The sequence below is a fragment of the Pinus tabuliformis genome, chromosome J (genome assembly GCF_031772625.1).
Source record: "Pinus tabuliformis cultivar Carrire ecotype Pingquan chromosome J, CPIR1, whole genome shotgun sequence".
NCBI lineage: Eukaryota > Viridiplantae > Streptophyta > Pinopsida > Pinales > Pinaceae > Pinus > Pinus tabuliformis.
The window spans coordinates 1549514493-1549586581 of record NC_142295.1 but is presented as its reverse complement, the minus strand read 5'-3'; positions in this window follow the sequence as shown (position 1 = coordinate 1549586581).

Below are 72089 nucleotides of genomic sequence, written 5' to 3'. Positions count from 1 at the left end.
CGTCCACAAGAATTGTTGCTTATAATAATAATTCTTGTGCAATAAACAGTCCTTTGCCTGTGTACCCAATTGTAGGCTATCTATGCACTCAGCTGTAGACTTAGGCCTCTGTGCACTCAACTGCAGATCCTTGCCTCCTTTTCCAAACCACATATCACAAGAATACAAGCATTCAATTCAAGATGTGATGTCTCTTTTCTTTATTATTGATCCATATATATACTATTACATCAAGGGATACATCATCAAAATACCATGGTCCATATACCATGGAATCCCTAAAGCAATCTACGATGATCCGAAAACCATTCATCTTTTACAACATTACATGCTTTTTACAAAAAGGAGGGGATTTGACCCACCCCAACACCCTTATATCGTGCGGTATATTCTAATTGCTTCGCTGCGTGGTACACTTTGCACTCCACTGCATTCTCCACTACACACTCTGCTCCATAAAACACAGAGTTTTTTTCCAAAAACTAGGCCAAGTTGGGCTGCGCCCAACAACACATGCAAAGGGTATCTAGTAAAAATCCTCAAATGGTTGTTACAATGATTTAACTTGTGACCTCAGGCTCATAAAGGTGGTGAAAAATGCTGCAAAATTTTCTATGTACCCCTATTTCCATGTGGGGTAATAGGATCCATGTTGTTCTTTGGTTAATAAATAATCCTGAATTAGTTTATTTTAACTTAGGTTCTCAAAATCTTTATCAATATCTTACTTATACTCTTCTATATTTTCCTCAGGATCTCACTCACATTCCTCTCAAGCACTTGTTTTCCATATAAATTTTCTACCCACCAAATCCCTCATAACATTGGCTTACCCTCATTGGTTTCTTTTCTTTCTCGGCTTAGTTTTATCCTTTTGTTAACTTTGTCAATTTGGATTTATGTTTTCCCCTTAACATTTTTTTTTTTGGATATTTTTATCCATTGTAAAGGAGGATTACAAATGCTTTTATTGTAGAGAGAGCACCTTACAACTAATGGACAATTTGATATATCTTTGGTAATTTTGTTTGATTATTTTTAATAGATCAAATTCCTACATTAAAGGCTATATTCAGGATTTGTGCATTATTTCACTAGAAACCCTACTTCTTTCTACCGATCCATGAAATTCCTACATAAACTATAATATTGAGAATTTGAGAATTCTATGATAACTCTACAAAAGTTAAAAAGGTAACTTATCTCAAAAAAATCCAAATAACACCCTTATTTAGGAATTATTTTAATAGAATCCAGGTGTTACCTTGATCATCATGGTACCACTCTTAATAAGACTTTTTGGTGGATATATTTTCCCCACTACCAAGAAACTATCTCAATAGATCCAAAACATAGTGCTGATCAACTTGGTGCCACTCTCCATTAAACTTTTTCTTGTGTACCCCCATCTCTATGGATACTAGATAAATCAAGTAAGCCAGATGAGTCTCATCCTTGGAAACTTAGTGCTGTTAGAGTAGGTTAATTTGTTAGTCGAAGGTATTTGGGAATAATTTTTTGTTGTCTTAAAAGAGGTCAAATTCATAACATTTTCATTGTCATAATTTGACCTGTCATTGCCTAAAGAGTCATCATGAGTTGGGTCATTACTTTGGTCATTAAATTCAGTCATGGGAAGGGGTGTTTGTGTATGGAAATCTATTGTAATAAATTATTGGGATTGGGTATTAGGTATTGATAGGATGGTTACATGGTCAAGGTGTCTACAGTTGAAGGAAAGATCTCAAAAAATCATAGTCATAAATGTTCCAATCTATTCCCTTGTTAGACATCATATTTTCTCCTTTGCCTATCCCCTTATTTCCCTCATTACATTAATTTTCCCCTATTCCCAAACATTTGCACTATCCCTATTCCCTATTTCAAGCCTAGACCCTCACCCCCATTTTATCCTAACTACAAGTCCCTAGGCCTAAATACTCCTTGCCTAAGCACCATCACATATCATGATTGACTTATGTCCATTTCCACTTCATACAAACTTTGATCATAATCCCATCATTTCCAAAGTTTTCACCATCATCCCAAACTCAAATCAATGATCGCATTCCATGTGATTTTCAAGTGCAACGTGGGTTAAATGTCAAATTCGATTACATTAGCAAATTATTTTGAATCATTGCAGAAAGCCACCAATTTTCTTCATGACTGATCGCAGATGAATGGGCTTATTCTTCATGCAAGGAATGGGTAAACTGGTTGTATTTTGAAGCTGAGGTCACAGAGGAATTCACACAGGGTGCTTATTTTTTCTACACAGAGAGGTTCAAGGCATTAAATTATTTCACAGGCCAGTTATCAATGCACAGTTTCCCCTTCAAGGATTGGAGAGGTAGGAAGTTGATGACCTATCCTAAGTTCTTACTGTTTCATATCCTGATTAGTGCTATCAAACCTTGAGTTTTTCCTGCTAAGAAATATGCTGTGCACACTCTATTTTGCCCAACAATATGCATTCACTTCTAGATTTGCTGTCGCATACTGTATATTTTGAAATTGTGTCGATAGTTGATTGCTGAAGGGTCTAAGTTAGTTGTTTTATGATTATGAAATTTTCCTGCTTGCATTCAACCCCAAAAACTTCTCTGTCACCATCTCATTGTCACATTTGTTGAACCAGAATTGTGTTGTCACCCTTTGACACATTTGTTTCATTAAGTCTGTACACGTAGCCCTTTTTGAAAGTAAAATTTAATTTTCCAAGTATTAAAATAAGATGGTCCCTGTTACCAGTAAAAAGGGTGGAGACATTGTGCGTAATGAACCTAGTACCTTAAGCTTTCTAAACTCATCACCTGACATTAGAATGGCCATTGAATGCATTCCTTTTTGTCAAAAAGTCCAGAAGATAGGTCACAACACAAGACTTGCCGATTTGTTTGCTCTCAATTTCCATGATGGGAGAGTAAAATTAGGGGACCTGGAGATTGTTATGACTGAGACATTTATTGCCAATGCAGCCAACCTCTCTACAACAGGGGAGAAGTGGTTTAAAGGGGATGAATTAGACATGTTAGCCTATAAACAATTTGTGAAGCAAGAGTTTCTGGACAAGTTTGCCTCTACCTTCCCCAATGTTTATCTCCAGGAACAATATGTTGACCTATTGAAAGTTATTCAAAGATACCTCACTCGTGAGGGTGGGTTTAGTAGGATATATCAATACCAAATGAGACTATTATGGCATTTCATAGAGAATAAGCCAATGAATCTTCCTTACTTTCTGCTCAAGAGTTTAGAGAGAATGGAAACTAAGGTGCAAATTCAAAAGGATAACCATGCTTCCAATATTTTTCGTTTTTCTTTAATCAAGATTTTAGTTATGCATTAGTTGAGAGGAAGAAAAAATATGGGTCTGATTTCCTTGCTAGTGTTGATGTGTTTCCACAAACTGGGTCTCCTTCAATGAAGATAGGTGAGGAAGAGCCTAAGCAGGAAATGCCAAAAAAGGAAAATATACACTCAGCTATGGATACGAAACCAGTAAATAAGGAAGATGAGAAACAAAACAAAGGGCTTATAAGAAGACTCAACAAGAAGGCTAAGGTGATAAGTATGAAGGATAAGAAATAAGTTGAAGAAAAAAAGGAGCAGGTGGCATTAGCTCAAATTGCCAGGATTAAAATCAAGATTGAAGACATAGTGCAAGATGAATTCAAGATGAGACCTAGGACAAAGTCTAGAGTCAAAAATACCTAAGAAGAGGGAGCCCCTCAAGTAGTAGTGGAAATTTATGAAACAAGTAGATAAGAAAGATCATGACATATTAGATGAAGTTAAGGGACCTGAAATAGTACATCCAAACCAAGAAGAGGACATAACACAACCTGAAATGGGTGTTGTGCATTATGAAGAAGAGGACCCTAAAATGACCAAGATAAAAGAAGAACTTTCTAAATATCAAATGAGAATAGCATTCTTGAAGGAAAAAATAGAGATTTGAAGGAAGCAGTCAAACTAGCAGAGGACAAGTCAAAGTCACCTACAACAACAATTGTTAAGGGAAAGGGGAAGCATGTTTCTTTTATAGAGTAGGCCAAGAATGTTACAGTAGAGCCTAGTGGGTCATTAGCTAGGGATTTCAAGTCTAAATTTAGATATGTGCAACAGATGAAGCAGATAGCTTAGGCTCCTGGAAAACTATACTTCAATCAGTGGAAATACTATGAAAGGTGTTTGGAGGAGTTGGAGGAAAGCAAGGATCAGGTGAACCAATTCAGACAACAAAATCTAGATTATAAAAATTCAATACAACATATTCTTTAGAACTGTGATTATGAACTTAGGGAAGCATCTAAAGCCCTCAATAGGAGAAAACACTTCGTCAAATGGTGCCGACCGGTAAGGAGGCAATGTCAAGGTTTATATGTTAGAAACTTGGTATTGAATGCCCAGTTGAGGAGCATGAGGCAAAGCTTGGATGAGGCACAAAGATTGATAAAGAAATATGCAGAAGAAGATGTGATACCTCCTCTTATAAGGGTGCCTAAATTGGATTCTAAGCTCATGACCAAAACCAAACCCACCATGTCATCAACTGTTGAACACGTCTTCACTCCTCAAACTTCCAGCACCAAGGTTTCCAACAACAAGATTCAGTCAAGAGAAAAAGGAGGTGATGAAGCCTCATTTTATGGTTCCAAGTTTTTTGTTAAGTTTTATGATGTTTTAATATTATGGATTTGATGTTTTGAGTGGCATATAGTAGCATGATGGCGTTTTAGGAGAAATGGAAGGCAATGAGTAGACAACTATAGAAATTTTGTTGCGCAGGCGTTACGCAACCGCTATGTAGGCCGTGCCCAAACCATCACACACATTCTAGAGGGAAGCCACCTGTCAAATTTTCAAGAGGCTGAAATATAGTATTTGTGACATCCATCTCATCTCCTTAGTAGCCCGCCACGTGCCATTTCCAATAACTCAAAGTTTTGAATGCTATGCAGCCTTTGTACACTAAAAAAAAGCTTTGGGGTTTTTGCTATTTTTATTCATGATATTATTCGAAGATATCTTGCTTTTGTATTTAGAAAAGGTTTGTTTTTAAGAGACAAAAACACTTTATTTTTTATGCTTTTGAGCAAAAGTACTTTGTAAACAACAATTTCCTCTTTTTTCAGTTTTGAGATTGATCCCCTAGTGGATCGAATATGCATTGAACTTAGACACAGTGATCTCCTATGTATGAATTATATATTTTGATTAATGAAGGCAAAACCGGTTGTTTATGGTTCAACGTTGTGTTGGTTTAAATTTTCTAAAATTTAGGTTATTGTGATCAATTCATGGTGCAGTGATTATGTATTGAGGGTTATTAATTACACTGTATGAGGATTCTTATGGTATGATATCTGGGATTATCTTTGTCTATTGCTCAGTTACTCTATTGTCTCTTTGTGATTTTTGAGTATTTGATCTCAATTGATTTAAATTCAGTTAAGCTGCTCCCTTTCAACTGTTTTCACGTTTCAGTTGCAAATGAAATGATATATACGCATGCATGTTATCTTTTCTGTCTAGCCTTTCTTTCTTCTATATAAATAACATTGTTTTATTGTAGAGGAAGAAATTGTTTTGTTTTAGTTTATCCCTTTTATACTACAACCTGTCATTGTATCCCAAGTCATGCTTAAAATACCTTGTAATATATGTCAGTTTACTTGCGCAAGTGAATGAATGAAAGGACAGATTGATCACGTGTTATTACCTAGTCGACCATTCATACTTCAACCAAAAATTTTCAGATTCCCTTTTAGATCTGGTCTCTGCTGAAATTTGTGCTTTAAAGTATTTATATTTTTTCAGTGAGGGAGCCCACTCTAGTTGAAGAAGAACAGTCTATCAACCAAAAGAGGTCATTGGTTACCTATAAGTTTCTCCTTTCAGCCTAGAGAAAAGTACGTAGTGATAACATATTGGCACTGTTTCCGGGGATTCGAAAGTCTAATTGTCTTGTGAAGTTCTGTGTTCAGAATTACATCATAGGCTGAAGTTTAAAAATTGTTTTGACTGTTAGATATTTTCACTGCATGTACATTTGTCTGAGAAGATCTGGCTTCTAGGAGGTTCACTAGGCAGAACCCTGACCCAAATCCCCCTATAGTTGTTTCTGATCTTGAAAAACTTCTTAGGAAGGAAAGAGTCATGGTGGAAAGTCAAGCTAGTTATTGTCCTCTTAAGAAATTTGTTTCCTTACTAGAAATTTCCTTTGAAATCCCATTGTTCAAAACGAGACCTTGCTGAAATATCTTTGAAAATCTAGTAGATCCAAAATATCATCCAACAGTTCAACAAACTCAAAGGCCTGGTTGACATAGTTTAGAAAGTTGCTGAAAACACAGTTTTATATGAGAAAACTATCTTTGTTCAACCTAGTTTGAATACTAGCTCTTTTGTGACCTCATGTCAAAATCCTTCGTCATCTATTTCAACTTTCATTCATCCAGTCTTTTCATCATCTATTGTCGCTGTTACACTGCTTGTTAGTCACCCAACTACTCAAGTAATAACTATGGCAACCAGATATGCTCCTTTGGTTTTGCCTGCTCAACTTCATGATTTACCTCTCAATTACGGGCAAAGGCTTCCACAATATGATGGCGCAGGAGAAATTACTGCCTAGCAGCATGTTGATAAGGTTAGTGATTTCGTAGATTTGGAGGAAGTAGACCATGATGATGTAAAAATTAGATTATTTGCTTAGAGTTTTTGCAGTGATGTTAAGAAATGGTTTAGGAGTGCTAGTCCTGGAGCATTTGCAAATTATCAAGAGTTAGAATATAAATTTCTTGAAAGGTGGGGTGAGAATAAGAACCCCTTGAAAATATTGGCTGAGTACAATAATCTGAAAAGATAGCCCGAAGAAACTGTTCAATATTTTTCTGTAAGGTTCAACAAACTGTACAATTCAATTCCTGCAGAGATCAATCCTCCTCCTGGGCTGTCTTTACTTCATTATCCTGATGCTTTTGACCCTGAAATGGCCTACCATCTCACGGAAAGAAATCTGGCAGCATTGGAGGACATGCAAAATAATGCGGTTAGTGTGGAGGCCAATTTATTAGCCAAGAAGTCTAAAATGAAATCTGAGAAAAGAGTTATCATAAAGGAGAATCCTGCCATTTTTGCTGATGTTAAAATTGAAACATTGGTAAAGACTATGGAAAAGATGATGGATAAAATCTCTCTGGATAATCGGACAATAGTTCGAGAGACCCAAATTGGTCCACAAATCAGAAATCCAAGTTTTCCAAGGCAATCACATTTGCCTAACAAACCTAGGGAATATAAGGGTCCGGAGCAGTCATAGCAACAAATAAGACGCCCTTTCAACGAAGTTTTTCTCAAGACCAAGATGAGGAGGATGAAAATTCTCCTGAAGATCAAATTTTATTTTTCGGTGATGGGAAACATGATGTTTATTTGACCAAGAAGATCAAGAACAAAAATAGTTTGAAAACTTTGAAGCAGAAGAGGAAGAGATTTTGTTATCTCAATCTCAAAATGATGCATTAATGATTGAATTGAAGGAATACAGATAGGGGTTTAAGAGTGCTATAATGCATGTGCAACGATAATATAACTTAAGGAATAGAATTGTGGGAGGGAATGCAGCAAAGAAAGATGCACCAATCAACATTGCAACAAGGAAATAAGTGTATGATAATGATGTGAAAAAGAACCTCCCCAGTACAAGTTCTCAGAAGAAAGATGTTCCTAGCACAAGTGACCAAATGAAGGAGCCGCATGTCACTATCTTGCAGTGAAAAGACAAGATACCCAAAGACAAAGAGGTTGGATAAAGAAAGGATGTTTCTCACAAGGAGACTAAAAATGTATCAAGTCTTTTTAATCTTGAAGCTGAAATTTCTAAGTTGAAGATTTATATTCCTCTTGGTGAATTAGTAAGGAATGACCAATATAGATCCCAGATCCTAAGAGAACTTAAAGTAGATAAAACCTCTGATACAGTTAATATAGCAGATGATCATCCAACTATCATCTTTGGGCAAAAAATTGAAGATAAAACATAAGATGGTGATGTTCCTCCCTTTTATGTCAGTTTAAATGTGCATGAACAAATCCTGCATAATGCTATGCCGAATTTTGGGGCATCACATAATTTAATGCCAATGGTTATTATCGAAAGGTTGGGTTTAGACATTACGAGACCATATAAGGACCTCTATTAGTTTCATTCCAACAAGGTGAAATGTCTGGGGTTAATAAAAGATTTAACAGTGTCCTTAACTCAAATCCCTTCAAAATGCATGGTGATGGATATCGTGGTGGAAGACATACCTCTCAGTTATGGTATGCTGTTGTCTAGATCTTGGATGGCAAAGTTGAATAGAGCATTACAAACAGGCATGTCCTATATCACAATTCCAGTTTTTGGAGGTCAATTTAGAAGGTTATACAAGGAACGTCTCATGCAGTACATGATCAACAGTAAGGAGAAGCTTGTGAATCATCCAGTTTATGCTGTTCACTCTGATGTAGATTCACTTGTTCTATTTAATTCAGGCTATCCATATGATGAAGGGACTATTTTAGATATACAAGAAGGAAGGGACAACAACTATGTCAACGAAAAATGGATTTGGATGTTTCAAGTGACGATCAAGAGACATCTACAAAACAAATTTATGAAACAGAAAACCATAAAATCGAAGGGCCAGACAACAAAGAAGATGGGAAACAAAACAACTACTCTGCTCTCAAAAAATCTGCAGATTTGAAATTCGAAAGGAATGGTAAAGGATGTAGAAAACATCAAGTTTGGACCATGCATTTTGATGGAGCAACAAGCAGAGAAGGAGCTGGAGTGGGAGTGTGGATTATCAGCCTAGAAGTTGGTAAGTCAAAGTTATGCTTATATAAACTGGTGTTTGACTGTACTAACAATGTGGCGGAATACGAAGCTCTGATTTTGGGCTTGAGAAATTTGAAAAAATCAGGAGCTAAAAGAATTGCCATTTTTGGTGATTCCAAGTGGGTGGTTAGGAAAATCAAAGGTGAATATCAGACTAAACATTCCCACATGCGAGCTTATCAGAATGTTGTACTTGATTATTTGCATAATTTTGTTGAATATAGTTTTTCAGTGGTTCTGAGGAAAGACAATGCTGTTGCAGATGCATTGGCTATTTCAGCCTCTGATTTTGACATGCCTAGTAATGTTAAAGGAAAATACAGGGTATAGGTGAGACATAGACCTGCTGTCCTAGATAATATCCGTCATTGGCAAGTTTTTGAAAGTGATAAGTAGGTGGAAAATTTATTGTTGATGAAAAAAGAGTTTTCCAGAATGAGATGGTAAAGGGATAGCAGATGGGAAGATGCAGATAAGGAGAGTTTCATAAATCAAATGAAGGAGGAACTAGATAAGCAAGGCTCTGAGTTGAAAATATTGCAGCTAAAGGACAATATCCTTCCAAGAGGATTGGTACCTTTGGAGGAATTATTTGACTAGAATGATGTGGCAAAAAGACCAAAATTGGCACTGGTTGGAGAAGGAATTTAAGAATGAAATATAGGTACAACAGAACACTCGAAGATGATAAAACTGTCCAAAACTTCGAGCCCTCACATGAAGAGAAAATATTTGGAATTGTTCACTGAATTTTCTGATGTTTTTGCTTAGGGGTATGAGGACTTAAAGGTGTATGACAAAGAGATTATTCAACACATAATACCAATAAAAAACGATCAAAATCCATTCAAGCGGAAGCTGTGAAGGACCAATATGGTGTTGCTACCTTTGATTAAGAAGGAGGTAAGGAAACTGTTTGATGTTGGTATAATAGTACCTCTTCGTTTTTCTAATTGGTTGTCTAATTTGGTGCCAGTAAGAAAGGAAACAGTTGAAATTAGATTGTGTGTAGATTTCAGGAACTTAAACAGGGTTTCCCTCAAGGATAACTATCCACTGCCAAAAATGGACTAGGTTCCGCAGAAAGTAGTTGATGCAAGAAGAATGTCATTACTGGATGGATTTTCCAGGTAAAACTAGATTTTGGTTCACTCGGAATACCAGGATAAGACCGCCTTCACCACACCTTGGGGTACTTTCAAGTATGCTAAGATGCCATTTGGTTTGATGAATGCATGGGAAACATTTCAGTGAGCTATGGACATAGCTTTTGCAAAGGAAAAAGATAAGTTTCTCGTCATTTACCTCGATGATATTATTGTTTACTCACAATCAGATGAAGAGCATTTGCAGCACCTAAGAGCGGTTTTGGAGAAGTGCATAAAAACATGGTATTTCATATTATTTCGAAGGATGGCATAAAAATAGAACCTAATAGAATTACAACAATTTAGAAAATGGATGTTCCTAGGAGTAAAATGGAAATTCAGTCCTTTTTGGGAAGAATTAATTTTTTGAGAAGGTTCATTCCTAATCTGGCTGATATTTCTAGAAAAATTATAGACATGCTGAGGGGAGAGATTGAGGTGAAATGGAGTGAAGACAGTAGGAAATATTTCAATGAAGTTAAAGTAGCCTTGTTCCGTGCTCCCACATTGGCCAGTCCAGATTATACACGTGAGTTTATAGTGTTTTCTTTTTCATCTGAGCACAATATTGTTGCTGCCATTTTGCGAAAAAATCCGCAAGGAGTCAAACAATCAATTGCATTTGTCAGCAGGGTGCTTCGAGATGCTGCACTCAAATATGACATAATGGAGAAACAATCATATGCTCTTGTTAAGGTCTTGAAGGATTTTTGGGTATACATCTTGCATTCTCGTGTTGTGGCGTTGTGCCTAGTGTTGCAGTAAAAAACATATTGACTCGAAGTGACCCAGATGGAAGGAGGGGTAAGTGGATCGCAACAATTCTTGAATATGACATATAAATAAAACCAAAAAAGTTGATTAAAGGTCAGGGTTTGGCTCAGATGATGGCTGAATCAAATTTTCAATCCCTTCAAATTAATTTCCTCGCTATTCTAATTGAAGAAGATCTCTCAAATGATGTTCAGCAAGTGCCAGATAAATTTGTTGCTTTACCGTGGTATGCGGTATTCTATATGTATTACAACATTTACAAGCACCTCCTGACTAGCCCAAAACCAAAGCACAGTTTCTAAAATTGAAGGTAGTAAAATTATACATTATCGATAAGTTTTTATATTCGAAGGATCCCGACGGGATGTTTCTTAATTTCTTACTGGAAGATGAGGCTCAAGCAACAATAGAAGAATTTCACAAGGGGGATTGCGGTGGTCATTTATATTGGAAAACTACAACGAACAAGATCTTAAGAGCTGGCCTTTACTGGCCTAGTTTATTTGCTAATGTGTATAAGAAGGTAGCCATCTATAAGGAATGTAAGATGTTTGAGGGTAGAAAGAAGTTGCTTCCCTTGCCTCTAAAGCTTATAGCATTTGAGTCACCATTTCAATAATGGGAACTTGATTTCATTGGAGAATATCATCTTTTTTTGCCTAGGGAACATAAATGGATTTTGACAGGAACAAATTATTTTACAAAGTGGATTTAAACAATTCCTTGTTGAAATTTGGTACCGGAGGACAGGTGGTTCCCTTAGGCTTTGATCTTTGGCCTAGGGAAAAGTGTCCAAAAGAATTTAATTTTTCTCCTAAAGTAATTTTATAATTTTTATAAAGTTAAATCTAATTTAAAAGTGACTTTAAGTGATAAAGTTACTAAGTCTAATTTTAAAGTGACTTTTATAAAGTCAATGAAAAATTAGAAAGGAAAAGTGACTTTGGAAATAAATGACTAAGTGGGTCTTTATTAAAGTGGGGTGAATTAAAAAATAAAAAGTGAGATTTAAATGAGCATTTAATCTCAGCCATTGATCTAAATCTATTTCAGCCATTGGATTTAGGGATCACCCAAAAGTCACTTAGGGTTGGGTTAAGGGAGGAAAAGGAGGAAAAGATCATTAATTCTTTCATGAGCAGATTGAGAGAAGGAGAGCAAGGGAGATTTCTGGACAGCTGAAAGCGGAGTTACAGCAAAGCGGAGTTTCAGCAGCTGAAATCGGAGTTTCAGCAGCTGAGAGCGGAGTGTCAGCAGCTGAGAGCGGAGTTTCAGCAGCTGAAAGCGGTGTAACAGCAACAGCAGCGGTGTAACAGCAACAGCCGCGGTGTAACAGCAACAGCCGCGGTGTAATAGCAACAGCCACGGTGTAACAGCAACAGCCGTGGTGTAACAACAACAACAACGGTGTAACAGCAACAGCCGTGGTGTAACAGCAACAACAGTGGTGTAACAGCAACAGCAGCGGTGTAACAACAACAGCCGCGGTGTAACAGCAACAGCTGCGGAGTATCAGCAGTGGTGTATCAGCAAGGCTGAGATAAGTTGTAAAAGTCTGTTTGCTGATTTTTTTTGTTTGCTGAACATTTCTCCTACTGTAAAAAGGCATTTTCCAGAAATAAAGAAGAGCTCTCAAACTGGTTTTCCCCAAGAGTTGTAGGGGGTTTTTCCAGGGTCAAGTTGACCAAAAATCTCAGTGTTTAAATGTGTTTTAATGGCTGTTTATTACTGCTGATTTTTGTTTTCTGCAATTTCCAGCATTCTGTAAAATTTCCAGAATTTGTGTTTTCAGCAAATTTATTTTTTCCAGCTTGTTAAATGTATGGTTATGGGAAAGGGCATTTAACTATATGGGAGAAATAAGGAGAAACTGAAAACTAGGGTGGGAAATGAGAAATTTCTACATGGTATCAGAGTTTGAGTGCTGAAGGGCAGTTTGGGACAACAAAAGAAAAAAAATTACAGTTGCTGATTTTTCACTCAGAAAATTCCAGCAAGCTGATTTTTTATAAACAACAGTTTTATCTATACCACAACAGGGCTATTTTTCAGTTTTAGGATAGCAAGATGTCATTGCGATTGAGGGTAGAGGATAGGCTGGATGGGCATATAAATTACAGCGTTTGGAAGGAGGGAATGCAGAGTATCTTTGAGGAGGCAGAAGTCTGGGATATCATGGTGCATACAACACAGAACCCTGTTGTTGTGCCTATTGATGCTACTCAGTTGGCTGCTTATAATAAAAAGAACAACAAGGGTAAGAGGCTGATTCTAGACGGAATCAAAGACCATTGCATTCCTCATGTGAGAGGAAAGAGCAATGCCCATGAGATGTGGACAGCATTGTCTAATCTCTACCAGAGTACCAATGAGAACCGGAAGATGGTTCTGAAGGAGAAGCTGAAGAACATTAAGATGGGTAATGATAGTGCAGATGGATATCTCACAAAGATTACCAATGTGAGAGATGAGTTGGCAGCTATTGGAGAGGCCATTCCACCCACTGAGTTGGTGCGGATTGCAGTGAATGGCCTCCCCCGTTCACGGTTGAACTTTGCTGATGGGGTTTGTGCACGTGAGACCCTTCCCACATGGGAGAGGTTTTGGGATGATTGCATTCAGACAGAGATCAAGAAAGGACAGCTTGGGGCAGCCAAGCCAGTTGAGCAGGATGAGGACGTAGCACTGGTGGCAGGAGGCAAGAAAGGCAAAGGGAAGAAGCAGGCTTCCACAAGCGGTGGTGGGGGCAAAGGCAAAGGTAAAGGTAAACAGGGGAACACACAGAAGGACTATTCCAAGGTGAAGTGTTGGAATTGTCAGAAGATGGGACACTATGCAGTTGTGTGTCCGAAGAAGAAGAAGAAGAAGGGGAAGAACCAGGACGTGGCAGCTTCAGCAGAGATTGAGGACTTTGCAGGTCATTTTGACTGGGAGTTTGCGTTCACTACATGTGAGTCCTCTAGTGCAGGATCACCTGCCACACAGGTTCAGAGGGAGCATGCTTTTCCCTCGATTAGCGGAGCATCTTCAGGTATCTGGTATGTGGACAGTGGGGCTTCACGTCATATGACAGGAGTCCGTGAGTACTTCTCAGAGCTTTCAGAGAGTGGCACTGATATTGAGGTAGTACTCAGTGATGACAGAGTTGTTAGAGCAGTCGGGGTGGGGACACTGACATTTCAGAGGGAGTCCAGACCTCCCTTGAAGGTGTCAGAGGTTCTTTATGTGCCAGGGATGAGGAAGAACCTCATATCTGTCTCAGCTTTGGAGGACAGAGGATATGAGGTACTGTTCAGGGGAGGACAGGTGTTGATGTATCCCAGGGGAACTCCAGCTGATTCAGCTAGAGTGATAGGTGTACGCCATGCAAAGGTGTACAAGTTTGCATTCCAACCCCTTTTGGCATTGAGCAGTAGTACCGACATCAGAGCTAGCAGTTCTGAGCTGTGTGAGATTTGGCACCGCAGGATGGGACATATGTATCATGGAGCCTTGAGGACATTGCGGGAGATCACTACAGGTGTGCCAGATTTCAGTACTGATCACTTTGATACTTGCAGAGGTTGTGCGATGGGCAAGTTTGCCAAATCCCCTTTTCCCAGCAGTGACAGCAGAGCGACTGGGATACTTGATTTGATTCATTCCGATGTGAGCGGTCGGATGTCTCATGTTTCCTTGAGTGGATATGAGTACTATGTTTTATTCATTGATGATCACTCCAGGAGGACCTGGATTTATTTTTTGAAGACCAAGAGTGAGGTCTTCAAGCGGTTTCAGGAGTTCAGAGCTCTTGTGGAGACACAGACAGGTCGAAAGATCAAGTCCCTGAGGTCGGACAATGGAGGAGAGTACAGCCTTGGAGAGTTTGTTGACTATTGTGCGGAGGCAGGCATTAGGAGGGAGTTCATTGTTCCTTACAACCCCCAGCAGAACGGGGTTGCGGAGAGGAAGAACAGATCCATCATAGGGGCTGCCAAAGCCATGTTACATGATCAGGGGTTGCCATTGTTCTTGTGGGCAGAGGCCTGCAACACAGCTGTTTACTTGCAGAACAGGAGTCCGCATCGTGCCTTGGGGCACATGACTCCGGAGGAGGATTTCTCTGGGAAGAACCCTGATCTTGGTCATCTTCATATCTTTGGATGCATTACATACTCCTATATACCCAAGGAGAAGAGAACCAAACTAGAGCCCACTGCAGAGAAGGGTATCTTTGTGGGCTACAGTGAGACCTCAAAGGCCTTTCGGATTTACATTCCTGCACAGAGGAGAGTTGTTGTTAGATGGGATGTGAAGTTCGAGGAGGACAGGGCCTTTAGGAGGTCACGGGAGTTAGAGTATCTGGATCAGCCAGACCCTCAACAGCAGTTGAGTCAGTCGCAGGGATCCAGTGGGCAGGGATCAGGAGGATCCGGAGGTACATCTATGAGGATGTCAGGTCCATCAGTGAGCAGTGGCTCGTCGAGCCAGAGGGGTGGTGCTCCGGGCAGCATGTAGAGCAGTTCACAGAGCAGTTCACTAGGGAGTCCACTGATGGACAGTTCACACGGTACCTCAGCTTCTACAGGTTCAGGTGCAGGCAGGAGGACAACAGACAAATAGTCAGGAGTTCAGGCTACTGATGGTGATGAGGAGGAGGAGTTTCATTCTCCTATGGGAGAAGCATGCTCAGGGAAGAGGAAGCCCAAGTGGATTCAGGACACCTTGAGAGATGCCACATCTGTTGCTGAGCCGAAGAGGCCGGTCAGAGAGAGTAGACCACCTGAGAGGTTTTGTAGTTATATGGCGATGGTTACCAGCATCCTTGACTCTGAGCCTTCTAGCTATGAGGAGGCAGCTAGCCAGCAGGTCTGGAGAGAGGCCATGCAGGAGGAGTATTCTTCTATTATGAAGAATGATGTTTGGGAGGTGGTGCCGAGGCCTGAGGGCAAATCCGTGGTTACTTCCAGATGGCTTTACAAGGTAAAGTATGTTGCAGATGGCAGCATTGAGAAATTCAAAGCAAGGTTTGTGGCTAGATGGTTCTCCCAGGTAGAGGGAGTTGATTATGAGGAGACCTTCGCTCCCGTGGCTCGATATACTTCTATACGCTCCATTATATCGATAGCAGCAGAGATGGGTTGGAAGATCCACTAGATGGATGTGAAGACCGCATTTCTCAATGGCTTCATACAGGAGGAGGTGTACATTGAGCAGCCACAGGGCTTTGAGGTGCATGGGAAGGAGTCCCATGTTTGCAGACTGAAGAAGGCCCTTTATGGCCTGAAGCAAGCTCCCAGAGCTTAGTACTCCAGGATAGATACATATTTGCAGGGGATGGGTTTCACAAAGAGTGAGGCAGATCCGAACCTTTACTTTATTGTGATTGGTGAGGAGCCTCTCATTCTGGTGCTGTATGTGGATGACTTGGTCATTACAGGTGCAGAGAGACTCATAGAGCACTGCAAGAGAGATCTTGCGGCGGAGTTTGAGATGAAGGACATCGGCTTGATGCATTACTTTTTGGGTTTGGAGGTGTGGCAGGAGGAGGGGCATTTCTTCCTGGGGTAGGGGAAGTATATTGTGGACATCCTTAGCAGATTCCACATGGAGGATTGTAGACCCATGTCGACACCGATGATCACCAACTGGAAGAAGCTTCATGCTTCGGATTCCGAGTTGGTGGATCCCACATTGTACAGGCAAATGATTGGTTCCTTGATGTATTTGGTCAACACTAGACCAGATATCTGTTTTGCAGTCAACACGATGAGTCAGTTTATGTGTGAACCTAGGAAGGTTCACTGGGTGGCTGCAAAACACATTCTGCAGTACTTGCAGGGGACAGTGGATTATGGTCTGGACTACAGGCAGGGAGATGGAGTGAGATTGGCAGGATACACTGATTCTGATTGGGCAGGTTGTGCTTCTGATAGGAAGAGCACTTCAGGGTGCTGTTTTGGGTTGGGTTCAGCAGTAGTGTCATGGTTCAGCCGGAAGCAGCAGTCAGTAGCACTGAGTTCAGCGGAAGCAGAGTATATGGCAGCCAGTCTAGCTAGTTGTGAGGCCATCTGGCTTCGTAAGATGTTGTTTGGCTTATTTGGTCAGTCGTTGAGACCTTCAGTGATTTACTGTGATAATCAGAGTTGCATTAAACTCACGGAGAATCTAGTATTTCATGACAGGTCAAAGCATATCGGGATCAGATATCATTTCATCAGAGACCATAGTTTTAAAAACCGGCCACAAAAACCGGTAACCGGTCTAACCGGCCGGTTGGAGGCCTGGCCGGTCCGAACCGGCCTAAAAAACCCGGTTTCATACCTCATGTGCCCAAAATCTGGCCCTAACCGGTCAAAACCGGCCGGTTTGTAGCAAACCGGCCGGTTCCGTCCTAAACCGGCCGGTTTATGGACAGCCCGCCGATTAATGAAAAAAGCGCAGCGGTTTTGTGGTTTAGGGGTGGTTTAGGGGTTTTGGGGGGGAGGGAAAGGTATTTTCCCTCCAAAAACACCCTCACACTTGCTATAAGAGACCCCTCTCACTCTCATTTGTCTCACACAACTGATTTGGAGTGTTTGTGAGTGTTTGTGAGTTTGTTTGTGAGCTTGGAGAGTGTGGAGTTTTTGCTGAAGTAGTCATCTTGGAGTTGGAGTTGGAGCTATTTTGGAGATAGTGTGTAGCTGTCAGTGGAGTTGCCATCTTCAAGAGGAGGCTAAGGGAGCTAGTTTGCATTTCCAGGTAAGGATTTGCACTTGATAATTCCTCATTTGAGTCTGCTGTCCATGATTTTTTTTTTAATGTGTTATACTTATAAACTTCTCACTTCTATGATCTATCATGTATGCTATAAACTCTATGCTATCAAATTTTGTAGCTTGAACCTTGCATGTGCATTTGTTTTTCTACATTTATCTTTGGTTTTCCATTTTGCTTAGCTGCAATTTTTTTTTAAATGGAAGATTTCTTTGCAAATTGTTATTATTTCAAGCAAACATGGCTCCAAAAGGAAAGGACAGTGCATGGGTTCATTGTGATGTAATTGATGGAAAAATGATATGCAAATTATGCCATAAATCTATTGGAGGTGGGGGTATTCTTAGGTTGAAACAACACTTGGCTGGGGTAAGAGGCCAAGTAAAGCCATGTGATGCACCAAAAGAACTATTAGGTCCTATTAGGGTAGAATACATTGCCAAGCTTGAAAAATTTTATGAGGATAAGGCTAGGGAGAAGGCCATCCAAGATGAAATTGCAAGGAAGAGGGAATTAATAGAAGCCATGAAAGAGAGTGGGTATGATGATTATGAGATTCAAGACTCCACTTCTATCCCTTCCACCAATGACCCCTTTCACTATGTTCATCCTTCTGTTGGAGTTGGCCAACCATCAAAAGGAACAAAGAGAGCAAACATCCAAAGTTATTTCTCATCTTCTGCCAACATTGCCTCTTCTAAATCTAATCCCACTTCCTCCCAGCCAAGTTCTCAACCCACTTTGGATCAACATTGGAAAAAACAATGCAAAGAAACTTCTCACCAATACATTGCTAGATGGTGGTATGATTCAGATATCCCATTTAATGCTGCTCGCTCACCTTATTACCAAGCTATGTGGGACTCTGTTATAGCTGGAGGAAAGGGCTTCAAAGGCCCTAGTATGCATGACTTGAGGGGAGCTCTTTTGCAAAAAGAGATATCTTCCATTGATGAGTATTTGGTTGAGTTTAAAGAGTCATGGCTCAAAACAGGTTGTTCCATTATGTCAGATGGATGGACCGATGGAAAGAACCGCACTATCATTAATTTCCTTGTTTCTTGCCCTCAAGGAACCATGTTTTTGAAATCATTTGATACATCTGATAGGGTAAAGGATGCAAGCCTTCTATTTGAGCTTTTGGATAACATTATTCAGGAAGTTGGGGAGCAGCATGTTGTGCAGGTCATCACTGATAATGCCTCAAACTATGTTCTTGCTGGAAAGATGCTTGAGGCCAAATATAAGACCATATTTTGGACTCCATGTGCTGCACATTGCATAGACCTCATGCTTGACGATATAGGCAAGGTGGAGTGGGTAAAAAACACTGTAGAGCATGCCAAGTGCATTACAAAATACATTTACAACCACTCATGGGTATTGAGCCTAATGAGGAAACACACTGGAGGCAAAGAGCTTGTTAGGCATGCAATTACGAGATTTGCAACTCACTTCCTCACGTTGCAATGTCTCAATGGTCAACATAAAAACTTGCAGAAAATGTTTTCCTCTGAAGAATGGTCTGAATCTCGGTGGGCTCGTAGACCAGATGGAAAAGACACCAAAAAGAAAGTGTTAGACACTTATTTTTGGAAAAGGTCTGTAGAGCTTGTGAAAATTACCGAGCCCCTTGTTAAGGTGCTAAGGTTGGTGGATGGGGAAAGATTGGCCATGGGCTACATTTATGAAGCTATGGATCAGGCAAAGGAGCAGATACGGGCAGCTTACAAGGACAGGTTAGCTAAATATGGCCGTATATGGGAGATCATTGATAACAGATGGAACAATCAACTCCATCGTCCTATACATGCAGCCGGGTATTTTTTGAACCCAAGGTATCACTATAAAAATCGGCTAGGAGATCAGCATGATGGGGAGGTCAGAGCTAGATTGATTGATTGCTTGGAGCGCATGGTCCCTAACCATGTAGACCAGTTGGAAATACATAGACAGCTTACTATTTTCAATATGGCAAGTGGTACTTTTGGCAAAAACTTGGCAAAGATGGCAAGAGATGTGGACCAACCAGGTAAGCAATTCCAATTTCCATTTTGTTTTTCATTTCAAGTTAAAATTGTTTACGTTCTTTACAATTCAAATTATAAACTAAGTTACTAATTATTGTCTTTTTCTTTGCAGCACATTGGTGGGAGTCATTTGGTGGCCAGTGTCCTCAATTGCAAAGGTTTGCAATTAGAGTCCTCAGTCAAACTTGCAGTGCTTCAGGTTGTGAGCGAAATTGGTCTATTTTTGAGCGCATACACACGAAGAAGAGAAACCGTTTGGAACAAAAACGGTTAAATGATCTTGTTTTTGTGCAATACAACCTTCGACTGAGGAGGAACCAAATGATGAGCAAATCACCTGATCTAGATCCCATTGTGTTGGACGATATTGATCCAACATCAGAATGGGTGGAGGAGACTGAAGATCCTGTGTTTGAGGCTGATTTTGATATCGACATGGCTTTAGTGGGGGATGAGACAGATTATGTGGCGGCATCACAACCAGGATCAGTAGCGGCATCAAGGAAAGGCAAGGAACCAATGGAAGGCACTAGTCGTGCAGGTCGACAAACTCGTGCTTCCATTAGGTCCACTTCTATTGTCATTGGTGGCATTGATACTGATGTTGCAGATCAGGCTGAGGCATCCTCAGACTCTGAACCAGATGATGTATATGTAGCTCCTGATGATGATCCTGTGTCTAGTAGTGGTGATGGACTTGATGATTGATCATGTGTACACTGTAGACTTGTAGTAGGCCAATGGCCTCATAGCTTGCAGCATTGTTTTTGGACTTTATAGGCCATTTAGAGCCTCATTTCTTATGTACTTTGCTATTTTGTCGATGATATGTATTGCACTCGGTGCCATTTTGATATATTCACCTTTGCATGGTATATAAATGAGCAAACTTTGCATATTTTGTCTCTATTGGCTTGGAATCATGGTTTTACATCTTAAAAATAGTTTTGTTTCATTAAAAATTAATTATTTAATGTATTTTTTAAAAACCGGTTCGTTTAGACCAAACCAGTCCCGGTTAGACTGGTTCCGGTCGGTAAACCGGTTCATTAGGTGGACCGGTCCGGTCACCGGTTCCGGTTTTAAAAACACTGTCAGAGACTATGTTCAGAAGGGAGCTGTGAAGCTTGAGTATATTTCCACTGATGAGCAGGTTGCAGATATTCTTACCAAAGCCTTACCACGGGGCAAGCATGTCTACTTCAGAGACACGATGGGTGTGGTGAGGAACACCTTCCTCGGTAAGAGGGAGTGTTGAAATTTGGTACCGGAGAACAGGTGGTTCCCTTAGGCTTTGATCTTTGGCCTAGGGAAAAGTGTCCAAAAGAATTTAATTTTTCTCCTAAAGTAACTTTATAATTTTTATAAAGTTAAATCTAATTTAAAAGTGACTTTAAGTGATAAAGTTACTAAGTCTAATTTTAAAGTGACTTTTATAAAGTCAATGAAAAATTAGAAAGGAAAAGTGACTTTGGAAACAAATGACTAAGTGGGTCTTTATTAAAGTGGGGTGAATTAAAAAATAGAAAGTGAAATTTAAATGAGCATTTAATCTCAGCCATTGATCTAAATCTATTTCAGCCATTGGATTTAGGATCACCCAAAAGTCACTTAGGGTTGGGTTAAGGGAGGAAAATGAGGAAAAGATCATTAATTCTTTCATGAGCAGATTGAGAGAAGGAGAGCAAGAGAGCAAGGGAGATTTCTGGACAGCTGAGAGCGGAGTTACAGCAAATCGGAGTTTCAGCAGCTGAAAGCGGAGTTTCAACAGCTGAAAGCGGAGTTTCAACAGCTGAAAGTGGAGTTTCAACAACTGAGAGCGGAGTTTCAGCAGCTGAAAGCGGTTTAATAGCAACAACCGCGGTGTAACAGCAACAGCAGCGGTGTAATAGCAACAGCCGCGGTGTAACAGCAACAGCCGCGGTGTAACAGCAACAACTGTGGTGTAACAACAACAGCAGCGGTGTAACAGCAATAGCCGTGGTGTAACAACAACAGCAGCGGTGTAACAGCAACAGCCGCAGTGTAACAGCAACAACAGCGGTGTAACAGCAACAACCGCGGTGTAACAGCAACAACTACGGAGTATCAGCAGTGGTGTATCACCAAGGCTGAGATAAGTTGTAAAAGTCTGTTTGCTGGCTTTTTTTGTTTGCTGAACATTTCTCCTACTGTAAAAAGGTATTTTCCAGAAATAAAGAAGAGCTTTCAAACTGGTTTTCCCCAAGAGTTGTAGGGGGTTTTTCCAGGGTCAAGTTGACCAAAAATCTTAGTGTTTAAATGTGTTTTTAATGGTTGTTTATTACTGCTGATTTTTGTTTTCTGCAATTTCCAGCATTCTGTAAAATTTCCAGAATTTGTGTTTTCAGCAAATTTATTTTTTCCAACTTGTTAAATGTATGGTTATGAGAAAGGGCATTTAACTATATGGGAGAAATAAGGAGAAACTGAAAACCGGGGTGGGAAATGAGAAATTTCTACATTCCTACTAGGCAAGCCACAAATGCAACCATCATTCAATTTCTCGAAAATAACATTATGTCTTGCTTTGGCTGTCCACAAAAAATTATCATAGGTAATGCTGCTACATTTAAGTCAAAGAAGATGATTGAATTCTGCTAGAAATATAACATCATTTTGGGTCATTCCACAACCTATTACCCTTGTGGAAATGGCATAGCTGAGTCATCCAACAAGAGTTTGGTAAACATTATTAAAAAGTTGCTATAGGAAAATAAAAGGAACTGGCACAAAAAGTTAATCCATGCATTATGGGCAGATTGTGTGAGTACTAAAAGATCCATAGGCATGTCTCCATTTGAGTTGGTTTATGGAATGGAGGCACTTTTTCCTTCATCTCTCAGAGTGCCAGTCATGAGATTGTTGCAAGAAGCAGAAGTCGAACCAAATGATATGCAACAAAGAATTCACCAAATGATTTAGCTCCAACAGTCAAGAGAAGTGGTGTTCAAGAACACACAACTGTTACAAGACCGGATAAATAAGATCTATGAAAAAGGAACAAAGGCAACAAATTTTCAGGTTGTAGATTTGGTGTTGAATTGGGATGCTTGGAATGAAGATAAGGGTAAGCATGGAAAGTTCAAGAAATTGTGGAAGGGGCCTTTCAAAGTTGCTGCATTCATGGGAAAAAATGCCTATTTACTTGAACATTTATCAAATGAACCAGTTGGAGTAGGGCCTGTGAATGGCAGGCTACTCAAATGTTTCCTCACTTATGTTGAAGGTTGAAGGATCATTTCATTGTGAATACCATTCTACTTTGGAATATTGCAAGTGTGGGTAGTCATAGTTAAGATTTAAAGCCTGAAGTGAAGGCCATAAGGTCTTAACTGGTTATTGCCATAAATAAATCAACTTGTTCAGTCAGAGTGAGTCAGTTAGTTGTTTTTATTATTTTCAGTCAGTCCAATCAGCAAATTTTTCTGATTCAGACTTTGTATATTAGTTTTTGTATATTATGATTGTATTTCCAAATGGGAAGGCATCTGATATACGATGTCATTCTTGGCACTTCACAGGGAGGCTTCCATCCCCAAAGGAGCCCATGTTGGAGTAGGTTAATTTTTTATTTGAAGGTATGCGGGAATAATTTTTTGTTGTCATAAAAGAGGAAAAATTCATAACGTTTTCATTGCCATAATTTGACCTATCACTGCTTGAAGATTCATCATGATTTGGGTCATTTCTCTTTTCATTAAAGTGAATCATGGGAAGGGGTATCTGTGTTGAAGAAAGTGTAACTAGGTTCAGTCTTCATAATGACATGATCTTTGTAAATAATGTAATAAAAGAGAATAAATTATTTTTGTATGCCTTGCTACATGGGTTTCATGAGCAAGAAGTGTCATAGGTCAAAAGACTTCTTCTTGATGTCTTTAGGATTTTATTATTATGTCAAAGAGTCAAGTCATGTATGAAGAAGCTCTTCATGAGCTTATGTAAAATGTATTCAAGCTAAAGCATCCCTCCAAGACCAAGAACAATCCTCCATTAGCAAGCTCAAGAAGTTTGCAAGCAAATCAATAAGGAATTCATCATGTTGGCTCCAAAAATGAATTAAATACATAATTAAATGTCATGTCGGCTTGGGAAATAGACATGTCAGTTCATGTATTCAAGTCGGCTCAATATAGGAGGCACAAACAACTATAAATACCCGTCTAGGGTATCCGCAAATGCCAAGGACAAAACTTGCATTTCTCTCTGAGATTTCGTATGTATAGAAGGAGCAGATCCACATTGCATTAGGGCAAGTGTTTAAGGGTCTGACTGCACCTCAGATGGGTATAAGGTGCAGGCAGACTAGGTCTCGGGTGGATAGAAGGAGCAGGAAGGAGACCTCGCATTACAGGAAGACAGTAGATCAGGACTACAGATGGAATGGTATCACTGTAATCTTCGCATGGGTAAACAGAGGTACAATCTTAGAATTACAGTGAAGAGAAATTCAGTCTCCTAGCAGCCTCAACATATATATATATATATATATATCTCTCTCTCTCTCTCTCTCTATATATATATATATATATCTCGATGTTCTCACAACAGTGCATTATCTAGGCACTTATTCCATATGCAGTCACAGTCTAGGCATCATTGTGAGGAGAAGGGTTACAATGATACAGTCTCAGCATCACTACAGTAGATCTCGGTGCAAGGAGATCTTAGCCTCGGTGAAAGTGCAGACACAGTCCTAGTCTCATGGTAGAAGAAGGATCTTAATGACTATCACTATCTCAGTGTAATGAGAAGGAGCAGGATCACAACCTCTGCATAATGAGAAGGAACTATACCATAGCCTCGACATAATGAAAAAGGAGCAGTGACAAGGATCATCTGTCTCAACATGATGATGATGGAAGGATCTTATCATGGCACACATTATCTCAATCTATATTAATGTACAATCATGATCCTATCTCAGTCATGATCTTGTTCTTGAAGATCATAATCTTGATGAAGGTTACAATAGTAATGAAGATCTTAATGGAGCAGTCATGATGCAACAGGGACCTAGCTGAAGGAGCAGTCCTAACATAGTTGTGATGATGATGATATCAACAGTGACAGAGAAAAGGATTAGTGTCTTGGTCTTGGAGTGGCATAGCAGGTCAAGGGTCCTGGTCTTGGTATTCGTCAATTGGAATCTCTATAAGAAGAATTTTTGTGCAGGTTTTCCTCTCCAAGAGGGAGAGGTTTTAGCCCTGGCAGAGAGCCAAATATCTTGTGTTCTTGTCTCTTTGTTTTGATAGCAGTTTGATGAAGTAATTACACACACTAATAATAATAAGAAGATCAAGCTAAGAAAATTGTAAAAGAACTTCACAAATTTGTTATCATGCTAAGAAGAATCACCTTAATTCTGAATGCCCTAGATTCTTCAACATGGTAAAAAAGGGATTGGGTTCAGAAGTCAAAGGAAGGGAAGAAAAGAGACATTCAAGGATCAAGTTTCTACAAGGCATCAAAGCAAACTGAAGGTTATCAAGACCTACATTGTAGAATCAAATCCTAATCGTGATCAAAACCTAGATCAAAAGATCAGTCTTCAACAACAATATTCAATAACGAGTGTTGATGTCTATGAAAAAAAGGAGACAATATTCAACAACAAGACCTTTTTAAGGCCTCCAAGACTCTCATCAAATGAATCTCAAAGGACCTCAATTCAAAGTCTACATCAACTGAAAGAAGGTCCTCGAAGCAGTGTTGATATGAACTACAATTGAAGGCAATAAAGCATGACCATTTTCAGAGGATCATTTCCTTACCCTAGAAGATAAAAAATCAAGAGAAGCATCAAAGTATTCAAGAAGAAACCCTCATACACCTTTTTCTATGAGCATCAAAGCAATCAAGTTGAAGATTTCATCTTCACAATCAATGAATGAATGAAAGGATATCTATAGATAGATAGGTTATCAAAGGTCCTTGCATAGAATAAGAAGGATTGATAGAATCCTTATGGAGAAAAGAATTTAGTAGATAGGTCTCCTTTGAATTCATCTCTATGTTGCAAAAAAGGAGACAAATAAGAAATATATAAAAGATATACTTTTTTGAAATGCAGTGAAGTAGGTCATATCACATAGATTGGATTGAAGGTATCAAAGAGTAAAGGAATATCTTCATGAGATTTCAATTATGAGATCTGGGAAAAATGATGAGAAAATAATCATCATTGATATTGATATTGATAAGAAAGGTAACAAATGTCCATGAACAAGAAGGTTACCTCAATAAACAATTTGTGATTATGCCAGATAGAAAAAAACAAGTTGCAAGGACTCAAATATGTGCAGAAAGGAAAGAGAACGCTCACAAGACAGAATAGTACTATGGAAAGATTATGGAGAGAAGCTCATATTGGCATAAGGTTGAAGGAAGTTGAAGAAAAGGGCCAAGGGAAGAGGGAGCAACATACCTCTACTATAAATGAGATGGTATCCATCTCAAAAGGATCCTATCAGAAGTCCTTGTAGATATGACCATGGTAAGAAGATGCATCATGGCATCATGGAAGAATTAGAAACAAGAACTCGTGATATCACCATAAGAAACATGAAGGACATAGCTCTTGGGAATCTCATTGGACATTAAAGGAAAGGAAGAAGTCATCTAGGTCAAAGGAAACATTTTCCAGATAGGGATATGCAAGATCCTGAAGATTCTTTGATAGAAACCTCAGCGGAGGATCCACTAATCTGGGAAGGTAGCAAGTGTTTCATTAGGAAATCCAACTTCTGGAAGTCATGAGATGATGGTCCATGACATGAGAAATGAAGCAGATCAAGCGATTGAAGATCTTTTCAATCAAGAAAGCTATTCGAAGAAGCCTGAAGGAAAAATGAGGTATGCATGCTTGTATTTGTATTTAATGTTGTAATGTTATGACATATGGTTGTAGGTAACATGGATCGAGCATGATTAAGAAGAAAAATATCTCCTCCTCTGAAAGGACACAGAAAGACATAAGTGTTAACAGGAAAAGTGTCTATTCAGAACAACCCTATCCCACTAAGGTGTGACAGTGACCTTAGAAACAAACAGAGAAAACTACTTTCGTATTCTTCTTTATGAACTATAAACGAAGAGGAATAGGATGAACCAACCTGTGTCTTGCGCTAGTCCTTTGATCCAATCTCTCTCCTCTTTGACAGCTTCCAGCTACTTGCTCCCTTACTTGCCCAGCTTCACCAAGTTCTTGTAAGATCACAGAAGAAGAAAACTACACAAAGACATGGATTTATATTCATAAATAGCTTAGGATCAGATTTAAGCAAAACATACAAATGTAACAAACATCAATGATACACAAGCATGTAGGAGAAACTCAAATAGTTTTATTGATATAACAAGAAGATCCAGGAGGAGTTACAACTGATGATACTTGATCCAGCATCAACTTCCCAGCAAAGAAGCCCCTCTTCACCTCCAACAAAGCATAAATCACCCAATACTCTGATATCTATCTCAAAACCAACATCAATTCTCTACAATGTATAAAATTCCAGCCCCCTGGATCTCTGGGATGAGGGATCCATATATAGATGTATGCAAGGAGGATGAGTCAGCTTATGATTTGACTAGTGTCTTCTCTCTGTCAGTTCTTGCTTCCACTTGGAGACTAAGAGCCTCTTACTCATCCTTGGTCGAACTCAGTGAGGCAAGTGTCATTGGGGAAGATTCTGGAAGCTTCCATTGTCTTTCCACCTCGCGGAATGACACTGCCATTTGTCATTTCCTACTCAACGCACCCTGGTAGTGCATTTAGGTGCGTTGCAACGCACCTAGCTAGTGTATTTGGGTGCTATGCAACGCAACTAGCCAGTGGAGCAGCTGAAATGATCCTGATTTGACTGATTCTGAGCAGTTTCTGGTGGAGAACTTCTGGGAGAAGCTGTAATTTGTCGACCTTGTTCCTTTAGGGGTCGGAACAACACTTTTAGGGACTTAGGATCCCTTGGTTTATGGACATTTCATGCTTAGAGCTATAAGGCACAAAAATGTCTATAACAGTTGCCCCCTAAAGTATGAGGCCGTTTATCGGGTGAAATGCTTTATTAGGAGGATCCAAAGTTCTTTCAATGCTGGGAGGAGACCTGTAATAAGATACAATACAATACATTATCTTCATACTGTTTTCATGATCTAGCTGAGGCGGGCATTCCCATGCTCAGCTTTATAAAATGTACATAGGACAGACAATCGTCTGATGGTAGACTGATGATTCTGATAGAGCCATCATCCTTTGGTAGGATGATTATCTGTGCTGCAATGCTGTACATTTCAATGTCTTTATTTTCCTGAATATATATCGCAGCCCAGATGGATGAAACTAGATCCGGGGTCTTCAATCTCGTCCGATCTTTACTCGAAGTACAAGTCGATCCATGTGAGAAATGTTTTGAAGTCGAACATGGAAAGACATCGCTTGATTATCAGTCAATTATGTAAACTGTTAACAAGTGCGAGAGGAATCACCGATAATGATGATGACCCTCAAGGTACTGCAGTACAATTCACGTGGTGTGAATAAATGACTTGGCGTCGAACACCACGCAAAATATTTCGGTCAAAGGTCATTGATGTATACCTGTCGCCGGAAGTGAGAAACTTGCCATTGAGGCATGCAAGCTTCAAAGTACTGAATGGGGTGTTCCTAGATCAACTTCTTGGATAATGAGCTGATGTCGACAAGAAGTGATCCGTCAAAGGAGGGCCTTAAGGAATCCCACATCAATGACACGGAACGGAACAAATGATTTTGATGGAGGTGAAAACAATCTGATGATATACAGTTCAGGATGGAGGTCATGAAAGAATGAAGTATAATGTATGGTAGTGGATGGGACACAGGTGACTTCTCTGGATGACTTCTTTTGAACATGTCGGCGACACTTATGTGATGGATTGGTAGCATTTACCCCAAATGTGGATGGTATGGCGTGACCATGGTGATGTGACCGGTGAATGAAACAACCCAACCCGACTTGGACACGGAGTGGAAGTGTCATGTTCAAGAGCGACTTGCTACCAATAAAGATTCTTTGAGTTTTCTTCCCAATTTTTCCCTAGTCATTGCTGACCAATACCTCTTTATTTTTATCAAGCTTGAGGAAGATAACATATGCTTGTTCTATAATTTTCCCTTCGGGAAAACCCATCGCTATGTTTTAACGAGCCTAGCGATAGTGAAAATCGTTCTCGTCTAAAGACAAGTTTGTCGCTATTAATCTTTTTAACGAGTTTAACGACAAAGATAACTCGATCCTTTTCATTTTTAGAGAGTCTGAAAAGGTACGTAAAGGTAACTCCAAAATTCCTTTTTCGTCATCTAATCCCTTAAGTCCGAAAAAGTATAAAACAATACAGAAGGGATGAATTTTTGATAGTTTTAACGAGCCGAACAAAACAAGCGCTCGATCTTTTTGTGCAATAATCCCTCAGGTCCAAAAAGATTAAAATCTAGAGGAGGGATAGCACTTCCGGTCGCTTTAACGAGTTGGAAGGCCAAAACTCGGCAATCTTTTCATATTTTACGAGTCAGTTGAAAAGAGCTTATAGAAGACTCGTCTTTTGAGGAACGAGTGATAAAATGGGTAGCAGCTGATTCCAGGTAAGGGTTGGAATTTTCCAATCACGGCAGTGTCACAAGGATGGCTAGTGAAATCACTCTTCGCAGCTGTTCCTCAAAATGGGTAAACAATCAAATGGAGGTGAATGATCGGCCAATGAAAAAGTGGAGGTGACGGTGCAAACACGACCAAGGCTTTAATGGCTGAAATGCTACATTCACGGTGGTTATTTACCGGGGAACAATTAATTTTTTAACGAGCTTAAACGCGGGTGGAAACATTTGCTCATGTCTTATGTTTATTTTTTAACGAGCTTGAACTATGTGCTAAAATTGCTCGATTAATCCAGTCATATGATAAGAATGTCTCATATAAAACGGCAACTTTTAGATTTTTGCCCCACATCCTTTCTTTATGCAAGTTAGGTGACGACTAATCCTACGAGTTTAAAGGGTTAGAGGTCCTAAAAATTTAAAAAATAAATAGTCGCCCCTTGCTTGCACTCCAAAAGGTTTGCATGCCCCCAGGTATAAAACAGAGTTTCGAGGTCTCCCTCTATTCGAGCTGACAAAACATTCGTTTAATCAGGAAGGGTCACCCTTTATTCGAGCTGACAAAACATTCGTTTTATCAGGAAGGGTACTACCTCTTACAGGTTACCCAAAGATTGTCTTATTTATGAAGTAAACAAAACACTTCTTCGGCGATGTCTATCGAGATAAATAAAGGTGAACAGATGATATAGTGAGACCATCCCTGACATAACTTTGACAATAGAATCTTGTACTAGAATAACCCCCTCTTCCACTCACGGACGGGGGTACAAACTAGGCATATTCTCCCACAGAAACCTACTCTATACCCGAAGTTTTCCTGCCGAAGCAGACCAAGATGCATGCCCCCTGGGTTTCAGTCATATCCCTCCGAATTACTCGCGCTCATCGGGAGGACGGACTGGAGATTGAGACATTTCTTGCGTGAAAAGACCACTTAGGGATGGTATATGACTATTTGCTATGCGTGATCCGGGAAATGAAAGCTGGTCCACGAGCTTGACCACTCTTCCTTCGTGCGGAAAACACATTACTCTAAAGAGTGAGGAGACGATGGCTCCCATGCAATAAATATAGTCTCGTCCAAGGAGTAGATTATAATCCAAGGGTCCTTGAACTACCATTACGTTCATGTGAACTGTCTTCCTTCTTAATGTTATGGGCACATCGGGAAGGATCCCTAAAGGTCGACTGGTTCCTTTATCAAAGCCTGTCAAATTTCTCATTTCAGGCAAAAGCGATGGCGAACCAAGCGCTTTCCACGCAGTAGAGGAAAGGATACTCACAGAAGCCCCTTCATCTATGATGGTACCAGCCATGATCATTCTATATATTTGAACAATAATTCGGAATGGTATGCTTGCTGGTAAACGGGGTCTGCGTAGTTGCTTCCAGTCGAAGGAGACAACTAGGTTGCTTGGAGGTGGGACCGAGTAGACGGCCGGGTATGGCTCTGACGAACTTCCTTCCTGCGGTAAAGGAATGGGTAGATTGCCCCCATGTTCGTCGGAGTCTGTGTTGATGAAGAGAATTTGGACGGTGTCATCCTTGTTCTCTTCAGTGATTGTATCATCCGAAGATAAAACCTCTGAAGGTAAGACCGGGTCAACTGCCGCCTCGACCTTTTGACTTTCGTCTGGTATGGATTCAGATGGTTAATCATCAATGATAGGCATTTCAAACGACCACTTGAGTGGGCCAGGTGGATTCTCAACTAGCGACGGACTCGGCAAGAGTTTTTTATATCCAGGAGGAAGTCGTAACGGTGAAACCGGACGATCATCCAAAACTCTTTTAGCTTCGTCTAAGAAGGGACAACGGTGGACGACATGATTGCCTTCGCACAGTTTACAAGGAAATCTAGCTTTCCCTTTTTGTCCTGGGGCTTCACTTTCGCTAGTTGACGGTGTGCTTTCAACATGATCATCAGAGGTTGATGACACCGGATTGTGCAAACGAGGAGACCAGTCCCTTAGTATCCGAGGGATGCAAGGACAATCTCTTTGAAAGTGGTCTCCTTTGCAAATGACACATGGTGATTTAGGCCTGGTCGGTGCAGTGTGTGGATTTTTGTTAGACGACACTCGTTTTCCCCCATTCGCCTTTGGCTCCTTCTTCTTCTTCTCTTTCTTCTTCTTTTCCTTCTTCTCCTTAGGAACTTGACTTTTGGCTTTGCCAACCCCATCAAGCGAAGAGGAAGGAGGAGAGGAAGAATCAGAGGAAGTAGAAGGTTGGTGGGAAACTCTAGACTCGTCTAATTGCTGATTCAATTTTTCAGCAATAGTGGTGTTCTGAATGACATTGGTTGAGAAGAGCCATACCGGCAAGCCAATTGTCAGTCCTGGAAGCGACAATGTGGCCATATGGGGTGCACCAACATCTCCCCAAGAGGAGAAGGGACTAGGATTTCCACCAAGGGGAATTCCTTGGTTGGTAGACTCTATTTTCTCAACCTAAGATCAACGTAGGAAAAGGGTAATGAATATTCCGTTTAAAATAAATTTTTAGACGCTTTGACACAACTTGTTTTTCAGTTTTTAAGAGTCGAGAAAACACAAAAGATGACTCTAGTCTCCTTCGATTTTTAATGAGCCTGAAGTGACAAGTGCTCAGATGGACCTTTTCCGTTAAGGAGTCTGAAAAGGAACGAAAGGGACTGCTTTGGAGATCTAGGTAGAGGGAGTACCAAACCAATCGCAAAACTGCAGAATACTTTTTACGGTATGGCAGTCAATCTTCTCGAATGCTGTGTTCGGTGCATTGCGATCAGTAGGGCGGCCGACACGGCTTCCTATGGATAAAAGGTTTTAAGCCTATAGGGGTCTCCCAATATATACTCGACGGTACGTGGGAGCACAAGTCCATACTGGCACTTATCGTCTCAAAGTGGAGGAATCACCCAACCATCAGTGAGGACAATAGTTACCAGGCTTTACGACGCCGGAATACGTCTCTAGCCTAGACCTCTAAATGTTGTGCGTTAAGTTCCAAGGCGTTGTTAGATTCATTGAATTTATTTTAAGTTGATCTTTCTTATGAAGTTTGCCTTTTGGGTTCACCACGAGATGTAGATGTAATTCCTAAAATGCAATCTAAAGATGATAAGCAAACTTTTATCTCTTTTTAGCAATGAAAATCCTAGCTACAAGGGGAAAAGAAAGACCCAATCTTTTCACAAAGAGCAAAGAGCACACTGTAAATGTACTTTCCTAAATCAAGCCAAACAAACTGTCAATATGCAAATGCACCTGTGCATGTATTTGTTTTTCACTTTCTTAATATTGATGCCTAAAAAGAAAGTTGATGTACAAATTTGAATTTGCTTTCAAGTGACAAACACAAACAAGCTTCTTTTCGAAATCAAAAGGTAGAGATGATTACGACACTTTATGATTTTGAAATAAATAATCGTTTCGACACTAGAAAGTCACAAATTCAAACCAAAGGCAAAAGTAAAAGCATAATCGACTGTCAACAACAAATAAACTTTCTCCTAAGATCAAAATCGACACTTGTGACAGATCTAAATCAAAGGACGACAGTATGACTATTCTACTTTTGCAATGGAAAACTGTAAATGACGCCACAAACACACAAAAACATCTACAGTCTTTTTGTACAAAGGAGGCAGAATTACGGCAAAGAAAAGGGGTTTTTAAACAGACACATACACTGATCACAGGCTGCAAAAATCAGAGACAAAACTGAAAAAATGAAGCAAAGAACCTCAGCTGCACAAGGCTAGGCTGATCAGCGCACCTGTTACACAGAGAAACTGCATTGTAGCGCAGGTAGCCCTCTCGGGAAGTGCGTTGAAATGCAGAACCTCTTCACAGAGCCTGCGTTGGGGCAGAAACGAGAATTCTATCCGGGTTCTGGGTCACGGTTTGCAGTTTAATCTATGGTTTTTGGCCAAGTAAAAGCAATCAGTAATGCACAATCAGAGGGTAGATTTAAAGGAGGTCTAAGAGCTATCAAAAAGGGCAATCAGATCATTTGTGAATCAGCTGTTCAAATCATAAACAGATCCAGTGAATGGATTGAAGTAGCAGATGTCTACTTTGCATTTGTTAATGGCAAATGCAGTTCGATTTGCTACTTCTAAGTTTATGAAACAAACAACAAGAGAAACACAAACAAACTAATTAGACAATCGTCCCCAGCGGAGTCGCCATTTTGTTAATGGGAAAAGTGTCTATTCAGAACGACCCTATCCCACTAAGGTGTGACAGTGACCTTAGAAACAAACAGAGAAAACTACTTTCGTATTCTTCTTTATGAACTATAAACGAAGAGGAATAGGATGAACCAACCTGTGTCTTGTGCTAGTCCTTTGATCCAATCTCTCTCCTCTTTGACAGCTTCCAGCTACCTGCTCCCTTACTTGCCTAGCTTCACCAAGTTCCTGTAAGATCACAAAAGAAGAAAACTACACAAAGACATGGATTTATATTCATAAATAGCTTAGGATCAGATTTAAGCTAAACATACAAATGTAACAAACATCAATGATACACAAGCATGTAGGAGAAACTCAAATAGTTTTATTGATATAACAAGAAGATCCAGGAGGAGTTACAACCAATGATTCCTAATCCAGCATCAACCTCCCAGCAAAGAAGCCCCTCTTCACCTCCAACAAAGCATAAATCACCCAATACTTTGATATCTATCTCAAAACCAACAACAATTCTCTGCAATGTATAAAATTCTAGCCCCCTGGATCTCTGGGATGAGGGATCCATATATAGATGTATGCAAGGAGGATGAGTCAACTTATGATTTGACTAGTGTCTTCTCTCTGTCAGTTCTTGCTTCCACTTGGAGACTGAGAGCCTCTTACTCATCCTTGGTCGAACTCAGTGAGGCAAGTGTCATTGGGGAAGATTCTGGAAGCTTCCATTGTCTTTCCACCTCGCGGAATAACACTGCCATTTGTCATTTACCGCTCAACGCACCCTGGTAGTGCATTTAGGTGCGTTGCAACGCACCTAGCTAGTGTATTTGGGTGCTATGCAACGCAACTAGCCAGTGGAGCAACTGAAATGATCCTGATTTGACTGATTCTGAGCAGTTTCTGGTGGAGAACTTCTGGGAGAAGCTGTAATTTGTTGACCTTGTTCCTTTAGGGGTCGGAACAACACTTTTAGGGAGTTATGATCCCTTGGTTTATGGACATTTCATGCTTAGAGCTGTAAGGCACAAAAATTTCTATAACAATAAGTCACATTAGATGAAATCAACATAATATGTCCTCATATGAAGTATGAGGTGGTTGACTACAATTGAAGAACTCAAACTGAAAACTCTTGGGAATGGAAGTTGTGAGGATGGAAGAGATCATGAAATATGAAACCATGATGAAGGCAATCAACATCTAAAGAATCAAGAAGATTTGACTAGAAAATCTCCTGGAGAGATGTGAAGACTTTGATGGAAATCTGAAAAGATGAAGACCCTTGAGAAGAAATATTGTGGGAGATGTGTCAACATGTATGCATGGTGTTGATACCTACAAGAAGATGTCACTGGAAAATGCCATCACCAAAAAGTAATATGTGATTTTTTTTTGGTGTCTGATCTCTTGGAGAAAGTTTGGGTATGCATACAGGGCCATGCTAAGAAGAGTTGTGAAGGATGTCACAACTATGTACCTCGTGATCTAGAGTAATCACTGATGAAGGAACGGTGAAGATAGATGGCCCTATGAAGGAAGCCCCAGATGTAAATCCAAGGAGGATACTTTTTGGGAAACAAGAAATGACATGATGGAGGAAAGTAATGGATGGATGAACCCTACATATGAAGAAATTGATGACATCGAAGTCTTGGATCATCAGTCAAATAGAAGATCCTGTAAAGTACTGATGATAAAGTCCCTAGGTAAGAGGGAGCTATGGGAGGTTCCTATTAGTAAAGGAACTCAAGCAAGTTTCTGAGTGAAGAGAAACTTGGAACTCATCCCTAGTTGAGAGGGAGAGTTAGACACGACATTCTTGTCTTCAGTTTGGAAGAAAGAATGGAGGATTGTGTAATCATCTGGAATCCGAAACTCTCTTAGGATGTGGTAGGGCATCCAAGAGAAGATTGGGCAAGAGGACCGATATTGTTGAGGGATGGGAACCCAAGATGAGAATAGTCCTAGTAGGGCATACTCAGAGAACACCTGGGTGGGTATGGCCCTAAGAGAGATAATGATGATGCATGTCTATTTGTCATTGGTCTCACCAACATTGTGTGCTATGATCTAAGTGAGATATAGAGTTGTTAGTCAAGGCATTTCTATATGAAACAATGTTGGTTGAAATGATGCTATAATAGATGAATTACAAATCTGATTCTTCTTATGAGAAATTCTTTAGATTGAGAATGACCAAGTACCATTATGAATGCATCCCTAGTTAAGAGGTAGTGTTGAAGAAAGTGTAACTAGGTTTGGTCTTCATAATGACATGATCTTTGTAAATAATGTAATAAAAGAGAATAAATTATTCTTGTATGCCTTGTTACATGGGTTTCATGAGCAAGAAGTGTCATAGCTCAAAAGAATTCTTCTTGATAGGATTTTATTATTATGTCAAAGAGTCAAGTCATGTATGAAGAAGCTCTTCATGAGCTTATGTAAAATGTATTCAAGCTAAAGAAACCCTCCAAGACCAAGAACAATCCTCCATTAGCAAGCTCAAGAAGTCTGCAAGAAAATCAATAAGGAATTCATCATGTCGGCTCCAAAAATGAATTAAATACATAATTAAATGTCATGTCATCTTGGGAAATAGACATGTCGGTTCATGTATTCAAGTCGGCTCAATATAGGAGGCACAAATGACTATAAATACCCGTCTCGGGTGGATAGAAGGAGCATGAAGGAGACCTCACATTACAGGAAGAAAATAGATCAGGACTATAGATGGAATGGTATCACTGTAATATTCGCATGGGTAAACAGAGGTACAGTCTCGACATTACAGTGAAGAGTATTCAGTCTCCTAGCAGCCTCAACATATATGTATATATACATGTATCTCGATGCTCTCACAACAATGCATTATCTAGGCACTTATTCCATACGCAGTCACAGTCTAGGCATCATTATGAGGAGAAGGGTTACAATGATAAAACCTTGACATCACTACAGTAGATCTCGGTGCAAGGAGATCTTAGCCTCAGTGAAAGTGCAGACACAATCCTAGTCTCATGGTAGAAGAAGGATTTGTTAAAATTGGCAACTAGGGCCAAACTCCATGTGGGTCATCTTATTTATGGCAGATAATATTTTTCTTGGATCCCTCTCATCGAGAGGTGTAGGATTGATCTAAAGATCATCCGATTCTAATAAGTATTCATGGAGTTATGAATTTATTTGCGTTATAAGACAATTCGTCAAGGTCGGCTAGCAACCAAATCAACCCCACATGTACTCAACGTTTTAGTATAAATAGAGGTGGCCTTCAAGTCATTTCAACACACTTCGGATCTCTTCCTCTCTCTACTTGTCTTTGGGTCTTAGTAGGAGGAGAGATCCTAAGGAATAACATTGCCTTGATCTAGAGGGCAGAAAGCCGGAACCGCTGGAAAAGCCAGAAAAGCTGGAAATGCTGGAACGGCCGGAAAAGCTGGAAAAGCCAGAAATGCCGAAACTAATGGAAAATCCGGAACTGCTGGAAAAGATGGAACTACCGAAAAAGCCAGAACTTCCATAAAATCCAGAAATGATAGAAAAGTCGGAAAAGCCAGAAAAGCCGAAAATTTCGGAACTGCTGGAATTGTCGGAAAAGCCAAAACTACTGGGACTGCCGGGAACAACTAGAACTACCAGAAAAGCCAGAACTACTAGAAAATATAGAATTGCCAGAAAAGTCGGAACTGCCGGGATTTCCAGAACTGCCGGGAACAACCAGAACTGTCGGGAACAACCAAAACTGCTGGGAACTGCCGGAACTGCCAGAACTGCTGGGAACTACTGAAACAGCTGGAGCATCTGTCTCCGAAGGATAGCAACATGCAAAGGAGCAACCAACTAACATTGGGACAATTGTGTGGTACTTAGCAGCAAATACACCAAGCATGCAATGTTACAACTATCATGCAAGAGACAACTAGCATGCAACAACAAGCATGCTAAGGACAACAAGCATGCTAGGGGCAACAAGTAAGCAAGGGACAACAAGCAAGCAAGGTGCAACCAACACATAGGTTAGGATGGCAACATGGTGCAACAATGGCACATAATGCAGTACAGTGATGGGTAGAGTCATGATTAATGAAGCGTGATGAGATGCAGCATAGTGATGATGGGTGCAGCATGGTGCAGCGTGGTGAGGTGCAACATGATGATGAAATGCATCACAACGATAGGTGAAGGAGTCACCTTGGAGAATTAGTTGAAGCAACATGTCTTCAACTGATCTCATGTATCATCTTCTTAGAGATGATCTATGCTCTTATCTAGATAAGTCAAAGTGTTGACTTCTGTTGTAAACGTACTATCTCTCTCTCTCTCTGTTGAGCTATTGAAGAACATATAAGAATAATTGATCAAGGGTTTCCCCACATTGGGGTTTTTACTTGGTTAGCGCCACATCTTGTGTCCTCTTGTCTTGGCTTGTCTTCTGCGATTTATGTTTATGTTCTATCTACAGTTTACTTTAATGCTGATGTGATTGCTAATCTGGAAAAGATATGGAGCTAACTATGAAAATTGAAATAAATTTCTCTAAGCATAGAAAATACCTAAAATTAACATGGTATCAGAGTTGAGGTGAAGGCAATGCCCAAGCAAGAGTGAAAGAGCAATCACCGAAGACAGTTGGGAAAAGAAAAGAAAAGAGGATCAATGGATTCCTCATCTCTCTTCAAATTCACCAAGGGTGAAGTCAAAGCAGAGAATATTATCAGAATGGCATAGCGGAATATGGCCTACCTAAAGATTACTTCATTGGAAGACCGTATCTCAGGGTGGAAGGAAATGCAGATAACTAGTTTGGCCATTATGCGAAGGAGTGTCCGAATTCCAGGGCCACATCACTTGATGATGATAACAATCATTCCACAGACATCTTTAATGATCAAAGGAATGACAGGTAATGTAGGTCATCAAGGAAATGGCCTAATCTTCAAAGAAAGTAAGAAATCCTAGGTATGAAGAATCAAATGTTGTTTCTGATAAGATAAAGAAGTGTTATCTTGTATTGGCCCTCTCCTTCAGATTCTTTGGGAATCTGGCTTATTGATTGTAGTGCTTCAAGGAACTTCATCAGATAGATGGGTGCACTCTCTAATTTGGTAGAGATGGAAACAATAGTGGGATTATACTTGGAGCTGATGCCACCTATCCCGGAAAGGGTGTAGGGAATGTTAACCTCAATTTAATGAGGGTATCTTGATTCATTTACAGAACCTCTTTTATGTACCTGATCACAAGAAGAACCTTGTGTCCATTCAGCAATGGAAGTCAAAGGTTATGAGGGTGGCATTAATTGATGGAAAGGTAAGTGTTAAAAAAAATAGAATTTTCAAAGATGCTTTTTCTCATGGGTTCTGGGTTGGCAATTGTATCAAGTTGCAGGATGGTCCATTGGGGATCATGTCAATTGAAATATCGCATCTATAACACCGGAGGTCTACCTATGGGACCCTACCTGATGTGAGTCAGATGGTGATAGGGATGTCTAAATTCAAGTAGAGCATGAAGGTACATGTTTGAGATGTACCAAAGGAAAATCTTATAAGGGGACCATTCCCCTCATGCAGCAGGTCCACAGGTTTGGAACAACCCAAGGAGTTTGAGATTCATGATTGGGAATCTCATGTATATAGGTGGAAGAAAGCCCTCTATGGCTTGAAGCAAAACACCCCGAGCATAGTATGAGAGGATTGATAGCTGACTGATGAAGCTGAGATTCACTAGGAGTGAAACCGATCCAAACCATTACCCAAAGGTTGTGGATGATAGACCTCTCATACTGGCACCTTATGAGGACGACCTATTTTTGACTGGTGCAGACCCTCTCATTTGTAGAAGTAAGAGGGAGTTGGATTCTAGATGTGGAATGATAAACTACAAGCCTATGACTACCTTGAGGATCTTAACTTTCAGAAGTCATATGGTAGCGATGTCGGACCAGATTTGGGAAATGCCTTTGAGTTTCATAAACTCATTCGCATTGATGTTCTTAGTGAACTTCCCTCCGGACATATGTTTTGCAGTTAGCATGGTGAACTCATATTTGGTTGAGCCTCACTGGATTGGTGCCAAGAATATTCTGAGATATCTTCAGGGCACAATCTCTCACGAAACTACATGATTATTCGAATGCTGACTGGGTAGGTAGTGTGGAGGATCAATAGAGCACTTCTTAGTGCTAGTTCTCTTTGGATTCTACTTCGATATCATGGATGAGTAGGAAGCACAAGTCAGTTGCTATAAGCATTGACGAGACTGAATACATAACTACGAGTATGATCTCGTGTGAAGCTGCATGGTTGCAAAAGCTCTTAAGTGAGCTGTTTGTACACATGATGAATACCACTGTGATTCTCTGTGACAACTAGAGGTGGGATTTGATTATTGAGGAATCCCGTATTCGATGATTACTCTAGTAGATAGACATCAGATACTACCTTATCTGGGATATGGTAAGTCGATGAGCGAGGAGGCTCCATCGCGTTGAGACTGATGTATAGGTCGCAGACATTTTGTCAAAACCTCGGGGAAAGGTCAAATCTGTGACTTTCCCGAATGACTTGGAGTCATTGAGAGACCTTCTTATAAGGGTCATACATGTTGCATGCATTGAGCTCTGGGAGCTCTAGGGGGCTTGGGGTACTTACTGGAGCAACATACGACCATAGGGAGACTCACCCTCCCCTGGTGGTGCGCTATGAACAGGATGATTAGTTCATCTGTGGGTTAAGATGATTAGTTCTTCCGTGGCAACTGTGGAACAGGATGATTAGTTCTCCTATGGCCCGAGATGATTTATTCTCCGTGGAGACTATGGAACAGGATGATTAGTTCTCCTGTGGGCCAGGATGATTTTTTCTCTGTGGCAACTGTGGAACATGATGATTAGTTCTCCTGTGGGCCAGGATGATTAGTTCTCTGTGGCATCCACTGACAGGATGATTCGTTCTCCTGTGGATAGGATGATTAGTTCTCCTGTCGAGGCATCCTACCCATGCAGTTTGGGACTCATGGGAAGTACCTCTCATCTGAGCAATGAGCAGGGAAATTAGGATAGTGACCATAGTAGTACTATCGATGGACGCATCGTTGTATCTACCGTACTCCCTATGCTAGGATGACCTCCATTGATCTGGGATCAATGAAACTAATCTGGGATCAGTATGAGTCGTATGAGACACTCTCTTGTGAAATTGATCTGGGACCAATGACACTAATCTTGGATCATTATGAGTGGTTTGAGACACTCTCTTGTGACATTGATCTGAGATCAATGAAACTGATCTGGGATTAGTATGAGTGGTTTGAGACACTCTCTTGTGATATTGATCTAGGATCGATAAAAATGACTTCGGGTCAGTAAGAGTGATGTGACACACTCTCTTCAGATGAAACCGACTTTGGGTCAGTAAAGAATGATATGAGACATTATCGATTAATTCTTCTTCTTCATGGTTCAGAGGAGTAGAACAAAGTAGAGCAGAGCATAGCTCAACAGAGCAAAGCTCAACACAGTAGAGCTCAGTAGATCAAAGCAGAGTAGAGCAGAGCTTAGAAGATCAGAGCATAGTAGAGCAGTGCAGGGCAATGATGGCAGAGATAGTACAGTCAGACATATGGATCTACGGATGGAGCCCTAGTTGAGAGGGAGTGTTAAAATTGGCAACTAGATCCAAACTCCATGTGGGTCATCTTATTTATGGCAGTTGATATTTTTTTTGGATCCCTCTCATCGAGACGTGTAGGATTGATCTAAATATCATCCGATTCCAATAAGTATTCATGGAGTTATGAATTTATTTGCGTTATAAGATAATTCGTCCATGTCGGCCAACAACCAAATAAACCCATGTGCTCAACGTTTTAGTATAAATAGAGGTGGCCTTCAAGTCATTTCAACACACTTGGGATCTCTTCCTCTCTCTACTTGTATTTGGGTTTTAGTAGGAGGAGAGATCCTAAGGAATAACATTGCCCTGATCTAGAGGGTAGAAAGCCGGAACTGTCGAAAAAGTCAGAAAATCTGGAAATGTCGGAAATGTCGGAACGACTGGAAAAGTCGGAAATGACAGAAAAGACTGAACTGCCAAAAAAGCCAGAAAGGCCAGAACTGTTGGAAAAGCCAGAAAATTCAGAAAAAGTTGGAACTGTCGGAAAAGCTGGAAATGCTGAAAAAGCCGGAACTGTCAGAAAATCTAGAACTGTCAGAAAAGCCGGAACTGCCGGAAAAGCCAGAAATGTCGGAAATGTCGGAACTACCAGAACTTTCAGAAAAGCCGGAACTGATGGGACTGTCGGAACTATCGGGAACAACCGAAACTACTAGGAACTGATGGAACTGCCAAAACAGCCAGAGCATCTGTCTCCAAAGGAGAGCAACATGCAAAGGAACAACCAACTAACTTTGGGATAGTTATATGGTACTTAGCAGCAAATACACTAAGCATGCAATGTTATAGCTAGCATGCAAGGGACAACTAGCATGCAACAACAAGCATGCTAAGAACACCAAGCATGCTAGGGACAACAAGCATGCAAGCTGCAGCCAACACATAGGTTAGGATGGCAACATGGTGCAACAATTGCACATAATGCAGTACATTGATGGGTAGAGTCATGATTAATGAAGCATGATGAGATGCAGCATAGTGATGATGGGTGCAGCATGGTGCAGCGCGGTGAGGTGCAACATGATGACGGAATGCAACACAACGATAGGTGAAGGAGTCACCTTGGAGAATTAGTTGAAGAAACATGTCTTCAAATGATCTCATGTATCATCTTCTTAGAGATGATCTATGCTCTTATTTAGATAAGTCAAAGTGTTGACTTCTGTTGTAAACGTACTATCTCTCTCTCTCTCTCTACTGAACTATTGAAGAACATATAAGAAGAATTGATCAATGGTTTCCCCACATTGGGGTTTTTCCCTGGCTAGCACCACATTTTGTGTCCTCTTGTCTTGGCTTGTCTTCTACGATTTATGTTTATGTTCTATCTGTAGTTTACTTTAATGTTGATGTGATTGCTAATTTGGAAAAGATATGGAGCTAACTATGAAAATTGAAATAAATAGCTCTAAGCATAGAACATACCTAAAATAATAGGATCTCAGTGACTATCACTATCTCAATGTAATGAGAAGGAGAAGGATCACAACCTCTGCATAATGAGAAGGAACTGTACCATAGCCTCGACATAATGAAAAAGGAGCAGTGACAAGGATCATATGTCTCAAGATGATGACGATGGAAGGATCTTATCGTGGCACACATTATCTCAATCTATATTAATGTATAGTCATGATCCTATCTCAGTCATGGTCTTATCCTTGCATATCACAATCTTGATGAAGGTTACAACAGTAATGAAGATCTTAATGTAGTAGTCATGATACAATAGGGACCTAGCTGAAGGAGCAGTCCTAACACAGTTGTGATGATGATGATATCAGAAGTGACAAGGAAAAGGATTAGTGTCTTGGTCTTGGAGTGGCATAGCAAGTCAAGGGTCTTGGTCTTGGTATTTGTCAATTGGAAACTATATAAGAAGAAATTTTTTTTCAGGTATTCCTCTCCAAGAGGGAGAGGTTTTAGCCCTGGCAGAGATCCAAATACCTTGTGTTCTTGTCTCTTTGTTTTGATAGTACCCTGATGAAGTAATTAAACACACTAATAATAAGAAGAAGATCAAGCTAAGAAAATTGTAAAAGAACTTCACAAATTTTTTATCATGCTAAGAAGATTCACCTTAATTTTGAATTCCCTAGATTCTTCAACAGTCTATGTATGGAAAGCTATTGTAATAAATTGCTGAGTTTGGGTATTAAGTATTGATAGGATGGTTACATGGTCAATGTGTCTACAGTTGAAGGAAATATCTCAAAAAATCATAGTCATAAATGTTCCAATCTATTCCCTTGTTAGACGTCATATTTGATCCTTTGCCTATCCCCTGATTTCCCTCATTACATTAATTTTCCCTATTCCCAAACATTTGTACTATCCCTATTCCCTATTTTAGGCCTAGACACTCACCCCCATTTTATCCTAACTACAATTCCCTAGGCATAAATACTCCTTGCCTAAGCACCATCGCATATCATGATTGACTTATATCCATTTCGCACCATCACATATCATGATTGACTTATATCCATTTCCACTTCATTCGAAATTTTATCATACTCCCATCATTTCCAAAGTTTTCACTATCATCCCAAACTCAAATTAGTGATTGCATTCCGTCTTATTTTCAAGTGCAATGCGGGTTAAATGTCAAATTTGATTACATTAGAAAATTATTTTGAATCATTGCAAAAATCCACCAATTTGCGTCATGACTTATCACAAATGAATGGGATCGTTCTTCATGCAGGGAATGGGTAAACTAGTTGTATTTTCAAGCCAAGGTCACAGAGGAATTCACACAGGGTGCTAATTTTTTCTACACAAAGAGGATCAAGGCATTAAATTGTTTCACATGCCATCTATCTACGCATGGTTTCACCTTCAAGGATTGGAGAGGTAGGAAGTCGACTACCTATCCTAAGTTCTTACTGTTTCATATCCTGATTAGTGCTGTCAAACCTTGAGTTTTTCTTGCTAAGAAATACACTGTGCACACTTTTTTTTGCCCAAAAATAAGCATTCACTTCTAGATTTGTTGTCGCATACTGTAGATTATGAAATTATGTCAATACTTGATTGCTGAAGGGTCTAAGTCAGTTATTTTATGATTATGAAATTTTCCTGCTTGCATTCGACCCCATAAAACCTCTTTGTCACCATCTCATTGTCATAGCTGTTGAACCAGAATTGTGTTGTCACCCTTTACCACATTTGTTTCATTAAGTCTATACACGTAGCCCTTTTTCAAAGTCAAATTTAATTTGTCAAGTATTAAAATAAGATGGCCCCTGTTACCAGTAAAAAGGGTGGAGACCTTGTGCATACTGAACCCATTACCTTAAGCTTGCTAAACTCATCACCTGCCATTAGAGTGGCCTTTGAAAATGCAGGTTTCATTTCTTTTTGTCAAAAAATCCAGAAGATAGGTCACAACACAAGAATTTCCAGTTTGTTTGCCCTCAATTTCCACGATGGCAGAGTAAAATTAAGGGACATAGAGATTGTTATGACTCATAAATTTATTGCCGATGCAACAAACCTCCGTACAACAGGGGAGAAGTTGTTTAAAATGGATGAATTAGACATCTTATCCTATAAATAGTTTGTGAAGCTGGAGTTTCTGGACAAGTTTGCCTCTACTTTCCTTAGTGTTTATCTTCAGGAAGAATATGTCGACCTCTTGAAAGTTATTGAAAGATACTTCACCTATGAGGGTAGGTTTAGTAGTATATATCAATACCATCTGAGACTATTATGGCATTTCACAGAGAACAAGCCAATTAATCTTCCTTACTTTCTACTCAAGAGTTTAGAGAGAATGGAAAATAAAGGGAAAAATTAGAAGGATAGACATGCTTCTAGTCTTTTTCATTTTTCTTTAATCAAGAATTTAGTTAAGCATGTAGTTGAGAGGAAGAAAATATATTGGTTGGATTTCCTTGTTAGTGTTGATTTGTTGCCACAAACTGGGGAAGAGCCTAAGAAGGAAACCCAAAAAAAGAAAAAGGTACACTCAGCTATGGAGATGAAACCAGTAAAGAAGGAAGATGAGAAGCCAAACAAAGGGATTATAGGAAAATTGAGTAAGAAGACTAAGGTGCCACACATGAAGGATAAGAAAGTAGTCGAAGAAACAAAGGAGCAGATGGCATCAATTCAATGTGTTGGGATTAAAATGAAGATTGAACACACAGTGGAAGATGAATTCGAGATGAGACCCAGGACAAGGTCTAGAGTCAAAAAGACCTAGGAAGAGGAAACCCCTCAAGTAGTAATGGAGATTTCTGAAGACAGACAAGTAGATAAGCAAGATCATGACATAGTAGATGAAGTTAAGGGACCTGAAATATTACAGACAAACTAGGAAGAGGACATAGCACAACCTGAAATAGGTGCTATGAATTATGAAGAAGAGGACCCTAAAATGATCAAGATAAAAGAAGCACTTTCTAAATATCAAATGAGAATAACATGCTGGAAGAAAAAGAACACAGATCTGAAGGAAGCAATCAAACTAGCAGAGGAAAAGTCAAAGTCACCTACAACAACAGTTGTTAAGGGAAAGGGGAAGCATGTTGCTTTTGCAGAGCAGGCGAAGAATGTTGCAGTAGAGCCTAGTGGGTCATGAGTCAGGGCTTTCAAGTCTAAATTTAGATATGTGAAACAGATGAAGCAGATAGCTCAGGCTCCTAGAAAACCCCCCTTCAGTCAGTGGAAAGAATATCAAAGGTGTTTGGAGGAGCTGGAGGAAAGCAAGGACCAGGTGAACCAGTTTAGACAACAAAATCTAGATTATAAAAACTGAATACAACACATTCTTGAGAACTGTGATCATGAAGTTAGGAAAGCATCTAAAGCCCTCGACAGGAGAAAAAACTTCGTCAAATGGTCCTAGCCGGTAAGGAGGCAATGTAAAATTTTATATGTTAGAAATTTGGTATTGAACGCCTAGTTGAGGAGCATGAAGTAAAGTAAGGTTTCAAGCAAGATAAAACGAAGGTGATCAAGCCTCATTTCATGGTTCCAAGTTTTTGTTAAGTTTTACGATGTTTTAATATTATGGATTTGATGTTGTAGAAATTCCGCTGCGTAGGCACTGTGCAACCACTATGTAGACTGTGCCCAGACCATCACCCACACGCTGGAGGGAAGCCACCTGTTAGATTTTCAAGAGGCTGACATAGAGTATGTGTGACATCCATCTTATCTCTTTAGCAGCTCGGCACGTGCCATTTCCAACAGCTCAAATTTTTGGATGTTGCATAGTTGCTATGCAACCTTTGTACACTCAAAAAAAGTAGCTTTGGGATTTTTGCTATTTTTCTTCATGATGATCTTGTTTGAAGATATCTTGTTTTTTTTATTTTTTTATTTAGAAATATCTTTTTTTAAGAGACAAAAACACTTTATTGTTTTATGCTTTTGAGAAAAAAGTATGTAAACAACAATTTTTTTATTTTTATTTTATTTTAATTAATTAATTAATTAATTTTCTTCAGTCAGTTTTGAGATCGATCCCCTATTGGATCGAATATGCATTGAACTTAGACACATTGATCTCCTATGTGTGAATTATATATTTTGATTAATGAAGACAGAACAGGTTGTTGATGGTTCAACGTTGTGTTGGTTTCAATTTTCCAAAATTTATGTTATTGTGATCAATTCATGGTGCAATTCTTATGTATTGAGGGTTATCAATTACACTATATGATGATTCTTATGATATGATATCTAGGATTATCTCTGTCTATTGCTCAGTTATTCTGTTGTCGCTTTGTGTTTTATGAGTATTTGATATTAGTTCATTTAGAATTCAGTTAAGCTGCTCTCCTTCAACTGTTTTCATGTTTTAGTTACAAATGAAATGCTATATACTCATACATGTTATCTTTTCTGTCTAGTCTTTCTTTCTCTTATATAAACAACATTATTTTATTGTAGAGGAAGAACTTGTTTTGTTTTAGTTTATCCCTTCTATACTACAACTTGTTATTGTATCCCAAGTCATGCTTAAAATCCCTTGTAATAGATGTCGGTTTACTTGCGTAAGTGAATGAATTTAAGGACAAATTGATCATGTGTTATTATCTAGCCGACCATTTATACTTCAACCAAAACGTTTCAAATTCCCTTTCAGAACTGGTCTCTACTGAAATTTGTGCTTTAAAGTCTTTATATTTTTTGAGTGAGGGAGCCCCCTCTGGTTGAAGAAGACTAGTCTATCAACCAAAAGAGGTTTGTGATTACCTCTAAGTTTCTCCTTTCAGCTTGGAGAAAACCACGGAGTGATAACAAGTGCAACAAGTTGCAACAAAAAATAGATCACAACCATTCCTCTACTAAGTAAAACTATACAATTTTTCTCACTACAAGGCTCGCCAAACTAGACTCATACCTAAAAAAACTATCCCAACTAATGGTAATGTACAATAAGTTCAAGAGTGACCGTTACTAGGATCAATCATTCTAACTAGAGGGAGTAGAATCATCCAATCCAATGGGCTTTCACTCTAACCAATTTTTGTATGACCCTGTGACTCAAACATGGCATAGAATCCCTAAAGTGGATCTCAACAAATTTGATGGATCCAACCCAACTGGTTGGGTCACTCAAATGGAAAATTATTTTTTCTTGCATGGCATCACTAATGACTTAATGAATCTTTATGTAGGTGTCTTATATTTAAATCCTAGTTGCTAGTATTGGTGGAAATAACATAATAAATCCTTCCAAGGTTATATTTCTTGTTATCACTTAAAAAATGATCACCTACTCATTTCTAACAAGGTGGATCAAAATCCACCATGTAGGATTAATTGTACCATAGTAAAATCACATTCACCATAGGAAATACTTTAGTTAATCATTTTTATTAAATTATTTCTATTTAAAATTGAAAAACCCCATGAGAATAATTGAATAAATCATTATTTACTTAATTTCTCTAGAAATAATTATTAAATAATTATTTCTAACACATTTTTCTAACACAGAATAATAAAATAAATCACTATTTATTTTTTCGTTTCTCATTCTTATTTTGGTAATAATTGTTAAACCATTATTTAATAATTATTTCAAATTCACACTTTTCTTAATCCTCACAAAGTGATTAATAAATCATTTTATCTGTTAATTACTCCAACCATTTTCTAAATAAATATATTTGACCATTTTTAATATCTTTTCCCTCTCCAAAAAATATAATAAAGTATTCCTAATAGTTAAATTTTCATTTGGTCAACAATAATATTCTATTATTTTCCAATTCCTAATTTAGCTCAATACTTTGTTATGAATAACAGGGTTTTCCATTCATTCTTCACCATGATCATTATCATTGTCACCATTATCATCTCAAAACATTTGAGCTCCTACTTGAGTTCCATCTCGCTTCTGGGTTTTTAGCACATTTGAGAGAGAAGAAATAAGACCGCTGAAGCACAAGGACATCAAAAGGATCCATCCCACGGAGGGGGATCTATAGACCTGTGTTGTAAATATTCCTCTCCAGGTGTTTTAATAAAAATATTATTCATTTGAAGTCCTTCTATTGAGTTATTGAACTTTTCTTTATTGCTGCTATGTGTTTTAGGCTTGCATCATATATTTTCGTGCAAGGTTTTATCACATTTTCTTGCAAATCTAAAGCATAAAAGTGACCAAATTCCGTTGATAGGGTCACTTGTCACCAGTGACTTAAGTGAAGCATTTTTGGTACACTTTTCCAAAATCTTTACACTAACATTTTTTAGACAGAATTTATCTTAGGATTTTATGAATTCTTTGAAATAGACACTCATTGTTTGGGTTGCTTGACCAAGCTTAAATAATATATTATAGTTAAAGGGTTCATCTCGTACTTTGAGCAAATCACCATCTATGCCAAAGGCATGTTAGATGCTTTCTTCAGGGAATGCTTTATTGGTGGCTTGAAGGAAGAGATACATGCCTAATTCTTAATATCTCTTCCAACTACTTTGTTAGAAGCCTCTCAAAGATCGAGGGAAGCCCAAAATGTGGTAAATGCCAAAATTAAAAAAAACAACATTTATTTGCTACCCCCTTTTATTTCTCCTCTTAACAATCCCTCTCCATCCTCTCCACCTCTTAAGATCCATAAGTTAACCCATGCTAAAATTACAGAGTGCCAACTAAAAGGACTTTGCTACAATTGTGATAAGACATATTTTCTTTGCATAAATGTCACGAGCACTCTTTATGGCCATTTTAGAGGAAATTTTGATGACGATGCGAAATTTATATCTCAAGAGCCTATGCCTCCACCAGTTGAAGACACTCCTCCCTTTGCTTTGTAGGATGTGGAACTCCATATTTCCTTGCATTCCTTGATTAGTATTTTGGTCGCCCAAACCCTCAATTTGATGGGCTACATCAAACATCACAAAGTCTTTATTATATTTGACAAAAATACCACCCATAACTCCATTCACCAATATGTATCCCAAGAAACACACTATTGTATCCATTATGTCAAAAACTTCCATATTATTATTTCTAATGAAGGTTCCATGAAAACTGGTAGTCATTGTGAAAATGTGCTACTTGAAATGGGTGATTAGTCCTTGAAAACACATGTTTACAATTGAAATAGGTGATTGTAAAAAATGTTTTAGGTGTAATTTTTATGGATATTAGGTCCCATCGACATGGTCTTTTATGAGTTATACATGAGTTTCTAGTAGGAGGGGTATCCCTACATCTTTCAAGGAATCACAACTAGTTCTCTAGAGATCAATAACTCATATTGTATGGAAAAAGTTATTAAAAAAGGAACTTAGGTATTACCTCCAAATTCTGTGCTATGTAAGCCTTTGAAACACCTTCTCAACCCATCCATCTTAACTTGCATCTAATCTTGACCAAACACTGGTTCGTCTTTAAACCTCCCCAAGGCATACCACCCTTCCAAGGTCTAGATGATCATCATATCAAATATATTCCCACCAAATTTATGCCCTCATTGTTGTCCAGTTTCCCAAAAAAATTAAATAGAAAAGATAGTTTAGGAGTTTCTAGCCATTGGTATCATCTACCTTAGTACTAGTTGTTATTGATCATCATTTTTCATAGCCCCATATGCACTTGGCGCATGTGTCTTGACTTTTGAGCTCTCAACAACATACCAATCAAGGATAAGTTCCCCATTACTATAATTGAAAACCTCTTGAATTATCTCAAAGGTGTTCAATTCTTCACTAAACTTGATCGCCTCTCCAAATACCACCAAATTCACATGAAGGAGCTATATATTATATAATTTTTTTCTCACTAATGAAGGTCATTATGAGATTTTTCTCATGCCCTTTGGTTAAGAGTTTTTGATCATGCACCTTCCACCTATTGGGGTCTCATGAACAACATATTTCAACCCATTCTTTAACATTTGTCCTTTTATTTTTGTATGATGTCATGATCTATAGTAAAACCTGAGATGCTCATGCCACCCATGTGGATCAAGTTTTATAATTTCTTGTTAATCATAAACTCTTTCTGAACAGGTCTAAACGTGCCTTTGGTGTCTCTAAAGTGGAATATTTGGATCATATTGTTATTGATTAAACCAAATTCGATCATTATATTGTTTTTCATCCATCTTGATGCTTCTAGAGAGGAAAAAGTGGAGAATCAAAGCTCAGGACCATTTTTACTGGCGAGACCAAGTTTGGAAAATTAGCGTATGAAACTTTTAAGGAGCGTTTTGAGGCATCAAATGGCATTTTTGGGGTTAAACTTTTTTCATTGTGGTATAACAACTTTTTTCCTATTCTACACACATAAACCTTTCCATGACGCAAAATTCACGTTTGTTGACACCTGATCATCATGATTGGGTGAACAATTGTAATTGATGTAAATAAATAATAGAAAAGATGAAGAGTCACTGAGAGATGAAATGAACAGTCTCTCCCTCATGTATGTAATAAATACCAACTTGAATGAATATCATGATTTGTTTTGAGGAGTTACCTCCTGGTCTGACATGGTATCAAAGCCAACACCATTTTTGGCTTCTCTCTTTAATTTGTAACTCCTTCCTACCTCTGTTCTGCATTTTTGTAGACTGTCATCTCTGTCAAATCTCTGTAATACTATCCCTATGTTCCAAATTTTTGCACTACATCCTCTGTCTACCCTTAGTGCGTTACAATTTTTTTGAACTATCCCTTTGTGTGTTTAGATAGAGTGCTGAATTATCTATGCATTTTATGTTCTCTGCGTTCAACACTGAGTGGTGCATTGAACAGATTGGTGAATGTTGAATTCTAGCAGTTTTGGGTAATGGTAAACACTGTTGTGGTATATCGCTGCCTTGAACGTTGCTCCTCATTGAACGCTGCCTTCTACAGCACCCTCAGCCTCCTCCATGGTGAACGCTTGGCTAATACACAGTCGACTCCACATTGAACGCAGGTGATACACCGTCACTGCCTTCTACAACACCATGGTATCGTGTGGTATTTGCACTGCACTGCAAATGCTGGCGTGGTAAGCTGCTCCACGGTGAACGCTTTGGTATCAGCGTTCATACCTTTGATCACTGCGGCTAAGCACACCCTCCTCCCACACTGTGCTGCTTCCATATGAAGGTATCAGAGCTGTCGCTGCCCCTCTTAACTCGCAATATCAATAAATTCACTCCTCCATACACCACTCCCTGTCCATACAAATTCGCTCCTCCATATAAATAAATCCGATTTTTTTACATATCATATTGTACTTGTTGCTGCAATGCTGTGTTCTGGCATGGTATTTTTGGTTCAAATTAGGTGAAGATTGATATATCGCTGTTGCTGCAATGCTGTGTTGCTGTTGCATTGTATATGTGTATGGAATTGTATATTAGAGTTGGTGAATGGTGAATGCTATTACGTTGAATGATATTGCAGTGTATGGTATTAAATTTTGTATAGAGATACCTCTGTCTCCATATATCAGAATCAAAATTTTTTTAGGAGTAAAATTTTGCAGCAAAAGTATTTTTTTCCCACAGTACACAGATTTTACAATGCATTCAATCATATCTATTGTGGGAGTAGTTCTCACTGGCAAGGAGAACTATCCTAAGTGGTCCAGGAAAATAAAACACACCCTCATTTTCAATGAGTTGTGGAAAGGAGTGTGTATTGGAGATGGAGACAAAGAGCCAGAACAACCTACCTCAAACAAGGAGTTTTCCATTTGGGAAAATAAGAACAGCAAGGCCTATGCATTGATTACAATATCAGTAAGTGAAGAGGTGAGTTGCCATATTTCGCCATTTTCAAATGCTTTCGAAGCCTTAGAAAAACTGAAGGAACTCTATAACTCACACTCTGCACTTGAATTTGTTCAACTCATGATTGAACTCTTCACTCTTGAATTACAAAATGATGATCCTCTTGCTCTTGCATCCGAAGTAAAATCTATAATGCATGATATCAAAGCCACTAAGGTTGAATTGGATATTCCTTTGATCACTTTTCTCAAGGCACTTTATCATACTTACTCCAATTATCTTGAGTCATTGCAAGAAAATGAAAATCTCAAAGATATTACCTTTGACTCTCTTGTGAAAAAATTGCTGAAAGAGAGAAAGATTTTGGAAAGAAGATAGCCCCTGAATCTTCTGAAGAGGCTGTGTGTCTTGCTCAAAGAGAAAAGAATCTTGCTCAATATTCTTCTAGAGGAAGAGGTGGTCGAATAGGAAGAGGAAGAAATTTCAGAGGCGGGGGGAGTAGACACTCTCAAGGAGAAAAGTCAGATTTGCACTGCATATGTTGCAAAAGAAATGGATCACATGATGCCTCCACATACAAGTTACCTTGGGACAAAATTGAGCAGCAAAGAATCCAACCCAAAGGTAAAACTAATGATATAGACAAAGGTAAATCACTTGAATCCGCTCATTATGTTGTGGCATAATGTAATATTGGAGTAAATGAAGACTTATTTAATGCTTCACTTGCTTCTTCGAAAAATGATTGGTTGCTTGATTCAGGAGCAACTTGCCACATGACTCATAGAAATATTTTTTTGAAGAATTTACTGACAATGTTGATGGAGCAGTATACTTTACAGACCAATCAAAACTCAAGCCATCGGGGCTTGGCATAATCAGGCTTAAATTTCCCGGTCTTCCAGACTTTCTTCTGCATCATGTTCTATGTCTCCCACTGCTAAAGAGAAAATTGCTATCCTTGGTCCACATCTGCCAGCAAGGACACTCCATTCATATGTTTGATGGCAAGCTTGAGGTGAGAAAAGCTTCAGACTACTCACTTGTCATGATGGGGATAGAAGAAGAAAGGCTTCTCAAGCTGTAGGGTACCTCTGCTTGTGCACAACATTTCTCATACAATTATTATTATGAAGAAGGTACACTTCCATCAAGTTTATTATTGCATGATATATTTGGACATTTGAACTATGACAGCCTCCGCTTGTTGAAGAAAAATGGTGTTACTGGTTTGCCTACAATTCTAGGAAGCTTAAGCAATGTGATGCTTGCATTTTACGGAAGCATAGCAAACAGTATTTTCATAATTCACATTCAAGAGCACATAGAAAACTTGAACTCATTCATTCAAATTTATGTGGTCCAATGCCTGTTCCTTCTACAAATGGAAATAAATATATGATGACATTTATTGATGACTACACCAGAATGTGTTGGTTTTATTTATTGAATAGCAAATTTGATGCTTTTCAAACATTCAAGAACTTTCATACATGGATTGAAAATGAGGCACAATCTCATATTGGCTCTATTCACACTGATAAAGGAAAAGAATACACTTCAAATGAATTTGAAAACTATCTTCGCCAACATGGGATCAAACATCAAAATACTGTGCCTTATAATCCTCAACAGAATGGTGTAGCTGAAAGAATGAATAGGACAATCTTAAATATGGTGCGCACCATGATGTTTTTCAAAAATGTAAAATTGATGTTTTGGGCTGATGCAATTCTATGTGCTATATATATAACAAATAGATTTCCATCTAATGCTATCAGAAACAAGACTCCATATGAAATGTGGTATGGGCACATTCCTTCGGTAAAGCATCTCAGGGTCTTTGGTTCCACCTGTTATGCCTTGATACCAAAGGTACATAGAAAAAAACTTGGTGTAAGAAGTCGTAAGTGTATCTTCCTAGGGTATTCAAACACCTCCAAAGCATACTGTCTCTATGATGAAGTCAATAAAAAGTTTGTTGTATCTAGAGATGTAATATTTCTTGAATCATCCAAAACTGACAATGTTGTTGAGCAACAACTTGATCGCTTGGATAGATTCGCAAATGCAAAATCATTTCAATAATTTGATAATCATATTCCACATCTTGAAGGGGGAAATCCTATACTAGATCAACCTGTGGAATCTTGTTTTGAAGCACTCTCTCCCCCGCATGAAACTCCAACAACAAATGATATTTTAAGTGATGTGATTGATAGAATTGGGAGACTCAATCTTGATTCAGTCCCAACTCAATCAACGAAGCAGCCTGGACCATCTGAGAAAGGTCCCCCAAAGTGGCTGACAAAGACACTTGAAAGTGTTCGTCCTGATGAAGTTGGAAAGATAGGAACTAGAAATTCAAATCGGAAAAATGGAGGTGATGTAGATGACTTTGATTCACCTATTGATATGGATGTTTCTCATGATTGTGAATTGAATTTGTCTATAGATTTTGAACCAACTTCCTTCAAAGAAGCTGCTCCTCATGATGAATGGAAAGAAGCGATGCAAAAGGAGTATGATGCCCTAATAAAGAATGCCACTTGGAAGCTAGTTGATCCTCCATTAGGAACCAAACCAATTGGCTACAAGTGGGTCTACAAGAACAAGTATAAAGCTGATGGCTCACTTGACAAGCACAAAGCCAGGCTTGTGGAAAAAGGTTTTGCACAGAAGGAAGGGGTCAATTTTGAGGAGACTTTTGCCCCCACAGAAAAATGGGCTACCATCTGGACACTCTTTGCCCTAGTAGCTCAGAACGGTTGGAAAGTCCATCGAATGGATGTAAAAATTTCTTTCTTCAATGGAGATCTAAAAGAGAATGTTTTTATGTCCCAACCTGAAGGATTTTCTTTGAAAGGACATGAACATAAATTATGCAAACTTGTGAAATCCTTGTATGGCCTCAAACAAGCACCACGAGCCTGGTATGAAAAACTAACTGAGCATCTTCTGAAACTCAATTTCAAACATTATGAACTTGATGATGCAACTTTGTTTTTCGAGAAGGTTGGAAAAATAGTTGTATATCTTGTGGTATATGTAGATGATCTTTTGATAGCAGGGAACAATGAAAGCTACATTGCATCCATAAAGAAGGAATTGAGGAAAGGTTTTGAAATGACTGATTTGGGATACGTTCATTACTATCTTGGTATTGAAGTAACTCAACATCTGAGGTCCATATTCCTTTCTCAAAAGAAGTACATTGGAGATCTGTTGAACAGGTTTAGCATGACAGAATGCAATCCTCTTACTACTCCAATGGAACAAAACTTAAAGCTCACATCCATTGAAGGAAAATAATTTGAGGATGCAACAATGTATAGACAACTTGTAGGAAGTCTCAACTACCTAACTACTACCAGACCAAACATTTCGTTTGTTGTTGGAATCCTCTCCAAGTTTATGCAAAAGCCTTGTGGGGGACATTGGTCTACTGCAAAAAGAGTTCTAAGGTACTTGAAGGGAACTCAAGACTTTGGAATCAAGTATATACAGGTGGGCGACTTCAGCTTGATTGGATACTCTGATTCAGACTTCGATGGAGACAAAGAAATTGGGGTATCTACTTCAGGTTATGCTATGAGTCTTGGATCAGGAGCTGTCTCCTGGAGATCATGCAAACAATCAGTTCCAACAAATTCCACAATAGAGGCAGAATATGTGGCAGCAGCTGAGGCAACAAAAGAAATTGTGTGGCTCAGGAAAATTCTTGAATATTTTCAGGTAAAACAAGTACAATCGACTCCACTCATGATTGACAATACCTCGGCAATAAAGTTGGCCAAGAACCCAAAGTTCCATGATCGAACGAAGCACATCAATACTAAATATCATCTGATTCAACATCATTGTGAGGCCAAAACAATCCATCTCCGCCATTGTTGCACTAATGAGCAAATTGCAGACATCTTCACCAAACCGCTTGGAAGAGAAAAACTTGAAAGATTCAGAACGATGTTTGGACTCACCAACATCCCATCAAATTAAGGGGGGGAATGTTGACACCTAACCATCAGGATTGGGTGAACAACTATTTAATTGATGTAAATAAATAATAGAAAAGATGAAGAGTCATTGGGAGATGAAATGAACAGTCTCTCCCTCATGTATATAATAAATACCAACCTAAATGACTATCATGATTTGTTTTGAGGAGTTACCTCCTAGTCTAACAATGTCAATTAGAGTCTGTATGCGAAAGTTATGACTAAGAAGTTGACCTTCCTGTTTTCACCACCATAATTCGAGAGGATGCCACGTTGGGCCCAATTATTCATAAAAAGGGGATATACATGTCATTATGATGTAAAATACTCTAGAATAGTTTATATTCTAACTTTGGATAAGAGTTGAGGTAGTCAAACCAAACCACTAGTAGGCTATCAGGTTGTGTCATAGCCGAGCTACTAGGAGGAAAAGATGTTCCATTCTTTTGAGTGCATTTGTTCCATAGATGAGAAAAATAACCAAGAGGGAAAGGAGATAGAGCATACATAGAATATTTTTTCACTGTAGTATCCCATAGGCCACATGCCATACTTCTTTGTACTTGTAGACATTTTCTATTCAAAGAAAGAGAGAAGAGCGACCTCACCTTCCAGCTGGGTTTTTCTCCTGAAAGGGTTTCCTAGGTCATATCTTGTGTCAAATGTGTGTGAGAGATTTTATTTCACCATTCACTATTTTCTGCATAATTCTCCTTTGCATGCATATGATATTAACAATAATATATAAATATATAAATATAAAAAGATATAAAACTGTAATACTATAGATTTTAGATTTTTAAATATATTTTATCAGATCTACTGTGATGAATTGTCTAGTGGAATATCCATGGCAGTTTATGGATAATATTGGTATCAAAGCATGTTTCTTTGGGTATATTGTGGATATTTTCAGGGGACCTATATTGGATGGGCAAAAATTCGTAAAACCCTAATTGCGATTGACGAATCTATGATTAACCCTCGTGAACCTATGGAGGAGAGGTTTTCATGGATAAAACAACAAGTCGCAGATATAATTGTAATGTAAATATCCTCATGATATCCTTGAGAAATAAGCTTGGGTTATTTGGAGAATATGGGGGTTCTAACGCAGATAACAAATCGGGGTGGGGGGGGGGGGATCAAGAGATCAGGAAGAAATAGAGAACCCATTGAAGAAATAACCCAAATAAGATCAACCCACTTTGAGTGTCGTGAATAAATCACAAACCCTCTTCAAAATGGAAGTGAAGGTAAATATCAATCCATACCAGGAATATATTAATGATTTGAAGCTAAATCATTGGTTGTAGCAATTGGAAGTGTATTTTAGTGTCCGTCAACTTGAGGAAGAACAAAATATTTAATTTGTGTGGCTTAAATTAGAGGGCCATGCTCTACCTTGGTGGGAAATCCACACAGTGTTAACAGGAAAAGTGTCTATTCAGAACGACCCTATCCCACTAAGGTGTGACAGTGACCTTAGAAACAAACAGAGAAAACTACTTTCGTATTCTTCTTTATGAACTATAAACGAAGAGGAATAGGATGAACCAACCTGTGCCTTGCGCTAGTCCTTTGATCCAATCTCTCTCCTCTTTGACAACTTCTAGCTACCTGCTCCCTTACTTGCCCAGCTTCACCAAGTTCCTGTAAGATCACAGAAGAAGAAAACTACACAAAGACATGGATTTATATTCATAAATAGCTTAGGATCAGATTTAAGCTAAACATACAAATGTAACAAACATCAATGATACACAAGCATGTAGGAGAAACTCAAATAGTTTTATTGATATAACAAGAAGATCCAGGAGGAGTTACAACCAATGATTCCTGATCCAGCATCAACCTTCCAGCACAGAAGCCCCTCTTCACCTCCAACAAATCATAAATCACCTAATACTCTGATATCTATCTCAAAACCAACAGCAATTCTCTGCAATGTACAAAATTCCAGCCTCTGGATCTCTGTGATGAGGGATCCATATATAGATGTATGCAAAGAGGATGAGTCAGCTTATGATTTGACTAGTGGCTTCTCTCTGTCAGTTCTTGCTTCCACTTGGAGACTGAGAGCCTCTTACTCATCCTTGGTCGAACTCAGTGAGGCAAGTGTCATTGGGGAAGATTCTGGAAGCTTCCATTGTCTTTCCACCTCGCGGAATGGCACTGCCATTTGTCATTTCCTGCTCAACGCACCCTGGTAGTGCATTTAGGTGCGTTGAAACACACCTAGCTAGTGTATTTGGGTGCTATGCAACGCAACTGGCCAGTTGAGCAGCTGAAATGATCCTGATTTGACTGATTCTAAGCAGTTTCTGGTGGAGAACTTCTGGGAGAAGCTGTAATTTGTTAACCTTGCTCCTTTAGGGGTCGGAACAACACTTTTAGGGACTTAGGATCCCTTGGTTTATGGACATTTCATGCTTAGAGCTGTAAGGCACAAAAATGTCTATAATAGTTCCCCCCTAATGTATGAGGCCGTTTATCGGGTGAAATGCTTTATTAGGAGGATCCGAAGTTTTTTCAATGCTGGGAGGAGACCTGTAATAAGATACAATACAATACATTATCTTCATACTATTTTTCATGATCTAGCTGAGGCGGGCATTCCCATGCTCAGCTTTATAAATTCATTTTCATGTACATAGGACAGACAATTGTCTGATGGTAGACTGATGCTTCTGATAGAGCCATCATCCTTTTGGTAGGATGATTATCTGTGCTGCAATGCTGTACATTTCAATGTCTTTATTTTCCTTGAATATATATCGCAGCCCGGATGGATGAAACTAGATCCGGGGTCTTCAATTTCGTCCGATCTTCACTCGAAGTACAAGTCGATCCATGTGAGAAATGTTTTGAAGTCGAACATGGAAAGACATCGCTTGATTACGAGTCAATGATGTAAACCGTTAACAAGCACGAGAGGAATCACCGATAATGATGATGACCCTCAAGGTACTGCAGTACAATTCACGTGGTGTGAATAAAGGACTTGGCGTCGAACACCACGCAAAATATTTTGGTCGAAGGTCATTGATGTATACCTGTCGCCGGAAGTGAGAAACTTGCCATTGAGGCATGCAAGCTTCAAAGTACTGAATGGGGTGTTCCTAGATCAACTTCTTGGATAATGAGCTGATGTCGACAAGAAGCGATCCGTCAAAGGAGGGCCTTAATGAATCCCACATCAATGACACGGAACGGAGCAAATGATTTTGATGGAGGTGAAAACAATCTGATGATATACGGTTCAGGATGGCAGTCATGAAAGAATGAAGTATAATGTATGGTAGTGGATGGGATACGGGTGACTTCTCTTGAACATGTCGGCGACACTTATGTGATGGATTGGTAGAATTTACCCCAAATGTGGATGGTATGGCGTGACCATGGTGATGTGACCAGTGAATGAAACAACCCAACCTGATTCGGACACGGAGTGGAAGTGTCATGTTCAAGAGCGACTTGCTACCAATAAAGATTCTTTGAGTTTTCTTCCCAATTTTTCCCCAGTCATTGCTGACCAGTACCTCTTTATTTTTGTCAAGCTTGAGGAGGATAACATATGCTTGTTCTATAATTTTTCCTTCGGGCAAACCCATCGCTATGTTTTAACGAGCCTAGCAGCTGATTCCAGGTAAGGGTTGGAATTTTCCAATCACGGCAGTGTCACAAGGATGGCTAGTGAAATCACTCTTCGCAGCTGTTCCTCAAAATGGGTAAACAATCAAATGGAGGTGAATGATTGGCCAATGGAAAAGTGGAGGTGACGGTGCAAACACGACCAAGGCTTTAATGGCTGAAATGCTACATTCACGGTGGTTATTTACCGGGGAATAGTTCATTTTTTAACGAGCTTAAATGCGGGTGGAAACATTTGCTCATGTCTTATGTTTATTTTTTAACGAGCTTGAACTATGTGCTAAAACTGCTCGATTAATCCAGTCATATGATAAGAAAGTCTCATATAAAAATGGCAATTTTTAGATTTTTGCCCCATATCCTTTCTTTATGCAAGTTAGGAAACGACTAATCCAAAAAACAGATAAATAATCGCTCTTTGCTTGCACTCCAAAAGGTTTGCATGCCCCCAGGTATAAAATGTGGTTTCAAGGTTACCCCTCAATTTGCAGACAAAACATTTGTTCTATCAGGAGAAGCCTACCTCTTACAGGTTACCAAATATTGTCTTATTCGCGCAGCAAACACAACACTTCTTCGGCGATGTCTACCGAGATAAACAAAGGTGAGCGACGATGCCCGCCACTCACATAACTTTGACAAGAGAATATTATTCTAGAATAACCCCTCTTCCATTCTCGGACGGGGTACAGACTAGTCATATTCTCCCGCGGAAACCTACCCTATACCCGAAGTTTTTCTGCCGAAGCAAACCAGGACGCATGCCCCCTGGGTTTCAGTCATATCCCTCCGAATTACTCGCGCTCATCGGGAGGACGGACTGAGGATTGAGACATTTCTTACGTGAAGAGACCATTTAGGGATGGTATATGACTATTTGCTATGCGTGATATGGGAAATGAAAGCTGGTCCACGAGCTTGACCACTCTTCCTTCGTGCGGAAAACACATTACTCTAAAGAGTGAGGAGACGATGGCTCCCATGCAATAAATATAGTCTCGTCCAAGGAGTAGGTTATAATCCAAGGGTCCTTGAACTACCATTACGTTCATGCAAACTGTCTTCCCTCTCAATGTTATGGGCACATCGGGAAGGATCCCTAAAGGTTGACTGGTTCCTTTATCAAAGCCTGTCAGATTTCTCATCTCAGGCAAAAGCGATGGCGAACCAAGCGCTTTCCAAGCAGTAGAGGAAAGGATACTCACAGAAGCCCCCTCATCTATGATGGTACCAGCCATGACCATTCTATATATTTGAACGATAATTCGGAATGGTATGCTTGCTGGTAAACGGGGTCTGCCTAGTTGATTCTAGTCGAAGGAGACAACTAGGTTGCTTGGAGGTGGGACCGAGTAGACGACTGATTATGGCTCTGACGAACTTCCTTCCTGCGGTAAAGGAATGGGTAGATTTCCCCCATGTTCGTCGGAGTCTGTGTTGATGAAGAGAATTTGGACGGTGTCATCCTTGTTCTCTTCAGTGACTGTATCATCTGAAGATAAAACCTCTGAAGGCAAGACCGGGTCAACTGCCGCCTCGACCTTTTGACTTTCGTCTGGTATGGATTTAGTTGGTTTATCTTCAATGATAGGCGCTTCAGTCGACCACCTGAGTGGGCCAGCTAGATTCTAAACTAGTGACGGACTCGGCAAGAGTTTTTTATATCCAGGAGGAAGTCGTAATGGTGAAACCGAACGATCATCCAAAACTCTTTTAGCTTCGTCTAAGAAGGGACAACGGTGGACGGCATGATTGCCTTCGCACAGTTTACAAGGAAATCTATCTTTCCCTTTTTGTCCTGGGGCTTCACTTTCGCTAGTTGACGGTGTGCTTTCAACATGATCATCAGAGGTTGATGACACCGGATTGTGCAAATGAGGAGACCAGTCCCTTAGTATCCGGGGGATGCAAGGACAATCTCTGTGAAAGTGGTCTCCTTTGCAAATGACACATGGCGATTTAGGCCTGGTCGGTGCAGTGTGTGGATTTTCGTTAGACGACACTCGTTTTCCCACATTCGCTTTTGGCTCCTTCTTCTTCTTTTCCTTCTTCTCCTTAGGAACTTGAATTTTGGCTTTGCCACCCCCATCAAGCGAAGAGGAAGGAGGAGAGGAAGAATTAGAGGAAGTAGAAGGTTGGTGGGCAACTCTGGACTCGTTTAATTGCTGATTCGATTGTTCAGGAATAGTGGTGTTCTGAACGACATTGGTTGAGAAGAGCCATACCAGCAAGCCAATTTTCAGTCCTGGAAGCGACAATGTGGCCATATGGGGTGCACCAACATCTCCCCAAGAGGAGAAGGGACTAGGATTTCCACCAAGGGGAATTCATTGGTTGGTAGACTCCATTTTCTTAACCTAAGATCAACGTAGGAAAAGGGTAATGAATATTCCGTTTAAAATAAATTTTTAGACGCTTTGACACAACTTGTTTTTTCAGTTTTTAAGAGTCGAGAAAAAACAAAAGATGACTCTAGTCTCCTTCGATTTTTAATGAGCCTGAAGTGACAAGTGCTCAGATGGACCTTTTCCGTTAAGGAGTCTGAAAAGGAATGAAAGGGAATGCTCTGGAGATCTAGGTAGAGGGAGTACCAAACCAATCGCAAAATTTCAGAATACTTTTTACGGTACGGCAGTCAATCTTCCCGAATGCTGTGTTCGGTGCATTGCGATCAGTAGGGCGACCGACACAGCTTCCTATGGATAAATGGATTTAAGCCTATAGGGGTCTCCCAATATATACTCGACGGTACGTGGGAGCACAAGTTCGTACTGAGAATTATCGTCTCAAAGTGGAGGAATCACCCAACCATCAGTGAGGACAACAACTACCAGGCTTTACGACGCCGGAATACGTCTCTAGCCTAGACCTCTAAATGTTGTGCGTTAAGTTCCAAAGCGTTGTTAGATTCATTCAATTTATTTTAAGTTGATCTTTCTTATGAAGTTTTCCTTTTGGGTTCACCACGAGATGTAGATGTAATTCATAAAATGCAATCTAAAGATGATAAGCAAACTTTTATCTCTTTTCAGCAATGAAAATCCTAGCTACAAGGGGAAAAGAAAGACACAATCTTTTCACAAAGAGCAAAGAGCACACTGTAAATGCACTTTCCTAAATCAAGCCAAACAGACTGTCAATATGCAAATGCACATGTGCATGTATTTGTTTTTTCACTTTCTTAATATTGATGCCTAAAAAGAAAGTTGATGTACAAATCTGAATTTGCTTTCAAGTGACAAACACAAACAAGCTTCTTTTCAAAATCAAAAGGTAGAGATGATTACGACACTTTACGATTTTGAAATAAATACTCGTTTCGACACTAGAAAGTTACAAATTCAAACCAAAGGCAAAAGTAAAATCATAATCGACTGTCAACAACAAATAAACTTTCTCCTAAGATCAAAATCGACAGTTACGACAGATCTAAATCAAAGGACGACAATATGACTATTCTACTTTTGCAATGGAAAACTGTAAATGATGTAACAAACACACAAAAACATCTACAGTCTTTTTATACAAAGGAGGCGGAATTAAGGCAAAGAAAAGGGGTTTTTAAATAGACACATATACTGATCACAGGCTGCAAAAATCAGAGGCAAAACTGAAAAAATGAAGCAAAGAACCTCAGCTGCACAAGGCTAGGCTGATCAGCGCACCTGTTACACAAAGAAACTGGATTGCAGCGTAGGTAGCCCTCTTGGGAACTACGTTGAAATGAAGAACCTCTTCACAGAGCTTGCACTGGGGCAGAAACGAGAATTCTATCCGGGTTCTGGGTCACGATTTGCAGTTTAATCTATGGTTTTTGGCCGAGTAAAAGCAATCAGTAATGCACAATCAGAGGGTAGATTTAAAGGAGGTCTAAGAGCTATCACAAAGGGCAATTAGATCATTTGTGAATCAGCTGTTCAAACCATAAACAGATCCAGTGAATGGATTGAAGCAGCATATGTCTACTTTGCATTTGTTAATGGCAAATGTAGTTCGATTGCTACTTCTAAGTTTATGAAACAAACAACAAGAGAAACACAAACAAACTAACTAGACAATCGTCCCCAACGGAGTCGCCATTTTGTTAACGGGAAAAGTGTCTATTCAGAACGACCCTATCCCACTAAGGTGTGACAGTGACCTTAGAAACAAACAGAGAAAACTACTTTCGTATTCTTCTTTATGAACTATAAACGAAGAGGAATAGGATGAACCAACCTGTGTCTTGCGCTAGTCCTTTGATCCAATCTCTCTCTTCTTTGACAGCTTCCAGCTACCTGCTCCCTTAATTGCCCAGCTTCACCAAGTTCCTGTAAGATCACAGAAGAATAAAACTACACAAAGACATGGATTTATATTCATAAATAGCTTAGGATCAGATTTAAGCTAAACATACAAATGTAACAAACATCAATGATACACAAGCATGTAGGAGAAACTCAAATAGTTTTATTGATATAACAAGAAGATCCAGGAGGAGTTACAATCGATGATTCCTGATCCAGCATCAACCTCCCAGCACAGAAGCCCCTCTTCACCTCCAACAAAGCATAAATCACCTAATACTCTGATATCTATTTCAAAACCAACATCAATTCTCTGCAATGTACAAAATTCCAGCCTCTAGATCTCTGGGATGCGGGATCCATATATAGATGTATGCAAAGAGGATGAGTCAGCTTATGATTTGACTAGTGGCTTCTCTCTGTCAGTTCTTGCTTCCACTTGGAGACTGAGAGCCTCTTACTCATCTTTGTTCGAACTTAGTGAGGCAAGTGTCATTGGGGAAGATTCTGGAAGCTTCCATTGCCTTTCCACCTCGTGGAATGGCACTGCCATTTGTCATTTACCACTCAACGCACCCTGTTAGTGCATTTAGGTGCGTTGCAACGCACCTAGCTAGTGTATTTGGGTGCTATGCAACGCAGTTGTCCAGTGGAGCAGCTGAAATGATCCTGATTTGACTGATTCTGAGCAGTTTCTGGTGGAGAACTTCTGGGAGAAGCTGTAATTTGTTGACCTTGTTCCTTTAGGGGTCAGAACAACACTTTTAGGGACTTAGGATCCCTTGGTTTATGGACATTTCATGCTTAGAGCTGTAAGGCACAAAAATGTCTATAACACACAGAGACCCTGAGGTTGGAGGGAGGGCCTCCAGTGACTAAGTGAGAGGACTTCAAAACCCTCATTAAGTCATAGTTTTACCCTATTGGGTACATAGAGGACTAGTGGATTTGGTGGCACTACTTCAGGAAAAATCTCATTAAAGTGTGCAGGAGTACTCCACAAGGTTTAGAAATATGGCCATAATGCTGGGTATCTCCCCAACGAACCCATATTTACTTCTCAAGTATTTTTGGGGTCTACACAACCATCTATGAGAGCAAGTGATATTATTCAAGCCTAATCGGTGGATGAGACTTGTGTACAGACATAAGACCTGAAGAAAAAAGGCCTAATGAAAGCACAATCAAGTGGATTGAAGTAGAAGGAGCAACATGACACTTCTAAGGAGGGGAAGAGGAAGCAAAAAGAGGGAAATATAAAAATACAAAAGCCATATCACACTATTGCAAAGATCCCAACAACCACTGCAACAACTACAACATTGACAACCATACAAAGGAGAAGTGTTGGGAGTTACATCTAGAGCCTAACCTAAAGAACAAAAATAAATACAATAAGAAGAATAATCTCACGGGCACTGATTCAAGCAACCAAGTTGAAAGAAGCTCAGACATGGATGAGAATATCATCTGTACTGTTGTAACCTTTTTTTACACCTTTAAAAAGCTACAAAAATTTTGAATTTTTACAGTCTGCCTCCTAGATAAATTCTCAGGCATATACAAATTGAAATGGAAAAATGGTTCCTACACATATACTAATTCCTGGGTCATTTTAATAATAATTTTATATTATGAATGGGTTTAAGTTTATAGAAATATCAAATTTTATAAAATTATTTATTTTTAATATAAAATTATTATTATTAAATAAAAAAGGCAATTCCTAGGTTATTTTAATAATAATTTTATATTATGAATGAGTTTAATTTTATAGAAATATCATTTTTTTTATAAAATTATTTATTTTTAATATAAAATTATTATTATTAAATTAAAAAAAGAGGCAAGGGCACATGCCCAAGCTCCAAGTTCATTTATGTTTATTTCTTCAATGGGTTCTCTATTTCTTCCTGATCTCTTGATCAGGAAGAAATAGAGAACCCATTGAAGAAATAACCCAAATAAGATGAACCCACTTTGAGTGTCGTGAATAAATCACAAACCCTCTTCAAAATGGAAGTGAAGGTAAATATCAATCCATACCAGGAATATATTAATGCTTTGAAGCTAAATCATTGGTTGTAGCAATTTGAAGTGTATTTTAGTGTCCATCAAATTGAGGAAGAACAAAATATTTAATTTGTGTGGCTGAAATTAGAGGGCCATGCTCTACCTTGGTGGGAAATCCACACAGAGACCCTAAGGTTGGAGGGAGGGCCTCCAGTGACTAAGTGGGAGGACTTCAAAACCCTCATTAAGTCATAGTTTTACCCTATTGGGTACATAGAGGACTAGTGGATTTGGTGGCACTACTTCAGGAAAAATCCCATTGAAGTGTGCAGGAGTACTCCACAGGGTTTAGAAATATGGACATAATGCTGGGTATCTCCCCAATGAACCCATATTTACTTCTCAAGTATTTTTGGGGTCTACACAACCATCTCCGAGAGCAAGTGATATTATTCAAGCCTAATCGGTGGATGAGACTTGTGTACAGACATAAGACCTGAAGAAAAAAGGCCTAATGAAAGCACAATCAAGTGGATTGAAGTAGAAGGAGCAACATGACACTTCTAAGGAGGGGAAGAGGAAGCAAAAAGAGGGAAATATAAAAATACAAAAGCCATATCACACTAGTGCAAAGATCCCAACAACCACTGCAACAACTACAACATTGACAACCATACAAAGGAGAAGTGTTGGGAGTTACATCTAGAGCCTAACCTAAAGAACAAAAATAAATACAATAAGAAGAATAATCTCACGGGCACTGATTCAAGCAACCAAGTTGAAAGAAGCTCAGACATGGATGAGAATATCATCTGTACTGTTGTAACCTTTTTTGACACCTTTAAAAAGCTACAAAAAATTTGAATTTTTACAGTCTGCCTCCTAGATAAATTCTCAGGCATATACAAATTGAAATGGAAAAATGGTTCCTACACATATACTAATTCCTAGGTCATTTTAATAATAATTTTATATTATGAATGGGTTTAAGTTTATAGAAATATCAAATTTTATAAAATTATTTATTTTTAATATAAAATTATTATTATTAAATAAAAAAGGCAATTCCTAGGTTATTTTAATAATAATTTTATATTATGAATGAGTTTAATTTTATAGAAATATCATTTTTTTATAAAATTATTTATTTTTAACATAAAATTATTATTATTAAATTAAAAAAAGAGGCAAGGGCGCATGCCCAAGCTCCAATTTCATTTATTTTTATGCAAGGAATTTTAACAAACCAAGTCAGTGTCCATCACAAGTGCCGAGCCAAGGAAGGATCCCATAAAGGGTTTTGTGGTTCACTACGTGTCGTTAAGAGATGCAGTTGTTACTATATATAAAATTCAAGAAGTATTTCAACCTGGTAGATGTGGGATATATCTCACACATTTTGTAAACAAAAAATGCATTTAAGTTAACATTTGGGAAGTTTTCAACAATTGAGATTGGCGCTAATAAATCAAAGGTCATAGTTGAATTGCGCGACCCCCTTGCTTTTCGAAGTTTAATTGAGAGCGGGGGGGCTGCAATTGGTAGTTTCATCAAAACCACTTATTCAAACATGGCGGCATCATATGGATTGCGACCAATGATCAAATTTGAAGGGTTGGTCTTAATTTTGGAAGGGCATATATTTATCTAACCCTTAAAAGATGAAAAGTTATAAAAAATTGTACTTCTATTAACAAGTGTGTATTATTCTTTATAAAAAAAATTCCAAAATGAAATGGTGTCGTTCTAAATCTTTAAAATTTAAAAAGTGGCTACATTAAAACACTATAAAATTTCAATAGAATTTAGTAAATAGGCAAACATTTTTCTCAAATTCTATTTAAAAAAGGTAAACATATGTTTCTTCTATTCATTAGATAATCTTCAAAAGCATTTGAATTTACATCATTGAAAATATAAATCTATTTGCACAATGGATTTTTTTTTTTTTTAGTTTTTAGTTGTTTCTAATTTATACTATCTGTTTTGTTCATCTTGAAACAACTTAAAACAAACCAAAAAAACAAATATATACCTTCAACAACTAAGGGAATTGAACTTTTCTCTTAAAATTACTCAATCAAAGACCACTATCAATAGACTTTCATCTCCATTAAAAACTTCAAGCTCTATAAATTCAAAAAATTATGTAATTAAAAGGAAAGTTTTCTATATCTAATAGGGAAATATTGTAATATGTAATACACATTTGCAGTGTTGTTGTTGTATGGCTTGGTTGGTCGTTTTTTGTTGTTGTTTAGGAATGGTTTTCAAATTTGGTCCTTACAATGAATTCAAGTTTGGTTGATGTCTTTTTCTAATAATGCGGTTTCTTTTCGTTAATGTCTTTTTCTAATAATATGGTTTCTTTTCATTAACAATGTTGTTTAATTTTTCTATGATTTCAACATCTCCTTAAAAGCCCTTCATAGCAACACCTACATGGACTCCCACATGCACACCTTATTTCCTATATTCTGAATGGAGAGAATGAAGCGGGAGACAAAATAGTAGTTGTATGGATAGCTATTGGCATTCTATATCTTTTGGGAAGACCAAACGGAAAAAGAAAATTAATTTGTAGCCCTGTAGGCAGACCAATCTTCGGTTGTGTGGTTATTAATAGAGCCCTGGAGTTTCATTTTAACACTTCTCCCCAGTTCAAAACTCTATATAATTTTATGGGAAGCACACTTATTATTTCTCAATTTCTTTTAGCATTAATTTGTATGTTTTCAAAAACTAGAGAGTTAATAAAAAAAGGATTTTTAAGATAAGAGAAGAAATACGGGTTTAAAATAAAGTTTTATTTTACAAATGCTAGGCTTAATAGTAAGCTTGATTACAGTAAGTTCAAATGGTAGCAATGCTAGGCTATTGTAAGCATTATGGTTGTCAGTCACGAAATCATCTAAAAATAGAAAAGAGATGGTAGTAATTATTTACAAGAATATAAAAAAAAAACATTCAAATCACTAAGGGTAGTTACCACCATCTAATCGGGTAATCTCATAATTGAACAATCTTGTCTGAATGGTTGGTTGACAAGAAAGAAAGAAAATTTTGCAAATTAGGAAAGAAAATGAAGATACAACAGAAAATGTGGCTATGATGTAAAAATGTCAATATTATCACTTTAATCTATTTTCAAACACGATAAAATTACATCTTTAACAAATTTATTTCATTTATTACTATAAAATGAGAATGTATTCATTTATTACTATAAAATAAAAATTTAAATTAATAAAGAGATTACTTTATCTATATACCGATGTTCGCTAAAAAGAGACCCTATCGGTCTTATTATGCTATCTTAGGATTTCCATGTCGAACATCAGAGTTTCAAAGTAACGATGTCTTCATGGAAAATGTAAAGAACCCTATCAGCCTTATTATACTATCTCAAGATATCTATGTGGAACATCAAAGTAATGTCATGAATATGTCCTCATAAAGGTAGGATGGAAGATGTTTTCATAGCGGTAGGATGATTAGTACTTGAATATATTCGGCATGATCAGTACTCGAATATATTCGACATCCTCAAAGATGTAGTAGATGGTAGTAGTTATTTACAAGATAAAAAAAAGGTTTGTGAATCAATAAATGCAATTATCACCATTTAATGGGGTAATCTCATAATTGAACAATCTTGTATTAATGGTGGGTTGACAGGAAAGAATACAATTTTACAAATTAAGGAAGGAAAATGGAGATACCACAAAAAATGTAGTATGTGGTTATGATGTAAAAATGTCAATACCGCCACTTTAATCTATTTTTAACCTTGGGACAAGTATGAAAATTATCATTTCAAACGCTGATTTGCATACTTGTTGAAGGCCATTGATTGGGACAGTGAAATCACTTTCCTTTATCGACGCTTCAAAAGCTTCATAACTCCCCTTCCAATCCCATGGAAAAACAAATATATGAGAAAATATGAAGTGAAATACTTCAATGGATTGATTTTTCAGAGTTGAGCAGAGCAAGATGTAATTACAAGCATAAGTAAATATAAGGAGACACAAATCCACATCAAACCTTTGGGTTGAATGGAAAGATTAAGAGATTATACTTGATAGGGAGTGTAACCTTGATGGTTATCATTTCATAGCAATTTCATCATTTCCTCCTCAAGAAGGGAAAAAACCCGTCGACTTTGCTCAAGGACTTGGTCCAAAACATCTTCATCGATGACATGATGGACGATATAAAAAAAATCCAGAGTCTACACATGACTATATAAAGATCAATCAACCATTCCATACATAATAATTTTAATAGTTTTGCCTAAATAGATAATCTAAATGAAAGGCCAGTGAAATGAAAATTGAAAACTAAAAATGTGAGTTAAAAATACCTTGCAAACTTGTGCTGCACTCGCCGTAAGGTTGGGATTGGAAAAATCAATGCAGGCAAGATTCAAAGGCTCAAAATAATCTACCTCAGTCATCGTTAATTCTGTCTTTTGTCATTTGTTTCTTCTAAATCTTTGATACCTTCAAAATATGCCCTGTTCACGGATACCAATACATAGCTACTTCTCCTCTGCTATCAATGAATGCTAAAAGAAACCTTTGTTATCAACAAATGCGAACATAAACCTCATATCATGACTACTAACTCTATCAGTGCTGCCATTATGACTGATGGCCTAGGAATGGATGAACAACCACCATTACATCCCATTGCACTTTCTTGAGTGTTGCCAGAACCTCTTGCAGACTTTAGAGTGTTACATCAGTCAGAGAACTAGAATTTTTTGAAATGTCCTACAGACAGGTAGCCCTTCATAGGTCATTTTATAATATTATTCAAATTAAAAAAAAAAACCTGTAAAAATCAAAATTTAAATTTCTTTTGACTAGTAAATTTCTTTGAGCACTTCTCTAACATGCTAGAGGGCTTTAGAAGGGTTGTGATGTGTTCAAATTTGAACACTGACTGTGACATCCCCAAATTGAAATCGAAAACCACAAGAACCACCTGCAAAATCCATCTTTGGTTTTAGTGTTAGGACATGGATAAACGTGGTAGTAAATTTGCTAAGTGGCCATTGTGTTATTGCAGGTGCATATTGATCAAATTGATATTAGCTTTGATAGGTTAGGGATGGAAAGACATGGGAAGATTACCAATTATAACAACTGAAGATGAAATATCTTCACATCATCCTGAACGATTTCCCATCAACCGAGTATGCCAGACATATATACTTGATGAATACTTGCCACCAAACGTTCAGTTCATCCGTGAGGACTTATTCACTTCATTGCGGTGTCCAATTCAAGACTTTCACAAGAATCTTATCCCAGATGAGGAATTCAAATTTATGTTGAGCCAATGTATACATTTCAAAACAACAAAAGATAATCCAGTAGATTGGAGCTCATCAAAACAATTATTTCTGGCTCACTATTGTGGATTTCCTCTGATGGATTGTGAAACCTTTTATGGGGAATTTTTAAGGAATGAGACAACAAAGGCCTTGAAAAGGGAATCATTGTTTTGTGGTTGATTCCTAGTAATTAAGGCAAGTCAGAGAATTTAGAAAAACATAAATCATATGAAATGATCAAGTCAACTACAACCTACTTTGAAGCCTATGCCCATGTTTTGAAATGCCTTTAATGGCTTGAAATGAAAGAGATTCCCTTCTCAGATCACTTTCTATTATTATAACCCCAAGTCATGGAGCTAGGTTACTGGAAGAAAAGGAAAATCAAGGATGCATATAATTTAGAATGTGTTTTTCTAGAGAGCCAACCTTTTTTGGGAAAAAACATAGTCCATATCTTGCAATAATGGCCATGGTTGAATTCATTGTTGGATGA